Source organism: Triticum urartu, chromosome 3A (genome assembly GCF_056163025.1).
Source record: "Triticum urartu cultivar PI428250 chromosome 3A, HENAU_Tu73, whole genome shotgun sequence".
NCBI classification, from domain to species: domain Eukaryota; kingdom Viridiplantae; phylum Streptophyta; class Magnoliopsida; order Poales; family Poaceae; genus Triticum; species Triticum urartu.
Window position 1 is genome coordinate 63,586,498 of NC_141875.1, and position 71,567 is coordinate 63,658,064.

Consider the following 71,567-nt stretch of genomic DNA (forward strand, 5'->3'; position numbering starts at 1 on the left):
TTTCTTCCTGCAACCAGCGGACCCATGCAAATCGTAGTCAACGTCGTAAATAGATCCGGTCCATTTTTATTTTTCAATAAGAATGTCCAACCCAGCCCAGCACATTGGCGACAACACTTTATCCTCCGCCTTGGTGCGGTCGCCGCGACGCCGCCGTCCGGCCCTGTCAACATAGTTTTTTTTTGAAACGGTCCCTGTCAACAAAGTGAATCAGGAGAGGACTATAGTTGTGAGTATGACAGTATGGACTCACCAGGTCCACTCCCAAACACAAGCAAGCGCCTCTTTTACTACTCAGATGAACCCCTCGTTTTTTTACTCTAATCCACCCTGCTGATATCTGGGACCCACATCATTTTCAACGTATAGTCAATTAACGACAGAATTGCACAACTTTTTTTAGTAGTAATTCGGAGGAGCAGGCTAAATTCTGGGTTGTGCGGTCTTTGTGGCCCGTCTAACAACATGACCAGCCCAGTAGTTTTTTCTTTGGGAAAATATGTAGCCCAGTATTTCTTTTTGAAGAATACCCAAGCTAGGCCTATTTGTTTTCTTTGTCTTACTGGGCTGCAAATCTTTCAAGACGAGGAGGGATGCATTTCGGCTGGCCAAAGAGTATGGTCAGTGTCTGTTAAAAGTAATATCAAAAGGGTTGAAAATTCCAAAAAAATAGCAAATGGTATATTAGCTTCTTTTTTTGTTTTTGTTCTTCACTGATATCTTATACTCCCTCCGTCCCGAAATTCTTGTCCTAGATTAGTCTAGATACGGATGTATCTAATACCAAAACGTGACTTGATACATCCGTATTTAGACAAATCTAAGACAAGAATTTTGGGACGGAGGGAGTATTTCATTGGATTTAACATGACATAGTACTAATTTATTTTTATTTTTTTTAGTATGGCTACTAATTTTTGGATTAAGAATATTTTTTCCCGCAGCAAAAATTTGCGAATTTTCAAAATTTCCCACATATTTAGTTAATTTTTTTAACCCTTGTACTGACCAGAAAATGGGAAGCAATTCTAAAAATGGAAAACAGGTTGCAATAAATTCCATATGAATTAGAAAATGAGTAAAAAATTATAAAAATAATAGCAAATGGGTTGTACACGTCACAGATTTCGAGGCTGACTTGTTTACGCAAGGCTTTGTCAGTCAACACACGATTCTAGCAGCAGTGACTTTTGGATGTCCATCCAACAGCCGACGTGCTTCTTCAATCTCTGATCTTCCTGCTCCAGCCGCCTAAACTAGCGCCGGCGGGACTGCCTGCTCCCTCCTCTTATGGCCCGCTGTGATGCCGCGCAGGCTTCCCCGACCCACCCTACTCCCTCCGCTGGGTTGGCCGCACGCAATCAACTGCCTCCTTATTACGCGAAAAAATGATTCCTCCCACTGACATCTGGGGCGCACCGGTTGGGAGGCTGACCTGTGGGCCTACTAAGTTGACGCGTACGCAGGGCTTGTCCACTTAGTCAACAAACAATTCTAGCAGCAGTAACCGTTGGATTTGAATCGAACGGTCCTGCTGCTTCTTCAATCGCTGCTCTTCTTGCACCAGACGCCCAAACCAGCGTCGGCGAGACCACCTGCTCCTGCCTCCCGTGGTTGGTTGTGCTGCCGTTGAGACCTCACCGCCCCCTACTACTCCCACCGGTAGCCAGGCCCTGCGGGGACTGCAGCCTCACACCGCAGCCAAACCAGTGAACCCTCGTACTCCTCTCCGCATGGGCATTCACTGTCGCGTCTTCTCCGGCTCCGCGTTGTCCCCTTCCTAGGCCTCGCCGTCGTCCACCGCCTTGGTGCTCTCGGCGCGGCGTGGTCAATGTGGTCAACGACTGACTTCCATCGGAAGAGTACTATATGTGGAGAGGCTGACAGCTAGGTCCACGGCCGTAGCTGGGTCCACGGCCACAGCCCAGTTTTTTTGTGATTTGCCAAGTAAGTCGCTTTGTCAAGCCTGTTGGGCTGCAAATCTTTCAAGATAAGGAGAGCTTCATTCGGCTGGCCGAGAAAATGGCCTATCAGTAATGAGAAATGGGTTGTACATTTTTAAAACACATCAAACCGGCAATTAGTTTCAAATTTATTTATTTTTCATTTCGAGATTTTAAATTGCATTGATTTTTATGCGTGGACAATTTGTTGGATTTTATATTGATATATATTTATTTTTAAAATCAGTTTGAACGTGACTCGAAATTGCGGGATTAAAAATAGTTCGGACCGCACCGAAATATGCAAAATTTCATATAATTTTTTAACCGTGGCCACAATATGGGCTGTAATGCTAACAAAAAGAATATGGGCTCCAAAAAACCTTAAGAATTAGCAAATGGGTTATAAATTATTAGAAATAATGGCAGATGGGCTATATGTTGTTTTCCACATATTTGAGCTTTCCTAAAAAAAGGTTGACGTACAAGCAGTGACTGTTGGATGTCCATCCAACGGCCGTCGTGCTTCTTCTATCTCTGCTCTTCCTGCTCCAGCCGCTCAAACCAGCGCCGGTGGGACTGCCTGCTCCCTCGTCCCAGCGGCCGGTTGTGCTGCCGCGCAGGCCTCACTGCCCCACCTTACTCCCATCGCTAGCCTAGCCATCCCTCTACTCACCCACACCCGCTGTTATTCTCCGGCGACGGCAGACGTACCAGTAAACCCTCGTACAGTCGTACTCCCCTCCGCATGGGAAACAACTACCGAGTCTTCCCTAGCTCCGTGTCGTTCCCTTCCTAGGCCTCGCCGTCGTCCACCGCCCTGGTGCTCTCGGCGCGGCGTAGTCAACGTGGTCAAGGAACAACTTCCATCGGACGTGGACTGTACGTGGAGAGGCTGACAGCTGGGTCCACGGCCGCAGCAAGGAAGTGCCTCCTTATTACGCGCAAAATAAATATTCCTCCACCTGACAGCGGGGACCCACCGGATGAGCCACCGTATTTCACAAAAAAACGTTTCCCCCTGACTGCTGGGACCCACCAGCTACATCTTCGCATGAAAGGAAGTGCGTCCGGAAAAAAACGATTCACCCCCTGACTGCTGGGACCCAACAGCTACATCTTCGTACGCAAGGAAATGCCTGACAGTCGGGACCCATCTGGTCGAAGCATACGTAGTGTTGTCATTCTGGTCGCGAACGTGTACGTACATACTGGTCGATGTAGAGGCGCGCATGTAGCATGTACACGTACGTACAGCGGCCAGTGTGCAAGAAAGAAAATACGGCCACGTACGTACATACGGGCAGGGTCTCGAACGCCTACTCGCGCATACGTACGGCCAGGGCTCGTGTACATGGCTGGGTCAGAACGGAGAAACTGCGTCGTCGTCGTGTTCATGGGGAGCCAACCGGCTGGGTCGGAACGGAATGCGTCGTCGTTCTCATCGGGAGGGCTTAGACGGAACAGCCGATGGAAACGAGGCTTGGCGTACCGCAGAACAAAGGAAACGGCCTTGTGTTCGACCAGCCACGGTTGAAACGGGATCCTGTTCATCGGGAGGGGTCTGACGTACCGCAAAACGGAGGAAATGGACCTCCTACGGTCGAAACGGGTGTCCTGTTGATCGGGAGGGGTGTGGCGTACCGCAAAACGGATGAAACGGACTTGTGTTGAAGCGCTACGGTCGAAATGGGGGTCCTGTTCATCGGGAGGGGTGTGGGGTACCGCAAAATGGGACTCCACGGGATACTGTTCATCTCCACCGTCGACCCCCTCCAGCCTCCACGGGCTACTGTTCATCCACCGTCGACCTCCTCCAGCCTCCACCTGCGACTATTTATCCATGGGCTCCTATTCATCCAGCCTCCACAGCACGCTACTCCACTGGCTACTGTTCAACCAGCCCTCTCCACGGGCTCCTGTTCAACCACCCCTCCACGGGCTACTGTTCATCCAGCCCTCCACCATCTACGGTTCATCCTGCCCTCCACGGGGTGGTCCTGTTCATCCAGCCCTCCACGGGGTCCTGTTCATCCAGCCCCAACCGGCTCGATCAATCGGGGTCCCGTTCATCCAGAGGCAACACCACGGGGTCCTATTCATCCACCCCCACCGGGAACTATTCATCCAAACCCCCCAGCAACGCTCACTGTTCATCCAGAGGCAGTATCGATCGGCTTCAGTTAGCAGCAGTAGCGAAGGAAGCGCTCGATCGGGTTCAGTTAACAGTCATCGATCGATCGCTCGGGTTTAGTAATGTGTAGCCTGCAGTGCAATCGCTCGGGTTCAGTTAGAGCCCAACGCCTCACTCGGGTTCTGTTAGAGCCCAACGCCTTGCACCCACGCGCGTGCATGTATGAGAGAAACGTGCATCGCTCAGCCCCGACCACCCACCGTAACCGAGAACACCCCGATATTTTCCTCGCCCTCGCTTCTACCATGGTTTTTTCCGTCATGGACGGCCCAAAGAATGTCATGCATGCAGCTGCGTCTCCAGCCCGCCCAGGACAAAAAGCCCATTTTCTGTCATGATTTTTTGTCATAGAAGTAGGACCCCACCACATCTATGATGACACCGGGTTTTGTCACAATTATCGTCCTAGAAGTGTCATAAGTATGACAGAAAAAATTCATGCAGCCGAAAATGTCACGGATGTGTCTTTTTTTGTAGTGTCAGCTCTGTCCCTCGCAGGTGGGACCAAGGCTATGCCGATGGCTAGGCCGTCGGCATAGGTCCAACCTTATCCACTCGCTGCACGCCCTTGTCTCCTCCACTCGCTGCATGCCCTTGTCTCCTCCACTCATTTCTCTCCCCCAACCGCCACCACCACCCTCTCAATGCCTTCGTCCCCGCCCCGTGTCGCGCTGCCGTCTTCCCCGCCCCGACCCGCGTCGCGCCGCCATCCTCCCCGACCCGCGCTGCCCCGCCGTCCTCCCCGCCCCACGCCGCCCCGACGCCCGCCCCGCACCGCCCCGTCCGCGCCCGCCCCCGTCTCTACCCACCCACCCACGTCGTGCCGCCGTCGTCCCCACCCCGCGCCGCCGTCGTCCATGCCCGCCCTGTGTCGTCGCCATCCACGCCCGCATCGGCCCATCCCGTGTTGTCCCGCAAGGGCTCGACGCCGGCCATGGGTCTGGCGCCCCCTTCCCGTCCGGTTGGAGCAATCGGCCCTCCCTGTGCTGCTGCTCATCACCGCCCCCAACCGTCAACGCCCCTCTCGTCCGACCCGACCAGCCGACCCTCTATGTGAGTTTTTTCTTTCTTTTTTGTTGTTTTGCTAATGTTTTTAGGTGGATGAATGCATAGATGATGGAATGTATGTCATATTTGTTAGATGTACTTAGTTTGCAAAATATTGATCGATGGATGTTATTAACAATATCAGTTTTTTTCAAGTTTGAAGTGTCAATGTTGTTATGTGATGTATGATTATATACTTTTTGCACGGTGGTATTTTGATCATGATGGTGTTGCTATAAAACAATGATGAAATATTTTTTGACACTTAATGGTCTTGCTAAAAAATACTTATTTGAGAAAAATGGTGATGTTCATAACTTGTTCTTATGGATTTTTGTAGATGATGATGATTGTTAGATGAGGAGAGATAATGATGATTTTTTATGCTTCTATGATTTTGAGATGATGATGATGATCGATGATTGTTATATGATGATGTGGATGATAGATGATGATATTCTTTTATGCTTCGATGATTTTTGAGATGATGATTGTGATGTTCTATGAGTTGTGATGTTCTAAATTTTTGTCGTGATGGATTTTCCAGGCTTTGTGGGGTCGCATTTCATCGTAGTGACTGTCGTCCGACGGGTTGGTCCCTGAGCATCCCTCTGCTGTTCGACTACTTCCCCTACAGCCGAGGGTGAGCTACAAATCCATCTCCTCCTCCATATTTTTCATGTCACTAAATTTTCTTTGCTTGTCAAGTCGCGTAACCTAGGCGTCTCCCGTCTGAAAGGGTTGCATCAATAAATATGCATTCAATTGCATATTTATCACCGCGGCTCTTTCGGATTGTCCAGCGTTCTCTACGGACAGCCCGGGGATGTGTAGATTGGGTATGTTCTCCATGTTCTACCTTGTTCCGAGATAGGATTTCGGTGGTGCCTCCCCATTGTTCGCTGGAGATTCTCTTGGCTATTTGCCCAGACGTGTATCTGGAGAACAGCGGGGAGGTGCTGCCGAAATTTTGTCTCGGAATGGGGTAGAATGGAGAACGTACTCAATCTACACATCCTCGGGTGGGATTAGGACCCATCTTTACCTATTAGAGATGTAGGTGGATTCAACGCGGTAGAAAATGAAAATTTGATGTGATTAATTTAAGTGACTCCTTAATTATGTTGTGTGGCTTACAAAAAAGCAGAGGATGGCAGATAACCAGTGGATGAACAGTGGTTTTATCGATCGGAATCGAGTAACATCAGAGTGGATCGCGAAAACCGATGTGTATTTGAAGGAGATATTCCATCGTCCAATGAGAATTATCCCACCATGCCCCTGTGCGAGATGTGCCAGACGGCACCATAGAAATCAAAAGGACATGACTGAGCACCTTCGCACGCACGGATATATGCCAAACTTTGACATGCCGCCGATAAACATAGCCGATCAGGACCGTGGTAGAGAGGAGGTGATGCGACAACGCATCGATGGATATGAGGACGACAGGGTCAGGGACATGCTAGATGATGTCATTGTTGCAGAAACGACAAATGATACACCTTCAAAGAATGAACCGGAGGAGCCGGAGGCAACCGCAAAGGCCTTCTTGGAGGTCTTGGCCTCGTCGAAGAAACCTCTTTATGCGGGTGTGAAAATATCTCAGCTAGATGCCATCTCGTAACTGATTGCAGTCAAGGCTGAGTACGGCTGTAGCTAGAAATACTTTGAAGCATTCCTGGGAATATGGGCTAACAGCCTCCCTGAGGGTCATGAACTGCCGGAAAGCATGTACGATACAAACAAAATCATGAAGGCACTCTCTATGGATTATGAGAAAATAGATGTTTGCCCGAAGAATTGCCTTTTATTTAGGCACGAGTATGCAGATGACAAGTACTGTGGGGAGTGTGGTTCGTCTCGGTACATTGAGGTTGTCGGTGAGGATGGTGAGAAAAAGCAGCTAGCCATCCCCGTTAAGGTGCTTCGGTATCTTGATTTTATAAAAAGATTGCAGCGCCTTTTCATCACAGCGGAGTCTGCCAAAATGATAAAGTGGCACAAGGAAGGTATAAGGTACAATCCAAAAAAATGTACATCCATCAGAAGGTGAAGCATGGAAGTCGTTCGATGAAGAATACCCCGAGGAAGCAGTCGAGGTTGGGAATGTCAGAATAGCCATATCAGGTGATGGGTTCAATCCATATGGTATGTCTTCCAACCCTCTATTGAGGTACCCTCTGACGAGGAGGACGAGGAGGAGGTGGAGGAGGAGGTTGGGGAAGGGGACGAGGAGGAGGAGGAGGCAGGCGTGGAGGAGGAGGCAGGCGAGGAGGAGGGTGGTGGCGGGGATGATGGTGGTGGCGGGGAGGGGGTTGACAAGAAGGGGTGGCTGCGTGGTAACGCAAAGCTACCAAAGCAGATTCCTGCTACTGAGGAGCAGAAGTGGCTCATTGAGCCCACGGGGAAAGAGTAAGTGCCACTTCATAATAATTTCATTATTTTGCTTGTCACGTGTTCATTCCGGTAGTTATTTATTTTTCTTGTCACATGCTAATATTTCATTCTTTTGCAGCAACTGGATATATTCTAAAGGGGTTCGTATTCCCAACGGCCTCATCACCGTCTTGCTGAAGTTACACTGGCCGGGGCTGTACTGTCCGGATCTAGTTAGGCACCTAGATCGTCGAGTTTAGGCCATGAGCTGGGACCACTGGGAAGCGGCCCTCCACGCGGACCATGAGACCCATGCCAAGGTCGTGATCACTACTTTTTGGGTGAGTTCTCTTCAGAAGCACAAGTCCATTCTAGTTTCATGAATGATTTAACTCATGGCTTCTCCCATTCTTGTTTCGTGCATGATTGTAGAAATTCTATCGAGTTCTTCCGGAGCACAAGGCCACAGACGACCAGATCGTGCTGCGCCAATGCAAAAAGAAGGCCCGCCAGATGCAGTACAAGGTGCGCTATGTGGCCATCTTGACATACTATCACGATGCTTTTGGTGTGAAGATGACCAAGGAAGAAGCGCAGAGGATGGGCATTACCTTGGAGAGGCACGAGTACTTGGCGGTAAGTATAAAAGATTTTTCATTCCGATATTTGGGGTACATTTCACCGTTTCATGTTGACATGCCATTATGCTTTCATTATGTAGGTGTGTCCACATTGGTGTTATGGAAAAGATGAGTCCTGGGCGGCATTGGTGGATCTTTGGTGTGATACGGATGGAGCCTGGGCGGCTACGAGCATAAAAAACAAGGCAAACTGAGGGAAGGAGGGAGTACATGCTTAGGGGAACCGAAACCACTTTCTCCACAAGACACTTAATGTATGACTAACCCCATTAAACATTCTGCTTCTTCTATTTACCGTCACTTTCTTATGTATGACTAACCTTTGTTTGGTGGTGCAGGAGGAGAAACTGAAGCGGCCGCTCTCACACATGCAGGCGTGGGAGATCGCCCATACGCGGAAGGACCCCAAGCCTGGCGAGCCCAAGTACTACGACAAGAAGACCGCGCAAAGGAAGAAGGCCTACTCCGATGGGTATCTGAGGTTACATCCTGACACACCTGACACCATTGCGACGGATCTGGATGAGAGGGTGGTGGTATTCATGTGGCCCAAGGAGCACGGTCGGGAGGAGGTTCTCGATGTTGTGATCACTCCTACTATCTCCTACACATAGCTCCATTGGATCGACCCGAGCCTGAACCAGCGCACGAGCACACCCATGACCAGTGCACAGTCACAGTCCCTCTTTCAAGAGCGGCAATCTGTAAGTATTTTCCCTCTTATCTTCATTGCTCACTTTATTTCCCGCATTTAGTAGTTTTATGACTTCCATCATGTCATACTGTAGGCCTACATGGAGTACACACGCCATGAGACCATGGCGTGGCACGAGAGCCTTTATGCATAGCATGAGCAGAACAATCGCTAGATGCAGTATGCTCTTCAGGAAATGGCGGCCGGTAGGGTTCCTCAATTGCAACCAGCACCATCTCCTCCACCACAACCAAGGCTGCTTACCTTTGAGGAGTTTGTGGCGCAGAACGCTGGCCCCTCGCCGGTTAGTTCATCCCCAATCTATTCACCCAAAGCATATCATGCCTTTCAACAAAGTCATATATCCCGTTAATATGTCTTTTCAACATCCAGGTAACCGGTGGATCAACCGTTGGTGGTGGTCTTCGCAGCACTCTCGAGTCATGGAGCCCGACCACTCCGATCCACGGAGGTGGAGGTGGAGGCGGTCTTGGTGGTAGCGCTGCCGCTAGCACTGATGACCTGGGCTTCAACGGTCTTGGCGGTGACGACCTCCGCGGTGCTCGACGTCCTGGCGCTTAAGCCTTTGGATTACTTGGGTGTGGTGATGATGATAAACTTGTGGTCTTTGATGGTCCTTTAGATGACTTGTGTGCTTCTTTATATGCTTATGCTTTGTGATGATGCTTATGCTTATGTTTATGTTGATTATGATGATGCTTATCCATATATTGTTGTGACGGTGCCAGATGATACTTAGATGTGTTCTATATGTCTATTTCCATCATATATATCTGCTGAATATTTGAATTGAATTGATGTGAAAACAAACAGAAAAAAGAAAAAATCAGATAAAAACTATGCCGACAGCTAAGCCGTCGGCATAGTGCTGGCGTGAGCACCCAGTTGCTGACACGTGGCAGCTATGCCGACGGCCTAGCCATCGGCATAGGTTTGAACTAAGCCGATAGCTAAGCCGTCGGCATAGCTATCACGTGTCAGCAACTAGGCACTCCTGTTGCAGGTCTAAGCCGACGGCTAAGCCATCGGCTCCAGGATTGACAGCTGCACGCCACGTGGCACATCTATGCCGACGGTCTAGCCATCGACGTAGTTTTAAACTATGCCGACGGCCAGACTGTCGGCATAGATGTGCCACGTGGCGCGCAGCCTTTGGTTAGCACTTTACGGCGGCCGCCGTTAGGCGGGGACGTTGCCAACGGCCGAGGCCGTCGGCATAGATGTACGGACACCGTCGGGATAGGATCTATGCTGACGGCCTTTCTATGCCGACGGCCTTCGGGGCTACGCCCATGGATATGTTGCCGACGGCCCTATGCCGATGGGGGCCGTCGGCATAGGCCTATCCTGACGGGAATCAGGGCTATGCCGACGGCTTGGGCATAGGGGTCGATTTCGGTAGTGCTGGTTGCATAGTTTATCCTTGGCCACTTCTCAAAATATATAGGTATTTGAATTTTCATGCAATACTTTGATTGCAATGATTTTTTTTGTTTATGGTTCAGAATAGCTTGCAGATTACCATCTCACTTTGTATTTGGGTTTGATAGTGCAATTTAGTTACTATCATTTCACGTCCTTCTCAAAACAAAACAAAAAAACTGTGTGTCCTTCTCAAAAAGAAATTATCATTTGACATATCTACCTTATTTTTAGCCTAATTTCACATCTCTACTGGTATGCACCTTCAAAAAGAAAAAAACCTCACGGATAGAAAAAGAAGCGAGTGGAACATGAAAAAAAAAAGTCATGCACCTGACGTATAGGTGCTCCCGAAGTTTACAGCCCAGAAACAACGATCCAAGCACCTATTCGGATGCCTACCTAACTTTATTTTTACCGGGCTTTGGGCATTATGCTTGGAAACGACAATGCAATCAGGCCCTAATCACTGCCTCTTTACATAAGCAAGATAAGACCTGAACTTCATTTTGTTGCACTAGTATACTACTTTCTCCGATTCTAAATATTTGTCTTTCTAGACATTTCAAATGACTACTACATACAGATGTATGTAGACATATTTTAGAGTGTAGATTCACTCATTTTGCTTCGTATGTAGTCATTTATTGAAATACCTAGAAAGACAAGTATTTAAGAACGGAGGGAGTATACTATAGTACGTTTGGGGTGCTGCATGCACCTGCAATGCAAACAAGTTTTGCCATCTGTAGTTAAGAATCCACCATGTAGGTAACAGAAGCTAATGGGTTTAAGATTGTAGAAACAAGTTGCTGCAGCTACAAACTGTATATAACTGATCTAGATTCAAGAGATTGAGTACTTGCACTAATCAAGCAAAGAGATGTTCCCAGCTGTATCTAACTGATCAAGATTCAAGAGATTGAGTACTAAGTACTAATCAAGCAAACAGATGTTCTCATGTTGTATCTAATTAACTGAGCAAGATTCAAGAGAAGCTCGAGTCGATCGACTTGATCCACCGAGCAGTTTTGGATCAAATCTTTGAGCACAAACTGAAACTAATAGTAGCGCTAGTGCATCGTAATCACAGTTAGCAGATCGACATAGCACATGAACCTTGATCGACGGAAACCCGAGACGGGCCGGGAAGAACAAAGCAGAAGAGAGATCGGTGATCGCCGCCGCGCGCGCTATCAGCCGTGCAGAAGCACCCAGGCGTGGATGTACTGGGCGACGATGGCCGGGCGCATCTGCCCCAGCGCGGCCTCCGCCGCGGCCAGATCGTCGATCGCGCGGAGCAGGAGCTGCTCGGCCGCGGGCGCCCAGGCGTGGGCGACTGCTGGCGGCGACGGCGGCCTGAGCATGACCTGGAAGACGCTGAAGGCCGCATGGCCGTGCGACCTCGCGGAGAGCAGGCGCCGCAGCGCCGTCTCCGCGCGGCGGGCGGCGTCGGCGTGTTGGAGTTGCCAGCTGTTCCACCGCCCCAGCGCGTTGCCCTGGAGCCCGATGCGCGCGACGCAGAGGGAGAAGACGTTGCCCAGGACGGCGTGGAGCCTGCGGACGCGCTTGACCCGGGCGATGGCGAGGTCGATGATGGGGCCGCCTGCTGAAGCGCCCTGGCCGGCGTTGGGCGGCGGGTGCACGCCCGGGCCGAATCCGCGGCAGTCCTCGGCGGCCAGGCCGTACTGCAGGCGGGCGACAATGATGGACCCCGCAATCGCGGTCGTCTCGTTGATGTAGGTGAAGCTGCCACCCGCCGCCCCCGCCGCCATGTTCCTCCACTCCGCCATTGCCGGCGTCTTTCTCTCTCTCTCTCTCTCTCTCCGGCGTGAGGAGACGTGATGCTATTTGCTGCCTCGGGGTGGGGTCGGTTGGGGCTATTTCTACCGCGCGCCGGCGAGGTAGTTTCTGGAGTCGGTGGGGTAAATGAGCCGTTACGGTGTGGGGCCCGCTTGTTGTCACGCAGAATCGTCTCGCTGCCACGTCAGAATCCATCGCGGGGGCACGAGCAGCGAGCTAACGTAGCTCCTGACCCACTGGATCGCTGGTCCCACGTACATGGGCCCATCCGTCAGTGAAGTTGTTATGTCATGGCACTGGTATGTTGACTAAGCTGGGACCTGTGAGCCCATGCCAGGCTGGCTATTTCAGCGACGACGGAGAGGGGAGGGGAGAAAGAACCCAAGAAAGAAGAGAAGAGAGAGAGAGAGAGAGAGAGAGAAATGGCGCAGCCGCCGCCATGGAAGGCGATGTACCTGTCTGTGACGAGCGACGCGATCCGATCCGCCGCCGCCGTCAAGCGAAGCGTCGCCGCCGCGCGTCGCGATCTGGCGTCCCCGCTGGTGCTGGACACCCGCGACGCCGAGGGGCGGTACACCTTGCTGGAGTCCGCGCTGACCCACATCGACCACGCATCCGGCTCCCTCTCCGCTTTCATCATCAACATGGTGGTGGCCGAGCGCCTGACGCTCCACGGCTGCGGCGCCGTCCCGTCGGAGCCGGTGGCCCGCGTCGGCGACCTCCGCGATGGCCACGGGCGCCACGACGAGTGGCTTGCTCTGATCAGGCTCCAGGCCGCCAGGGAGCACGCCCAGGACGCGCTCCGCCGAGTGGAGGGGGCCTACACTCTCCTGGCCACCGTCGGGTTCATGCTTCACAGCCAGAACCCCGACGCTCCAGGGCGCCGGCAAGCCATGGAAGGGCAGCTCCACGCCCTCGATCTCCAGCCCGTGGTGGTCGGCGTGGCGAGCATGTCCGCGCTGGCCTCCTTGGCCACCGAGCCCCCCATCCGCTACCGCATCCAGTGAGAGGTCGATCTCTTGCCTTGATCAGCTCCGCACGACTCCGCTTGCTTGCTTGACATGGATGATCGTTCGCGTTGGCTAGGGCCTAGGGCTACTTTGTCTCCTTGATATCTTGTGATTGTGAAACCATGGATGATCTATCCGTCCGTCGGATTCGAACTACTTTTCTCGATGCTGTTGTTAGCACTTTGCAAGGATCAACCGGGGAATTAATTAGATGACTGATGATGCCGTAGCGATTCCAACTGCTTTGCTGTTTGTCGATCTGAAATCCCAGAGTTACTTGTTGGTGATTTGGTTTGGTTAATCACTTAATTGCTACCATGATGTATGATGATGCGCAGCGTCGGTCGATCATGCCTGCGTAGATACGTGCGTAATACAGTACGTTTGTTGCAACTTGCAACAGACATTAGCAGTGCTTTTCTTTTGCTTTTCTGTGCCATTGCACTTTGCACTTCTTTGAACTACCACCGGCGACCACAGTCGCCTGCTTTTTACCGTGCAGTCAATTTCTCTTTTCAGCGTGCTGGTAAAGAGTCAAGACTTTGTTCTGTCTCCACAGGAGAACTCCAATACTTAAAGAAAACATATACAGTACCACAAAAGTAAAAACATATACTTTTTCATGGGGTAATGTTGCTCTTCAGAATGTACGGTTACCTAGATGTCATGTTCCTAATCGCAAAATGATGCAAAAGAATGTGAGCAGTTTTAGGCTTCATTTCTAATACCAAAACTGTAGCAACCAATCATGTGCAATTTCAGTCTCCAATATGAGCAAACAAACAAAGTGCACATTCTAAACCTGTAGAATTGTATTAATTATCTAAAAATACAAAAAATTAACAATTGTACAACCAAAACAATTTGCCATTTCTTTACCTAAAATTTCACATAATTGTTAGTGTAGGCTTATTTTTAATAAATTGTAATTATAGAACTTTTTTCTAATTAATTTCTCATTTAAATTTGAAAATTCTTTCATTGCAGTGGACAAAAAATCCAAAAGGGTTTCTATTTAATGATGAAACTAAAATGGAATGTGCAACTAGCCCATTGCACGTTTCCAAATCTGAAATTGCACAAATATTATTTGCAATTGTAGGTGCCGCATGGTCCTCGATATAATGTTTTGTATGTTTGAAGTGTTCTATTTTCTATGGACCTTTATAATAGATTCGGATCCATTTAAAAAAACCATGAGAACCATGGTAACACATGTATACAGCTCAACACAACATTAGCGGCATATGGCAAAGTTAAAAAAATGTTGAAGCTATGGCCGTCATTGATCTTACAAACATGGAACATAAATGTCTCACTACTGATTTTTTGTGCCGTCATGTGTCCTCCTAGAGATTGCCTCAATACCAGCTAGACCAACCTGGTTTATGTGCACACCTTTGACGTGCCCACCAAGTCATGACATCACCCTGTCAGAAGCACATCCTCCGGCACAACAATGTCGTGCCATCATCAGCAACTTCCCCTATAGCAATTGCCGGCATGCAGCAGAATCCGGCGAAGAGGGAGTTTCTTCATGTCCACTAAAGGTTTTTGGCCCATCATGAATTGTTTAAGATAAACCGTATAATTCAAAATAGAACCTATGTTTCAAGTCTTCGACTATCACCAAACATGGGCGTGAATTCTTTCAAAACTAAACATGCATAAGGAGAGTGGAGTGAATAGCAAAAAACTACCACATTACGGGCTATCGTTCCGAAAAACTACCGCTTTTTTTAATTTTTCAAAAAACTACCACAAAAGTGGCTGGCTGTTCCAAAAAACCCAAGTGGCCGAACGGTTAAGTCTTAACTGGGGTTATGACATGTGGGGCCCGCCCGTCAGGGTTTTGTCGGCCACAGTGCTCACGGTGCGCGGGTGACGGCCGTTAGGGCACACGGGCCGTCCCGACCAGGTCAAAACGGATCCGGCCCTCACTCTGTCTCCCTCGCGCTCACTCACTCTCACTCTCCCCCCTCACTCTCACTCTCCTCCCTCGCTCTGTTTCCCCTGGCCGAGCTCTCCATCGTCGCCGACCACCTCAGTTCCTCATCGCCGGCCAGGATGCCTTCTTGGAATGATGGGGATGAGAGCTCCGACGACAGCATGGGGGGCAACCTGATGGACATGGAGTACTTTGTAAGCTTCCTCCTCCTCTCTGTCATTATCTAGGGTTAGGGTTAGGGTTGAATCGATTTGGGAATGAGGGTTGAGGAGCTGTATATTTGTATGGATGGATTCGTTTGGTTTGGTTATCTATTAGTTTTGATATAGGGTATGGATGGCACTATGATGTCTGATCTGACCTTGAGCAAGGCAAAGCTTGACTCAAGTTGAACTAGTTGATGCATTGGTTCTGATGTACCTTTTACTGCATGTAGGACACACCTGACACCATCCCTGAGCCACTCTAGGGTGGTGCTCCCATGGAGGAAGTTGCCAAGTGTACTCTGCACGATATGAAGCCTAGGAAGTGTGTTGCTTTTGAAGGTGCTAACACTGGGAGGAGGTTCTATGGATGCCCTGTTCAGGTGAGTAATTGAGTATGCTGGGTGGATTCAGTTAATGTCTAGTGGATTCAGTTATGCCTAGTGGATTGAGTTATGCCTAGTGGATTCAGTTATGCCCAGTGGTTACTGAATTTGTACATTAACTCTGTTTGAACTGAATTTAGTACTGAATTTATGGTTACATGTCCTCCTTGTGTACCAAGCCTCTTTTTGAATTGAAGTTAGAACTGAATTTATGCATTTTCTGAAGTATGTGTTCTCTGATCAAACTACATGGAGGTGTGAATTGTGGTGTAGTTCAGTGGGTTGATCCTGCCTGGCCTGATGTACTTAAGAACTGCCTCATCAAGTTGTGGGAAATGTTCCATGAGCAAAACCTTGGAAGGATTCAAGACAAGCACGCATATGAGGATGAGGTTGTCAAGTTGAAGAAGGACTATGATCATCTCTGCACTGAGTATCATAAAATGGTTGATGATGTTAGCAAGATGTTTGACTGGCAGGATGGTGTTGGCAAGATTGACTACCAAAAAGCAATGGATGCTGAGAAATTTGAGAAGCAGAAGGAAGAGCTAGAGCTGGAGATGAAGATGGAGAAGCTAAGGCTAGCAAAAGAACAGAGGTGTATCCTTCAGGCCCAAGCAGACATAATTCACAACACCAGGAAGTCAATGAAAGAGATAAAGGTGGACAGGGATCTTCTTGCACAAGAGAAGACAGAGCTTGAGAAAGTAGTTGCTAATCTGCTGAATGCTGGCCATGGGAGCAAGGAAAAGCTTGAGAAAATCAAGGCCATACTGGAGGCTTGAAGATTTGGACAATGGTGGTTAAGTAAGTAAGGTGGCCTACACATATAACAGGCCTTGCAAGATGATGGTAGGAGTATATTTTGTGCAGTCCTATATGAACTATTTAAGTTATGGTAACTAGAGTGGTGGAGAACCTTTGCTAAGTCTGGCTTATGTTATTGTACTGTTAAGAACCTATCTATCTTAAGTAATGCAGTGAAGAACTGTTTTATTTCTTTAGGTTGTTTTCCTGAAAGTAGCAATGCTGAACTAGTATATTTTTGGGCTAAAACCATTATGTACACATTGTGGGCCTAGACTGGGCTGTTTTATTACTCCACCTACCTACCACCAACCATTAGTAGTCTATAAAGCCTACCCCTTGAGTGAAACCACAATCAATCCCCCCATCCCCACCCTTCTCAACCCCCCAGCCGCCAAAGAAACCCTAGAATCCAAGGGAGAGATGGATCCTGGAGAGGTCATAGATGGAGAAGAAGAGGTGCCCAGGCAAGCCAGACGCAAAGATGCAAGGAGGAGGGCGAGAAGGCAACTTGCTGAGATGATCCTTGCAGCACGCAACCGCAAGGACATAGAGCAGTTCTTGGAGGCATTCCCCCCTGGTTCCAACCCTAGTGAGGATGATATCATCTAGTGGGCAAGGAGGAGGGCAAATTTCCATCCCTTTCAGGTCACTAGGTAGAGGTGGACTAGGATTCTGTACCCATGATGCTGCTGTTATGTTTCCGTGTTCCTAGATCTGTCTTTCTATCTATGTGATGTTTGAAGTTGGTGTAAGAACAATGTTGAATGAGCTATGTATGTGATGAATCAAGTTGTCTATGATGCAATGCAATGTATGAAGCTGGTGAAAGAAAAATGTTGAATGATCTATCTATGTGATGAATCAATCTGTCTATGATGCAATTTATGAGTGAATCTTTTATCTATATTTGTATGTATGAATGAATTGATCTGGTGATCTTGATGTTTTAAGTTAGATATGTTATGGTTTGGTCAGATGGCCATATCTTGTTGTTTTAGGTTTGATCTCTTAGGGTTTGGTGCCTAGATGGGCAAATCTTGATGTTTTAGCTTTGATATGTTAGGTTTTGGTCCTAGATAGCCACTTTGGGGTTGGTCGACAAGTAGCCACCCAAAGTGGCCAAATTTGGGTGGCTTTAGGGTTGGTCGACAAGTTCCACCCCAAAGTGGCCAAATGTGGCCACTTTGGGGTTGGTCGACAAGTAGCCACCCAAAGTGGCTAAATGTGGGTGGCTTTAGTGATGGTCGACAAGTAGCCACTTTTGGGGTTGGTCGACAAGTAGCCACCCAAAGTGGCCAAATGTGGGTGGCTTTAGGGATGGTCGACAAGTAGCCACTTTTGGGGTTGGTCGACAAGTAGCCACCCAAAGTGGTCAAATGTGGGTGGCTTTAGGGTTGGTCGACAACTAGCCACTGTTGGGGTTGGTCGACAAGTTGCCCCCCAAAGTGACCAAATTGACCTAATCATATCAATCAATTATCAACAAAATAAATCACTTGATCTACATAACAATGCTCAGCATAAGAAATAATTTCATATGAAACAATTCATAACCTAGGACATATCAAATCAAAATAGAGCTTGACAGCAGATAACTTAATTGTTCCAAGCTGTTCAAACACAGACCATATAACTTAATTGTTCCAAGCAGTTCATACATAGACCACATAACTTAATTGTTCAAATGAAAACAGAGTTCACTGCAAATAACACAGATAGCAAGCATGCCTAACAAGCAGAGTTCAAGGCATAAAGCATAGTTGAGTGCAACACATTCAATGGTTGCCACTGGCTGTGAAATACAAAGCAAGTTTGCTTGGGGCCTTCCTCTTCCTCTTAGAACCAACATCAGCTTGACCTGATGTTGATGCTGCCCTTGGAGCATTGAAACCTCTTACACTTGACCTGGTGTTCTTTGCTGGAGATGATGCACTTGACCTGGTGTTGTTGGCTGGTGCTGAAGCAGGTGGTGGGTTCTTTCTCTTTCTTGATCCACCCGTTGAAACTGCAGTAGATGTGGTTGCCCTTGTTGTAGCAGATGTGGTTGACCTTGTTGAAGCTGTTGCTGGTTTCCTGCCCCTAAGTGGTCCTAAAGCTGGAGCAGGACCTGAAGCTGGAGCTGGACCTGAAGCTGGAGCTGGACCTGATGATGTGGCCCTAGCTGGAGGTGGCCTGGTTGGTGCTGAAGTTGCTGGGTAGGATGCCCTGTTTTCCTACAATTAAAAACAAGTTGTAGCTCACAAGATGTATGCATTAAAAACAAGTAGCAAATTTTCCTTGTTGAACTGGCTTAGTTACCTGGTGGTTGTTTTTCCTTGTCATAAACTTGGCCTTAAGTCTGTCTCCACACATTGTCCACCTGTGGCCTTGCAGACCACAGTTACTACATGTTATTGTGCCCATCCTTGATGTATCCTTTGGAGCTGGCACCTCAAATTCATCCTTTCTCCTAGCTGTCTGCTTCTTGCCTTTCTTCTCCCTGAAAACTGGTGGTTCTATGTCTGGTGTGTTGGTGTTGGGCCAGAATTCAGGGCCAGGGACAGGGTAGATGATGTGCTGGTATGCAGCCTTATACATTGGCTTCTTAAAGAATGGATGCACATAATCTTCTGGGTGAACTTTTATCTTCTGCATTGCAGATATTGCATGGTGGCAAGGTGATCCAGTCACGTCCCACCTCCTGCAAGAGCAGCTCCCTACATCAAGCTTCACACAATATGTGTTCTCTCCACTAGTTACTTGCCAGATGTTGGGACCAGCCATATTTGCTTCACAGTATTTAGCCCACTTCTTGATCTCCTCAAGCTTCTCCATGTAATGTGGGGTTATTTCCCACCTACAGCTCTCTATTTTCTCTCTAATGCCCTGGTACTTAACCATTAGTTTGGTCCTCAACCCTTCAAACATGGTCTTAATTGGTTTTGACCTAACATCTAGAATCATTTTGTTGAAAACCTCACTAAGGTTGTTCACTACCAAGTCAGTCTTGCACACATGATCCATTGAATATCTAGCCCAACACTCCTTAGGGATGCCATTCAACCACATGTAGGTTGGTTCACATGCTGCTTTCAAACCTGCCATTCCTTCTTTGTGACCATGTTCAGTGAAGGAATAGCTAGCTTTGTCAACCCATTTCTTAAGTTCTTCTACTCTAAAGCCAGCTGACTGGAAGTTGGCACATATGTGTCTTAGGCAATATCTTTGTGGGGATTGAGGAAATACTTCATTAATTGCTTTAAGAAGGCCCTGTTGTTTGATTACATAAGGTAGTAATGAGATAACTATAGCAGCATTGCTATGTGCATAAGAATAATACAGAGTCAGAGAAAATACCTTCTGCCTGTCAGACATGATGGTGTAGTTCCCAAACTGGTTGCTGGTGTCAATGCAGACTCTAAGTTGGTTTAAAAACCAGGTCCAGCTAGGCCCATCCTCTTTGTCAACCACCCCAAAAGAAATTGGGAACACATTGTTGTTCCCATCTCTCCCAATTGCTGCCAATATCTGCTAGCCTGTGGATAACTTGATGAAGCAACCATCAAGTTCTGCATAAACAGAGATAGTTAGGGCAAAATTGAATAACTTGATTACATTTCTAACATGATTAAATCACTGATTTGTACCTATGAAAGGCCTACAACCAGCAAGAAATCCATCTTTTGATGCCTGGAGGCAATAGAACATGTACTTGAACCTTGGTGTGGGGGCTGGGTTCAAAGGATCCTCAAAAGTTGTCACTATGCACCTGCTTCCAGGGTTTGTGTCAAGCACACATTGTAGGTAGTCCCTCAACCTCAGATACTGCTTTCTATGATCACCTTGCACAACATCAACAACCATCAGTCTTGCCCTATATGCCAAACTCCTAGGTACATGCACCCCAAACTTCTTCTTAGTATGTTTGAGAACTGTCTCTACATCAGCCTTTACATTTGATCTAACTGTGTCCTCCACAGCTTCTGCAACCCATTCAGCAGTAACCTTTGTACTCTCTCCACAAGCTCCACAACTATGATCCATGTGGCACTTCTTAATTGTGAATGTATCTTCATGGGCTACTTTGGATGCAGTCATGAAAAATTCACATCCATTCTTCCTCTCTAGGCACCAAACAATAACCCTTGATGGTTCATTCCTATGGTACTGAAAGTTTCTCAAAGTCGTAACATGAAAATTTCTCAATGCCTTTCTAAACTCATACACATTGGTGAAGCAAAGGTCCTTGCACAGCTGCTCATGTGCATCAGGTACCTTTGGGTCATACCATTTCCTCTCTTTCTTCTTCTTCTTCAATCTTCTCTTCCTTCCAGAAGGTAGTCTTGGAGTCTCCCCATCTGAGTGAGAAATGCCCACATCACCAGGGAAGCAATACTCATCAGCTTCAGGTACAAAATCTTGAAACTTTGGGATCTCTGGCTGACTGTGAGCTCTGGAAGTTGGACCTGGATTTGCTGCTGCTCTTCTCACAGGCTTGAGTTTCTCAGGCCTGCATTTTTCCACAACTATTTCCTCTCCACTGTTAGCCTCTTTCTCCTCCTGCCAAAACTCTGAAACATCATTGTCACCTTCAAACTGTGGTCTGTCTTCTACAACATCTCTTTCTTCTTCATTTCCAATATTTTCTTCACCTCTCTTCCAAGCCTTGTAAGACATCTTTATCCCTCTATAGTCACCCCTATCAATCTCAAAGTCTGAGGATGATTTGTCAATATCATCATCCTCTTGACCAGCAGCCTGTCCATCATCATCTCCACCATTAGCTTCTGAAATGTTGAAGTTACAGCTTTGCTCTGTGTTCAAATTAACTTCAAGAGGGTGGACCACTCCATCTTGTGACAGACTTAACACAAAATCAGGACCCCCCACTGGACTGCCTATTGGAATTTGTTCTTCACAAACATTGTGAGCCCTGTTACAATCAACATCTCTATATTAATTTGCCTTGGAAACAATGATATTGAGCACTGTGAAATCTAAGTGGTCTATCATTTCTTCAACTGCATCTTGACTATCCAGAAGAAATAAACCTTCCTGTCCAATCCCTTGTTCTTTTACCCAGTACATGTAGTCATCTGACCCATAGCCTTCAGTCTCAGTAAGTGCTATCAAGTTCAGAAATGTGATGTCCGAAACAGAAAACCTCCTTTCCATATTATCTCTGCCCTGGAAATGCAGCCTAACCTCCCAAATTTCATCATCCAGTCTGCATTACATAATATGTTATTTGAAAAGCCCAACTAACTAAGTGTTTTTTGCTACAAAAATTCAGTGCACACTAACTATAAAGTACAGTAAGGAATCTGAATCCAACAAATGCTTCTCTGAATCCACCATGCATTTCTACTAAATCTAACTAATCCTTCAGTGCTAGGTGATACTGTTGCATCCAAAACATGCCACAGAGTGTTTGCTCAACTATTATTCAGTGCATGTTCATGTTCTAAGATGAATCTCAGCAGCATCAACCTAGGGTTTGGTCAAAAAAACTAACTAAATTATGCTATGTTGTTTGAAATGAACAAGCAGAAATGCAGAAACTGTTGAAGGAGCTCATAAGAGGAAAAAAAAACTTACTCCACCCCTCCAAATGCAGAGGCCCAGTGCTGGGAGTTGGCCGGATCTGCCTGCACAGCGCTAGCAAGAGACCTCAGTGCTCTGTACTCAAGCGAGAACTGGCAATCATCAGGCGACGGCGGTGTAGCCTGTGGCGTAGGAGCCTGCATCAGAGCTGCAGCCTGTGGTGTCCGCTGCGGGGCGGCGGCGCCGCCGGCTGGGTTGCAAAGCTACCACTCCCCAGCCAGTTATCAACCTCTGAGAACTCGCCGCCTCCATCCCCCCTTCCACCTCCACCCATTGAATGGCCGCCATCGCCTAGTTTCGCCGCCGCCGCCATCGAAGAGGGAGGCGCGCACAAGAGAGAGGGAGACAGAGAGGGGGAAGACAGAGTGAGGGCGGGCCGGATCCGTTTGACCTGGTCGGAACGGCCCGTGCGCCCTAACGGCCGTCACCCGCGCGCCGTGAGCACTGTGGCCGACAAAACCCTGACGAGCGGGCCCCACATGTCATAACCCCAGTTAAAACTTAACCGTTCGGCCACTTGGGTTTTTTGGAACAGCCAGCCACTTTTGTGGTAGTTTTTTGAAAAATTAAAAAAGCGGTAGTTTTTCGGAACGATGGCCCGTAATGTGGTAGTTTTTTGCTATTCACTCTAAGGAGTGATATACATGGATTGGCCGGCCCTAGACGTCCTTGGAGCATGCTGATGGCCATGCGTGCTCTTTTTTAATTAGCCCGTGAACATGTATGATACGCGTGTTGATGAAACGATGTGCCTCTTAAACAGGATGACCCACGGCGGCATGGGTGAGGCGGCCAACGCCATCTTGGCTAGGCTAGGCTAGCTCAGTGCGGCGGCGGTGATCGTGCGCAACGTATGTTGGTGGTGGGGTGTTTTTTCTTCTCTTGCGCAGCTGCCTTGGTCGAGGCGATCCCCATTTTCATGGCTGCCCAATGCACCGAATGATGACTCTGAAGGTCATTAACCCTTTTTTCTTTTTTGTGGGTGAAGGTCATTAAAACTTGTGCACGGGGCAAACCTAGCGCGTGATCCTACAACAACTAGCTATCTATGCGGAGTGTGTTGATGTGGCTACGACAATTGGGAAGGCCCACTCTTTGCATTGTCGAACCTAAGCTTGGTTCGGCCAAATTGTCAATTTGTATCACCTTGCAAAAAAAGAAGTCAATTTGTATCTCAACCATCGAATAAAAAACAAGGGTTCTCAAACAAGTGATTTTTATTTTTGCATGAGCTTCTCACGTGTCCAAACATCACAAAAATAATTGCACGCACATGAGCAACTTGGATGCCTATTTTTTAATATTATTTTTTGAATTTACCACGAGCAGGTATAGCTGAGCCTGGAGTAAAATCGTTGCTTTCCTCCTATGTTGATAATTCAAAAAAAATGTCACATCAGATGGTCAGCTACTCGCTCATGTAGTAGGGGTGATTTAGGACGTGGGCTTGGAGGAACCCGGGCTTAGCTCATTGCTTGAGCTTACAGCTTCCGGTCGTAAATCCAAGTCGGACCGTTCGAAAAAATGTCGTAAATCCTCTAGGAGGGCGAAATTTTCTAAATCTTCTATTGTTTCCTCATGAATGGCATGTTCTTTAATACCAGAGGTCTTGGTGACTTGGCTAAACATCTATTCATTGCGGAATGTAATAGGGAACATAATTTAGCTTTTTGGCTTTATCTGAAACGGGGAGACGTGATTTCTCAGTAAGTCTTCTTAACCGTCTTTCTGGCGGGATAGACTATACTTGGATTTCTCGGCCACCTCGAGGTCGTTCTGGGGGCATTTTACTTGGCGTAAACACGGGGACTATGGATGTGTTGGCTAGTTCGGATGGTGAGTTCCACATTAAACTCCATATCCGGAACAAAGCTGACAACTTCACATGGACCCTCGTCGCTGTGTATGGAGCAGCCCAGGATGAGTTCAAGGCTGATTTTCTCCGTGAATTGGTTAATCTGGCGAAGGAGAATCCCTACCCCATTCTTATCGGTGGGGATTTTAATTTGCTACGATTTCCAAATGAGAAAAGCTGAGGTAGGTTTGATAATCATTGGCCTTTCCTCTTCAATGCTGTCATAGACAGTCTAGATTTGCGAGAGGTTTCCATGATTGGAAGACAGTTCACTTGGGCGAACAGTCTTCCAGAACCAACATATGAGAAACTAGATCGCATATTAATGGATACCGACTGGGAATCCAGATTCCCTATGGTTTCTGTACGCGCTCTACCTCGCATAGAGGCTATCTCAGACCACGCACCCATCCTTTTAACTACTGGATTGCCACGACCGCAGCACAGACGCAAGTTCAAGTTTGAACTGGGTTGGTTGCATCGGGATGGATTCCATGACATGGTCAAGAAGGTGTGGGATAAACCGGTTGCCGGGCTTACCCCAATACACAAATGGAACAACAAAATTCGTGCATTACGTAAGTTCCTTAGTGGTTGGGCTAGGCACACTTCGGGTATCCTCAAAAAGGAGAAGCTTCGTCTTTGGTCTATCATTGATGAATTAGAAGCCTTGGCAGAGGTTAGACCTCTATCTGAGCATGACATCGAGATCAAGAGTCATTCAAATGCACAGATAGCTAGCATGCTGCGTGAGGAGGAACTCAAATGGTACCAACATAGTAACTCTCAATTTATCCTGAAAGGTGATTCGAATACTAGATTTTTCCATGGAGTTGCCAATGGCAGACACCGGAAGAAAATTATTCATTCCCTACAACAGGATGAGGGCATGATTGAGGGACATGAGCAACTTAAATCTTATATCACTAATTATTATAAAAATTTGTTCGGAGCCCAAGAGGAAGGTAACTTCTCAATGGATGAGTCCCGAACGAATGACATCCCCAGGTCTCTGATGAGGAAAACGACCTTCTAATAGCCCCATACTCCGAGGAGGAAGTTAGAAAGGCAGTTTTCCTAATGGAGCACAACAAAGCCCCGGGTCCAGATGGTTTTCCAGCTGAGTTCTACCAGAACTTCTGGGAAGTCATCAAGTCAGATCTCCTACTTTTTTTTAGCGACCTACATGCTGGCCATCTGGAATTGTTTCGCTTAAACTTCAGTGAGATTATTTTATTACCTAAGGTTAATGAGGCTGAAAGGATACAACAATATAGACCTATTTGCCTCCTTAATGTTAGTTTTAAAATATTCACGAAGGTTGCGACTATTAGGCTAAATTCGGTTGCTGAACATGTGATTCGTCCTTCATAGATTGCTTTTAAGCAAGGAAGAAACATCCTAGATGGAGTTGTTATCCTTCATGAAACAGTCCATGAATTACATCAAAAAAAGTTGAATGGGGTGGTACTCAAAATAGACTTTGAAAAAGCGTATGACAAAGTCAAATGGCCATTTCTTCAACAGACTCTCAGAATGAAAGGATTTTATGCAGAGTGGTGCGCTATGGTCCATAGCTTCGTTTCTGGAGGTAGTGTTGCCATTAAGATCAATGATGACGTTGGACACTATTTCCAAACAAAGAAGGGATTGCGACAAGGTGACTCGGTATCGCCCATGCTATTCAATATAGTGGCGGATATGCTAGCGGTCATGATTGAGCGTGCCAAGGTTGATGGCCAAATTGATGGAGTAGTAAGTCATCTAGTTCATGGTGGTCTCTCTATACTTCAATATGCCGACGATACGATTCTCTTCATGGATCATGACCTCGAGAAAGCGAGAAATCTGAAATTAATTTTATCAGCATTCGAGAAACTCTCAGGTCTGAAGATCAACTTTCATAAAAGTGAATTATTTTGTTTTGGCGAGGCTCAAGACGAGGCCCACCTGTACGCTGAACTGTTCGGATGTGGGTTGGGCCAGTTTTCGATCACATATTTGGGGATACCGATACATTATCGGAGACTCACAAATGATGAATGGAAACATGTCGAGGAGAGGCTGCAAAAAAGACTTAGCAGTTGGAAAGGTAAATTGTTGTCTCTAGGTGGAAGATTGGTCCTCATAAACTCAGTACTAAGTAATATGGTACTATATATGATTTCCTTCTTCCAGTTGCCAAAAGGAGTTTTACATAGATTGGATTATTTCCGATCAAGATTCTTTTGGCAAGGAGATAGCGAGCGAAAAAAATATCGACTGGCTAAATGGAGTGTGGTTTGTCGTCCCAAAGATCAAGGCGGGTTGGCCATTCATGACCTTGAGGTTAAGAATAGGGCCCTCCTTGGCAAATGGTTGTTTAAATTACTGACCGAAAATGGTGTATGGCAAACCCTCCTGAGGAGGAAATATGTGGGCTTCAAGGCGGTATCCCAAGTATACTGGAAGCCTGGGGATTCTCACTTTTGGGGGTTCTAATGGCTACGAAGAAATATTTCTTCTCCTATGGATCCTTCTCGATTAAGGACGGCTCGGAAATTAGATTCTGGGAGGACAAGTGGCTAGGAAATGCCACACTCCGGGAACAATATCCGGCTCTATACAACATTGTGCGTCACAAGGGTGATACTATTGCCACTGTAATGGAATCATTTATGCCAAATGTGACGTTCAGAAGAGATTTAATTGGACCTAGACTCCAATCGTGGTACATCCTGCTTCAACGGTTGTCCACGGTGCAATTGTCACATGGGTCTGATGTATTTCGATGGAACCTACATGAGAATGGAAAATTCTCAGTGGAGTCTATGTATAGAGCGTTAATCCAGTCTGATGTGCCAGTAGATAATAATAAGAAGATCTGAAAGATGAAGATACCTCTTAAAAATAAAATATTTGCATGGTATCTTCGTCGCGGAGTCATTCTTACTAAAGATAACCTTATCAAGAGGAATTGGTATGAAAGTCCACGATGTGTTTTTTGTCATCATGTTGAGACAATAAAACATTTATTCTTCCAATGCAAATTGGCTCGGTCTATATGGTCAGTCATCCAGATAGCTTCTGGCTTGTATCCTCCTTGTAGTGTTGCCAATGTATTTGGTAACTGGTTACATGGGATTGATCACAGGTTTAGAACTCTTCTTAGGGTGGGAGCGCTAGCCGTTATTTGGTCGCTTTGGCTATGTAGAAATGATAAGGTTTTTAACGATAAAAGTACTTCTCTAATGCAGGTTATCTACAGATGTACCGGGACTCTTCGTTTATGGTCCTTTCTACAACGCGTGGAGAATCGAGACCTATTTACGGAGGTGTGTACACGATTGGAGGATACGGCGAGGGATACTTTTATCCAACATGGGTGCAACATGATCATAGGATTGGCCCACCTCCGCTTTAGGCGTTATACAGACTCTATCTTTGTATTCCGCCTATCTATTTTTCGTTCTTGCAGAGGACTTTGTGTGGCTGTGTGCATCTTAGTTATGCAGAGGCTGGGTGTAATGCTTAAACCTTTTAAGTAATAAAGCGTCCCTTTTCGAAAAATGTTGATAATTCAAAATGGGTCCCATGCTCATCATCACTCGGTGAATAGTAATTAAAAAATACAAAAAATCTGAAATTCTTAGGAATCCAAGCTGCTCATGTTCTATCGAAATAGGCTTTCGCCGCGCTTTATAAATAAAGCAACGGTCCATACAATCCAAGTTCAACCGCACTGAGCATACAACGGTTGGGGCCACAGCACAATCAAGCCCAAGAAAGCATAAAAGAAATAGAAAGAAAAGGCCACCTAGTGGCGTCCGCATAACGGCACTACGAGAAAGATAGTCGACGCGCCGAAGCCAGGAGCGCATCCATCATCAATCCAAGTAAGGAATTTGAAGAGGGAGTCAGACGCCTTCCTCGGGAAAACCTTCTCTATCACCATCTTATTTCTAGTCGTCCAAAGAGTCTACGTCATCGCTGCAAAAATAAGCTAAAATAGGCGGCGATGACGTGACGGCTGATTGCGAAGAGCTGCTCATGTTCGCGCTCGTGATACGTAAATCTAGTTGAGACCTGCTGCCAGTTGCATCGAGCCCCTTTTGCGCGAGACATGATGAGTTGACCGAGCCAGTTGGTTAGCTGTGGATAAAAAGCCCCCCTTGATGTTGCGTGTGTGTATGCCGTGGTGGGGGTCGAATGATCAGGACCCCATGATAGCTTGGCGCTGGATGAACATGACCCCGATCGATTGAGGAGGACGCGCCGTGATACGCCACACCCCAGTCGGTTGAGGGTTGATAAACAGGACCCTGTGGAAGCCGTAGGCAGTTGAGGGTGGATGAATAATAGAGGACCCCGTTTCGACCGTAGTCGGTTGCCGCTAGATGAACGCATCCCTGTTTCGGCCGTTTTACGGTACGCCACAATCCAGCCAATGATGGAGTGGGTCAATGAACATGACCCCGTATCGGCCGTTCCGACCCAACGGGTTGGCTCCCGGTCAACATGATGCCGTTTTGGCCGTTTCAATCTAGCCGGTTGGCTCCCGATGAACAGTTGTTGCTGTTTCGTTCGTTTCGACCCAGCCAGTTGACTTCCGATAAACAGGACACGTAGCACTAGGGAGCAGCGAATTACCCAAAGGTGGAAATCGTAACAGACTGGGTTGCTACGATAATGTCATGGAATGATCTACGACTTGCAGCATGAACTTGCATCTAGCCAGAAGGAACTTATGAATTAATTAGAGTGTAGAGATATTTTGTTTGGAATTATGTCTCTCTCTATATCCGTGCCGGTCACATACATGTTCCGTTACCGTGGCATACTCAGTTCCGTAGCGGCCGAGTTTCCGTTTCCTCCGATCGATCGCTATATAGGAGTATTTCGTAGCGGCCGCCGTCTCCGGAGCAGCGCTACGCACATCACACCTCCGCCACCTTGACGGCCCACGACGATGCAGATCTTCGTGAAGACGGTCACCGGGGAGACTCTCACGCTTGAGGTCGAGAGCAGCGACACGGTGGACAGCGTCAAGGCCCAGATCCAGCGGAAGGCAGGAATCGACGGCGATCAGCCACCGTCTGTCCTCTTCGCCGGGAAGCAGCTAGAGGAGGAGGAGGATGGCCGACGAACCCTGGCCGACTACGGCATCGGCAAGGGGTCGACCCTGCACCTCGCACTCGGGCTCCGCGGCGGCTACCAGCGGACCGGCTACGCATGCGTCGATCCCGGCCTCCGAACGCTTGCGCTCAGCTACAATGAAAACAAGATGATCTGCTGCAAGTACGTGCCTATAGCCCTATATATATATATATATATATATGTATATATATATATATATATATATATATACTTATATATATATATATATACTTGATTTTGTTTTCCAATCTCGATCGGTTCAGTGCCATATTGCTCCGCCATTGATTCGTTCGTTCTCGATGAAATTAGGTGCTATGCACGCCTCTCGCCGAGGTCTACCAACTGCCGCAAGAAGAAGTGTGGCCGCAGCAGCGACGTAATTTCTCTCTTCAAATTAGTTTCTCATTGGCAGTAATTTACATGTTCATTCTGTGATGTTATGCGTTTTCTTTTTCTTCAGCTGAGGCAGAAGAAACCGCTTGGACGGCATTATTGGTGAAGCAACTTTACCGGGGCAGCAGTGACATGCGTACTAGTAACTGCGGAATCCACCATCTTCCCATAAGGACTTGCGGATATATAGATACTATGATCATTCATAGACTTGCTCTCCACCAATGATCTGAGTTTCTTGTTTGGCATGGCTGTGACACCGAATTGATGTTTGAATGTATGTCTAGTTCCATCGTTAAGTGACGTTGGCAATTTCTGTTTAGACTCGATTGCACAGTTCGTAGGATTATCTTACATGAACAGTACATGGTATAGATTGTAGATTCTAGTCCATAGGAGGACATATTTCCCATGACCAAAAATTAATAGAGGCGGTGAAGTGGCATAGTGGGACGGGTCACGGGTGGTCTCCTTGTTGCCTTGTCTCGGGGCTGTCAGTGATGAGCGTTGTCTTCGTCAGACGAGGAGAGAATCATGAACTCTTTGGTTGGCGCCGAGAAGGCCCCATCATTCAGTGGAGCCGTCCGTTGCCTCCCCATGTACATGAGTTTTGGACGTATGCACGGCTATATGTTCGAGATCTGGTCGTATGTATGTTACAATTTAAACGGGACAAAATCATGCAGCTTGGTTGTATGCACGAGTATAAATGGTTACAAAATCAGTGTTTCTCAGTATCCACGAGCGAATGGATCGGTCAAATCCAAAAAATCATGCTAGTTTATAAAAATTACTTTTATATGGCTACAACCTCTTGTACTCGGCCGCTTGGCATGGACCCCCCCCCCCCCCCACCCCGACATGCGCAAAAGCCAAGCGGAAGGCGCAGAACTGAGGCAGCAACCTTTGGAAAGACAGACACACGACAGTTGGTCGAGGTCGGGCGACCTCACAAGAAAAGGCTTTCCTCCTCCTTCCATCGGTGCCCTCATCGGTCCGCCTCATCTCCGATGGCCTTTGGGACATGGAGATGCAAAGTATACGGCAGGTATCTTACCCTAAGTCGGTTCGTTCGTGTGCCCCTCGTTGCTTCCCCCATAGAAGACAGAACATGGTTTCGAGATAAGAGAAAGATTAGTTCTAACATTGTATAGATTGATTGATGGTTGGCACTGGCGTTGCATTCAAAATAGTTAACGGCTGAGCTCGACGGTGACACGGATCGCTGTGCGTATATCGCGCCCCGCCGTTGGCCGGCCACGCCTTGCCGCTTCTCACGGCCGTGCTGCCTCACGCAGCACCACAGCGTCACGCCTACACACCGCATCACACGATTGCCGGGCATCTCACTTCCTTCCGTGCTTCATCTGAAACTTCACCGAAGGACAACTCGCTAAGCTAAGCTACATGCAGACTCAAACTTAACATGCTAATACAAATATCAAGATTAGTTCTAACATTATATAGATTGATTGATGGTTGGCACTGGCGTTGCATTCAAAATAGTTAACGGCTGAGCTCGACAGTGACACGGATCGCTGTGCGTATATCGCGCCCCGCCGTTGGCCGGGGTGTTTCTATGACACGGATTGTGGTGAATCCTGCCCCCTTTTTTTGCCTTTGAGATTTGTGATGGGTGAACTTGTGGAATTTTCACGACACGAGACTGCATGCATGCAGAGGTTGCCCCACCTCTTCTCTTTTCCAAACTTTCAATCTACTCTCATAGCAGTACAAAGAACACAAGAGATGATAAAAATTACAACCAGACCAATGGACCATCTAGTGACGATTATAAGCACTACAGCGAGCCGAAGGCGCGCCGGTAATAGACAGTCGGGAAGTCGTCGTGCTACAGACTCTAATTCTTGTGGTTGTACTTTACCGTTATTTACTTCTTCCATATAATCACTCGTTTCAGCATGCATGCATAGTTTAGCCCATGCACCACCTCTGCTTTTTTTCTAGCTAACAATCACTGATATAAATAATCTGACCCATCTCCATTAATAAGACAGTAGCATATGAAGTAGCTGGCTTAGACCGTGATCCTTTTACTGTGTTATTTGTGATATTTTCTACAAATGTTTTGCCGTGTTATTCTGATCCTTTTGCTGTGTTGTTTTTCTACACCACAGGTTAAAATATCCAATCCAAGGTGGAGTATATTTCTAGTTGAAGTCTAAATATTTTGGCTTCTGCACACGTCCTAGAAACAACAAATTTTAGGGGAGTGGGCGGTTACATTTGTTTCAGATGTCCTACAAAGGATGTGTTGCTATGCCATAATGTTATTGTCATTTTTTAAACTTTTATGCATGACTCACTATTTTGTTTGCAGGATGTCTCGAACCAAGTGTGCAGCTCGAAAGTCCACCAAAGGAAAGGCTCCCACGAAGCACCTTAGGGCTTTCTATGTAATATTTCGTAGTGTTTGTCTTTACTATCTGCATTACTAAATAATAATACTGCAAAAAATACGATAGTTGTTAGTCTATATGTTATAGTTGTTAATTTGTTTGACAATAACTTTATTATTGGTTTTGCGATGATAAGCAGCAGCTTGTAAAACCGCTCCAGCAACTGGAGGAGTGAAGAAGCCCCGCAGATACCGTCTTTGAACTGTTGCTATTTGGTATGTGCAACATATACATTTTAGGACATGTAGTATTATGATAACACCTTGTGAGGTTCTTATCATTCATACATGTGCTTTTGTAGTGAAATTCGCAAGTATCAGAAGGGTAGCGAGCTGCTCATAAGGAAACTACCTTTTCAAAGGCTCGTGAGGGAGATTGTTCAAGTTTTCAAGGTACTTTTGCAGGGCTTGCTTGACATACACTCGAATCTGGCGCGATCCCTTTAGAAAATATCCATGTATATAAGTCACTTAGGTGTTTCAGAAAAAAAATCTCTAATGCAGTTTAATTAAATAATAAAAATTTCTCCTTATGATGCTTTTCTTTGGTCTTTTGTGCTACATCTACAGATTGATCTATGCTTCCAGAGCCATGCAATGCTTGCTTTACAGGAGGCGGCCGAAGCATACCTCTTGGGACTGTTTGAGGACACCAATCTTTGTGCCGTCCATGCGAAGCGTGTGACCATAATATCCAAAGATGTTCATCTGGCTAGAAGGATCCGTGGCGAGAGGCTGTAATTCTCCTAAGCAGATGGATCAACCCCAACTTGCAACTTGCATGTTGCTTCCTATATGATTTTCGGGTTTATCAAGAACAACAGACAACATCTTTGATTTGTTGTGGATGTTAAACTATTATTATTGGGGATCGTAGTAGAAATTTAAAATTTTCTACACATCACCAAGATCAATCTATGGAGTAATCTAGCAACGAGGGAAAGGGGAGTGCATCTACATACCCTTGTAGATCGCTAAGCGGAAGCGTTACTAGAACGCGGATGAGGTAGTCGTACTCGTAGCGATTCAGATCGCGGTCGATTCCGATCTAAGCGCCGAACAACGGCGCCTCCACGTTCAACACACGTGCAGCCCGGTGACGTCTCCCATGTCTTGATCCAGCAAGGAGAGAGGGAGAGGTTGGGGAAGACTCCATCCAGCAGCAGCACGACGGCGTGGTGGTGGTGGAGGAGCGCGGTACTCCAGCAGGGCTTCGCCAAGCACTACGAGAGACAAGGAGGGAGAGAGGTAGGGCTGCGCCTTGGGAGAGAGAGACTCATGTGTTGTGCAGCCCCAAAACCTGCACTATATATAGGGGCAAGGGCAAGGGAGGCGCCCTAGGGTTTCCCCTAGAGGGGCGGTGGCCAGGGCAGATGGGATCTCCCCCTTGGGTGACTTGGCCCCCAAGCCAGGAGGTGGGAACCCTAGATGAGGCGCCCCAAACCCCCTGGTCACGTGGGAATAGGTGAGGGGGGCGCACAGCCCCTTAGTGGGCTGGTTTGCCCCCTTCCCTTGGCCCATGAAGCCCCCCAACACTTGCCGGGGCTCTCGAAACACCTTTCGGTCATGCTGGTCATCACCCGGTACCTCCGGAACACTTCCGAACTCCAAAACCCTTCGTCCAATATATCAATCTTCACCTCCGGACCATTCTGGAACTACTCGTGACGTCCGGGATCTCATCCAGGACTCCGAACAACATTCGATAACCGCGTACGTACTTTTCCTATAACCCTAGCGTCATCGAACCTTAAGTGTGTAGACCCTATGGGCTCGGGAATAATGCAGACATGACCGAGACATCTCTCTGGTCAATAACCAACAGCGGGATCTAGATACCCATGTTGGCTCCCACATGTTCCACGATGATCTCATCGGATGAACCACGATGTCAAGGATTCAGTCAATCCCGTATACAATTCCCTTTGTCTACCGGTATAGTACTTGCCCGAGATTCGATCGTCGGTATCCCGATACCTTGTTCAATCTCGTTACCGGCAAGTCTCTTTACTCATTCCGTAATACATCATCCCGTGATCAACTCCTTGGTCACATTGTGCACATTATGATGATGTCCTACTGAGTGGGTCCAGAGATACCTCTCCGTTTACATGGAGTGACAAATCCCAGTCTCGATTCGTGCCAACCCAACCCAACAGTCTATAAAGGTCACAAACGTCTCCGAAAGTGTCAGTTGGGTTGGCACGAATCGAGGCTGGGATTTGTCACTCCGTGTAAACGGAGAGGTATCTCTGGGCCCACTCGGTAGGACATCATCATAATGTGCACAATGTGACCAAGGAGTTGATCACGGGATGATGTGTTACGGAACGAGTAAAGAGACTTGCCGGTAACGAGATTGAACAAGGTATCGGGATACCGACGATCGAATCTCGGGCAAGTATCGTACCACTAGACAAAGGGAATTGTATACGGGATTGATCGAATCCTCGACATCGTGGTTCATCCGATGAGATCATCGTGGAACATGTGGGAACCAACATGGGTATCCAGATCCCGCTGTTGGTTATTAACCGGAGAACGTCTCGGTCATGTCTGCATGGTTCCCGAACCCGTAGGGTCTACACACTTAAGGTTCGATGACACTAGGGTTATAAGGAATAGATATACGTGGTTACCGAATGTTGTTCGGAGTCCCGGATGATATCCCAGACGTCACGAGGAGTTCCGGAATGGTCCGGAGGTAAAGATTTATATATGGGAAGTCCTGTTTTGGTCACCGGAAAGGTTTCGGGTTTTATCGGTAACGTACCGGGACCACCGGGAGGGTCCCGGGGGTCCACCAAGTGGGGCCACAAGCCCCGGAGGGCTGCATGGGCCAAGTGTGGGAGGGGACTAGCCCCAGGTGGGCTGGTGCGCCCCCCCCCCCCACAAGGGCCCAAGGCGCCTAAGGGGAGGAGGGGGGCAAACCCTAAGGGCAGATGGGCCTTAGGGCCCATGCCTGGTGCGCCTCCCTCTCCCCCTCCCCTGGCCGCCCCACCAGATGGGATCTGGGCTGGCCGCCGCCCCTAGGGTGGAACCCTAGGTGGGGGCGCAGCCCCCTCCCTCTCCCCTATATATAGTTGAGGTCTTTGGGGCTACCAACACATGAGTTTCTGACCTCTCCCTGGCGCAGCCCTACCTCTCTTTCTCCTCATATCTCGCGGTGCTTGGCGAAGCCCTGCTGGATCACCATGCTCCTCCACCACCACCATGCCGTTGTGCTGCTGCTGGATGGAGTCTTCCTCAATCTCTCCCTCTCTCCTTGCTGGATCAAGGCATGGGAGACGTCACCGGGCTACACGTGTGTTGAACGCGGAGGTGCCGTCCGTTCGGCACTAGGATCTCCGGTGATTTGGATCACGACGAGTACGACTCCTTCAACCCCGTTCTCTTGAACGCTTCCACTTAGCGATCTACAAGGGTATGTAGATGCACTCTCCTTCCCCTCGTTGCTGATTTCTCCATAGATAGATCTTGATGACACGTAAGAAAATTTTGAATTTCTGCTACGTTACCCAACAGTGGCATCATGAGCTAGGTCTATTGCGTAGATTCTATGCACGAGTAGAACACAAAGTAGTTGTGGGCGTTGATCTTGTTCAATATGCTTACCGTTACTAGTCCAATCTTGTTTCGACGGTATTGTGGGATGAAGTGGCCCGGACCGACCTTACACGTACTCTTATGTGAGACAGGTTCCACCGACTGACATGCACTAGTTGCATAAGGTGGCTAGCGGGTGCCAGTCTCTCCCACTTTAGTCGGAACGGATTCGATGAAAAGGGTCCTTATGAAGGGTAAAAAGCAATTGGCATATCACGTTGTGGTTTTGCGTAGGTAAGAAACGTTCTTGCTAGAAACCCATAGCAGCCACGTAAAACATGCAAACAATAATTAGAGGACGTCTAACTTGTTTTTGCAGGGTATGTTATGTGATGTGATATGGTCAAGAAGAATGTGATGAATGATATGTGATGTATGAGATTGATCATGTTCTTGTAATAGGAATCACGACTTGCATGTCGATGAGTATGACAACCGGCAGGAGCCATAGGAGTTGTCTTTATTTATTGTATGACCTGCGTGTCATTGAACAACACCATGTAATTACTTTACTTTATTGAACATAGTTTTTCTTTTACAATATTTTTTTACTTTCGAGGTACTCCCTCTGGTCCTTTTTAGTTCGCATATAAGATTTGACTGAAGTCAAGCCTCGTAAAGTTTGACCAACTTTATAGAAAAAAGTACCAACATTCACAATCTGAAATCAATATCAATAGATGTGTTATGACTTAAAGTTTCATATTGTATAAATTTAGCATGACAGATGTTGATATTTTTTTATATAAATACGGTCAAACTTTGTGAAGTTTGACTTCAGAGAATTCTAATATGCAGAGTAAAAAGGACCGGAGGGAGTATATTTTTCGTTCAAGATTAGATAAGTATTGGAGACAGAACAAGGCTTAAGTCTTTACCGGTACGTCGAAAAAAGAAATTGACTGCACGGTGAAAAGCAGGCGAATGGGGTCGCCGGTGGTTGTTCAAAGAACTGCAAAGTGCAATGCCCCAGAAAAGCAAAACAGCACTGCCAATTTACGTTGCAACCTGCAAGTTGCAACAAACACACGCAGGCATGATCACGCGCCATACGTCATGGCAGTAATAAAGTGATTAACCAAACCAAATCACCAACAAATAATCCTGGGATTCCAGATCGACAAACTGCAAAGTAGTTCGAATTCCCTGATCGATCGAAACGATCCTTGCAAGTAACAACAGAACCGCAAAACGTAGGAGTAGTTCGAATCCGACGGACGGATAGATCATCCATGGTTTCACAATCACAAGATATCAAGGAGACAAAGTAGCCCTAGGCCCTAGCCAACGCGAACGATCATCCATGTCAAGCAAGCAAGCGGAGTCGTGCGGAGCTGATCAAGGCAAGAGATCGACCTCTCACTGGATGCGGTAGCGGATGGGGGGCTCGGTGGCCAAGGAGGCCAGCGCGGACATGCTCGCCACGCCGACCACCACGGGCTGGAGATCGAGGGCGTGGAGCTGCCCTTCCATGGCTTGCCGGCGCCCTGGAGCGTCGGGGTTCTGGCTGTGAAGCATGAACCCGACGGTGGCCAGGAGAGTGTAGGCCCCCTCCACTCGGCGGAGCGCGTCCTGGGCGTGCTCCCTGGCGGCCTGGAGCCTGATCAGAGCAAGCCACTCGTCGTGGCGCCCGTGGCCATCGCGGAGGTCGCCGACGCGGGCCACCGGCTCCGACGGGACGGCGCCGCAGCCGTGGAGCGTCAGGCGCTCGGCCACCACCATGTTGATGATGAAAGCGGAGAGGGAGCCGGATGCGTGGTCGATGTGGGTCAGCGCGGACTCCAGCAAGGTGTACCGCCCCTCGGCGTCGCGGGTGTCCAGCACCAGCGGGGACGCCAGATCGCGACGCGCGGCGGCGACGCTTCGCTTGACGGCGGCGGCGGATCGGATCGCGTCGCTCGTCACAGACAGGTACATCGCCTTCCATGGCGGCGGCTGCGCCATTTCTCTCTCTCTCTCTCTCTCTCTTCTCTTCTTTCTTGGGTTCTTTCTCCCCTCCCCTCTCCGTCGTCGCTGAAATAGCCAGCCTGGCATGGGCTCACAGGTCCCAGCTTAGTCAACATACCAGTGCCATGACATAACAACTTCACTGACGGATGGGCCCATGTACGTGGGACCAGCGATCCAGTGGGTCAGGAGCTACGTTAGCTCGCTGCTCGTGCCCCCGCGATGGATTCTGACGTGGCAGCGAGACGATTCTGCGTGACAACAAGCGGGCCCCACACCGTAACGGCTCATTTACCCCACCGACTCCAGAAACTACCTCGCCGGCGCGCGGTAGAAATAGCCCCAACCGACCCCACCCCGAGGCAGCAAATAGCATCACGTCTCCTCACGCCGGAGAGAGAGAGAGAGAGAGAGAAAGACGCCGGCAATGGCGGAGTGGAGGAACATGGCGGCGGGGGCGGCGGGTGGCAGCTTCACCTACATCAACGAGACGACCGCGATTGCGGGGTCCATCATTGTCGCCCGCCTGCAGTACGGCCTGGCCGCCGAGGACTGCCGCGGATTCGGCCCGGGCGTGCACCCGCCGCCCAACGCCGGCCAGGGCGCTTCAGCAGGCGGCCCCATCATCGACCTCGCCATCGCCCGGGTCAAGCGCGTCCGCAGGCTCCACGCCGTCCTGGGCAACGTCTTCTCCCTCTGCGTCGCGCGCATCGGGCTCCAGGGCAACGCGCTGGGGCGGTGGAACAGCTGGCAACTCCAACACGCCGACGCCGCCCGCCGCGCGGAGACGGCGCTGCGGCGCCTGCTCTCCGCGAGGTCGCACGGCCATGCGGCCTTCAGCGTCTTCCAGGTCATGCTCAGGCCGCCGTCGCCGCCAGCAGTCGCCCACGCCTGGGCGCCCGCGGCCGAGCAGCTCCTGCTCCGCGCGATCGACGATCTGGCCGCGGCGGAGGCCGCGCTGGGGCAGATGCGCCCGGCCATCGTCGCCCAGTACATCCACGCCTGGGTGCTTCTGCACGGCTGATAGCGCGCGCGGCGGCGATCACCGATCTCTCTTCTGCTTTGTTCTTCCCGGCCCGTCTCGGGTTTCCGTCGATCAAGGTTCATGTGCTATGTCGATCTGCTAACTGTGATTACGATGCACTAGCGCTACTATTAGTTTCAGTTTGTGCTCAAAGATTTGATCCAAAACTGCTCGGTGGATCAAGTCGATCGACTCGAGCTTCTCTTGAATCTTGCTCAGTTAATTAGATACAACATGAGAACATCTGTTTGCTTGATTAGTACTTAGTACTCAATCTCTTGAATCTTGATCAGTTAGATACAGTTTGTAGCTGCTGCAACTTGTTTCTACAATCAGCTTAAACCCAATAGATTCTGTTAGCTACATGGTGGATGCATCATCTTTGAAGTTGAAGGTTCAGGTGCTATGTGGATCTGTGATTACGGTGTACTGCCATATATAGTTCCATTTCTTGCTCAAAGATTCGATGCAAAACTGCACATACGTGCATCCACGATCTGTAATGCTCGATCGGTGGATCAAGTCGATCTACTCAAGCTTCTCTTGAATCTTAATCAATTAGATACTGCTGAGAACATCTCTTTCCTTGATTAGTACGTAGTACTCAATCTCTTGAATCTTGATCAGTTATATACAGTTTTTTGCTTGATTAGTAGTACTCAATATCTCTTGAATCTGATACAGCTTGTAGCTGCAGCAACTTGTTTCTAATCTTAAACCCAATAGCTTCTGTTAGCTACATGATGGATTCATCATCGTTAAAGTTGATCCATCACAGATTCTTAACTACAGATGGCAAAACAATTTTTTTTTTGCGGGTCAGATGGCAAAACTTGTTTGCGTTGCAGGTGCATCTATTTTGGAACGAATGGAGTATATGAAAATCCCCCCACTAGTCTCATCAATTTGTATCGATATCGGCCCAATTATCAAACACAGTGCACATGTATTATTTTTGTAAACTTAAGCTCAGGAAGAGACGGTTGCAAAGGCTAAGGATTTTCCTATTTGACGCATCTATCTACTACCCCTATAAAAGCACGAGAGGGTGGAGAATCAAATCATCTACACCGTTCAATAAAAGTAATCCAACGATCCATAGCCCTTCCATGTTTAACACCAACCATGTTTTACTGTCAACCGAACTCCTCTGCCCATGGGAAAAATTGTGCCCACTTTTCCTGCCCGCTCCATGCCCACGATCGCTCCATGATCTTTAACCGGAACTCACACACGCACGTATTCCGTCCACCTCCTTCCCAACCTCTGCAGCGGCGGGCTTCTTCTTCCCTCTTGCTGCGCGGCGGTGATGCGGTCGAACTCGTCGGAGAGCTTCCTGACGCGCTTCCACCGCCGCTCCATGGCCTCCGCCCTGATGCATCCTCCGCGCCCGGCCGCCGCCTCGGATTCCTTCATGCCCGGCCGTCGCTGACGAGGCGGAGGAGCCAGGCGAAGGGGAAGTCCCTCCAGGGTCGGCGCAGTAGGCGAGCGCCGCGTAGGCGTCGGTGGCACTGATGAGGACATGGACGAGGGAGGTGGAGAGGACGACCCCCGGCCGTACCCATGCCGCCCGCGGAAGGCCTTGGTGAGCGCGACGGGGAGGAAGACACAGACGGCACTGTCGAGGAGGATTGGGAGCGGGGAGCCCGTCTTCAGCCGCATCGCCGCAGCCATGTCATGGCAGGTGCCTCCCTACCCGGGCGCTCTCCCCCGCTCCGGCGCCGCAATCAAGCCCGAATCAACACCTTCCTTCGTCGTCGATCTGCGGCCCCTTCACAGTTCACACGCGTGGTGCGCCCGACGCGCCGCCTCCACACGCTGCACTGGTATGTGTCCGACAGGCCCATACGAATTTCTGAATTTATCTGTGTGATTGGTTCATAGTAATATTCTGCTTCGTCCATGTTGGAATGACAGTTTATTGTATAGTTCTTCCCATGTTCAATACCGATGACCGCTACTATCTCTTTTTTGTTTTGCGAAAGGACCTCAGCAATTGAACGTACACCCACAGATATAAGGCACCCCACACAGTGTGAATGATTGCTAAAGTTAAGATATCCAAGGCGTTGGATTTTTTCTGTACATGGTTCAAAACAAAGAATGTACTAACATATAATTGCAAAACTTACATCACTGAATGATATAAAAAACAGATATGCAATGCATAGGAACACTGAATGTGGGTTTTAGATATGGAGTAAGCAGATCCCCTGAAAGAATCACTTTTCTGGACAATGCAATTTTCTCACATTATACCAATAGAAGGAAGAGAGTTAAACACATCAACACATATCTTTTGGGAATATCGTTATGCTATGTCCAGTGATATACCATGTATACATATATAAAAGGTTAAAAGTGAAAAATATCTAGCAAAAGAAACCATGCCCAGGGGCTACATAGATTTTGGCCAAATATATTTTGAAGAACTGAGTTGGAATACTAGGGAGAGCAGGCCCGGGACATTGTTCTTTACAGTTGATTTTCTTCATCAAATTTGGTAGCCCCAAGACGCACGAGGAGTAGGCACAAGGAGGCGGACAGGGGCAGTTCATTTACTATGTGTTAGTTGTTAAATATATGTCCAAATGTTGATACTCCTACTTACACGCCGTATGATTTTTTTTAAATGCTTTATATGTTAAATGAACCGTGGCGATGTTTTTGTTTAGTTGCCTCTGATGTACATGCTTTTATTTTCTCTTTTTCTCATAATCCCTAGATTTAGGACAAGATATGGGTGAATGATCTATAGGATTTAATAGCCCGTGCTCCGTTGGATCTGAGATTAAGAGGGATTGAAGGGAGAAAAGGGCGGTTTGATATGCCTTTTTCGAAGCCGATGCTGGATATACCTTTACAGCGGATGAAGATGATCCCGCTGGGTCATGTAAATTTTTGATACATCTGCTTCATATGTGAATTTCTTATTAATTTTTGCATGGGTTTGTTTGCTGCAAAAGGTTGTATTTTGATTTGAACTATGAATTTTGTTTTTGGTTCATGTTGTGGGCACGGCGATGGATGGATGTAAATCCTTTGGAAAACCAGACAACAGAGAGATATGAAGCATATCCATCTTATTACTACTTGACATGTAAAACTTGTGTACAAGAAAAATCTGTGGAAACTCAGGCGACAGTTAGCTATGAAGCATATCCATCTTAGTACAACATGCTTACGGTGTACTCCTACTGTACTTGTCTAACACAAGCACAAGCTCAAACTCACAACACAAGAACCTAAATCAAACACTTGTAAATCAACATCAGAAAAGAAAAAATAATAGCTGGTTCGAGACACTTGTAGGTATTTCCCTGGGTACGGTTTCGATGCTTCATCAGGATACAAAGACGCATCAGCATGCACTAGATATGTCATCTTTGCCATGCCAGGCACGCATATGCACGTGAATTTCACGTGCATACTTACTAGTTCTGTATCAAATTGTCAGGAACTGCACATGCCTCGACCGAGACGGGCCGGCCCAAAAGCGAGGCGTGCGCTACATCAACGAGATGACCGCGATAGCGAGATGTCAGGAACCCCGGTTTTGGGAACGTTCTGGAAGGTCCCAGCCAGTTTTCTCCAGTTTTGGGAACCTATTTTTAATTTTTTAATTTTCTGTTTCTTTTTGTTTTTTGTTTTTTATTTTTCCTGTTTCTTTTTTCTTTACCCTCCTTTTTTATTCTTAATTTTTATTCTCCTTTTCATTCTTCATTCTTCTTTTTATTTTATTTCCTTTATTATTTTATTTCCTTTTTTCAACAAATATTTCGAATTTTTTTTAAAAAATTCCTTTTTATTTTTTTCCATATTTTAATAAAAAAATGTTTCTATCTTGAAATATTCACAAATTCCAAAGAAGTTTAGATTTTCAAATAGTTGTTTGATTCTTATAAAAAAATCCAAAATATAGAATTTCAAATTTTAAAATGTTCGCATCTTTACAAAATAAGACAATGTTCCCACTTTAAATGTTTTTCATAAATTGTGAAAATGTTCATGTTTTGAAATTTTGTTCTAAATTCAAAAAAATTCCCACTTTCTACTTTTGTTCACAAATTAAAAAAAATCATGTTGCGGAACAATTTTTAAAAAGGTTCCCATTTTCAAATTTTGTTCACAAAGAAACATGAATATATTTCGCAAATTTTAAATAATGTCTGGAAAATACAAAAATGTTCAGGGTTTCCAAATTTGTTCACAAATTCAAAAATTGTTTGTGCTTTGAAAAAAAATCAAAATTTCGAAAATGTTCTTGTTTTCTATTTTTGTTCCTGTTTTTCAGAAAATGTTTGCGTCTTTCTAAAAGTTCTTCATAATTTAAAAAAATGTTCTCATTTTTAATTTTGTTCCTTTTTTCACTAGAAAATTGAGAATCCCAAGAATGTTCGCATTTTCACAAAATGTTCGAGGTTTTAAGTTTCTGTTCACAATTTTGACAATGCTTGCGCTGCAAAAATATCTACCTTTTTCAAAAAGAAAATCACGTTCAAAATTTCAAAAAAAGTTTACATCTGTTGCCGCTTATAGTTCATATAGAACAGGTTCCCTATTCAGATGTACGCACGAAGGAGTCACAGTGGCTAGCAACCTTGTTCACTTGTAGGAGGTACTTGGTTCGATTACTCACCTATAGTTTATTTTTTCGAATGGTCAAGTTTTTGCCGCTGTTGTTGGTTTCTTTAAGAGACGCAGTCTTTTTATGGAAATTATTTGTCTCTCTCATCTAATTAGGAAAGACTTTTATGGTTTCAATTGGCTAAACGGAAACAATCCATCAACCGTGCATTAAATGATCCACATGCATTCGGTTGTGGCTTTTTTCATGCATGGCGTGGATGACTTCCTACCATTTAATTCATGATTTATGAATTTTAAAAAGCCATAAATTTTAAACTATGGATCCGAATTAAGATCCGTTTTCATCGTTGGAATCCTTATGACGTGCTCTTCGAAACTAGAATCCGCATGGGTATGTTTCGATAAAATATTTTTTGTGTAATTTTAGTCTCTGTTTTGTGCAACTATCTAGCAACGGTGTGCAACTAACTGCAGTGGATGTGCAACTTCGCACCTATCCTGTGGACGTGCAGTTTTTACTGATGGCACCTCCACCCCTAAAACTACCCCCTTTCAGTGAGACGTGTAACTTCGTCTCTTCCCCTGGCCAACTGTATAGTAGTTGACGTGCAACTTTCCCCCTACCCGTGGATGTGCTTTCATTATTTACTACATCGGCCAACTGCCTAGCAATAGATGTGCAACTTCATATGTTCCCATGGCCAACTGTCAAACAGTGATGTGCAACTTCTCTTATATCCTTTGTGGATGTGTAGTTTCTCTCCTAGCACCCGGTCCACACCACCCCTACTAGTGAGATGTGCAACTTTAGCACCCTATCTATATGCAACTTTTCACTACCCTCATGAATGTGGAGTTTCACCATCCAACTATCCTAGGATGTGCAACTTTGTATGTTGCCCCGGCCAACTGCCTAACAGACTACGTGCAACTCTGTCTATTGAACCCGCCAACTAAAACTACGTATCAACAACTAGGGAAAGAAAGGACTTGCACATCGAGTAATAGGCAGTTGGCGTGACCAAAAGACTAAGTAGCACAAACCAATGATAGGGGATGGGGCAGGGTGTGCCAAGAGTGAAAAACTACACATCCACTTGTCGGGAGGACGGTTGCACATGGACTACTATGTAGTTGGACCGCGCAGTAGACTAGTTGCATAGGTTGTCATGATTGTTAGGTTGTAACCTCATAGAAAATTGGATCATGCAGCTCTAAAAATTAGTTTTGAAAAAAGTTGCATCATTCAGTATTAAAGTTGCACAATGTAGTATGAAAGTTGCATCATATAGCACAAAAGTTGGCATCGGATTTTTTTGCCGAAACATACTCATGTGAAATATAGTTTCAAAGATCTCGTCGCGAAGAATCCAACAGTGAAGATGGATCTGAATTTCGATGCGTGGTTTGAAAGATATGACTTTTTAAAAATTTGACAACCTAAAATAAATGAAGACGGATATGTGTTTCCTTACTATATGACTAGTCTGATTCACATTTAATACAGACAACCACATGCACTAGCAGACAAGAAAAAAGCACGCATGCATGTGTGGCAAGCGGCTGCTGGTTCTCTCCATCTAGCACGCGCGCTTTTAAGATTTCAGATTTTTTAAGTGTTGCGATGGACAACTAGCCTGGCGAGCGGCTAGCACTGTGAGAGCGTCACATAGGAACTCTCTGCCCATATATGTGCTCATGTCTCAAAATAAAAACATGCATGCTCATACATGAGCATGGTGCATACCAGTAGAGATGTGAAATTACACTAAAAATAAGGTAGAGATGTCAAACGATAATTTATTTTTGAGGACACACATTTTTTTTTTGAGAAGGACGTGAAATGATAACTAAATTGATCTATCAAACACAAATAAAAAGTGAGATGGTAATTTGTAAGTGGCTCTGAACCATAAACAAAAAAATAATTGCAATCAAAGTATTGCATGAAAATTCAAATACATATATATTTTGAGAATTAAAAAATATATATGTTCAAATTATGGAAGTAACCGTGGATAAACTGTGCAACCAACAGGAAGAGTTAAACACTAGTGAAGAAAACGAAATAAAAACAAACACATTTCACGTCTAAAGGGAAGCAAACTAATATCAAGGGAAAAATGAAGTAATATGAAAAAATAATGCAGCCTTTAAAATCCACTATAGCAAAGCTGTACCATACTTTAAACTACTAAATTAGTAATACATTTGTAATTTGAGGTAACCAATCGTACTATAAACTACTAAGTAGCAATATGTTTGTACAATTAGCACTTGGTTTATAATACCAATTTCAATTATGCCGAGATTATTTATAGCTAATTTTTGGTAGTAAGTGTGAGATGGTCAACTATCTAAGGGCTTCTGGCCAATAAAAAATCATTACAAATCTAAATAAAGCATGGAAAATAAAATGCTAAAAAAGAATCCATCAGATTATTGAATAGTCTAAGGGTAAATTGTGTACCCTACAAGAGGAACCAAACAAAGACAAAATATGGAGAAACTATAATGTAGATTAGAAATGAACACAAATAAAAAGAATACATAATTTTTAACACAACAAAGGAATAATTCGAAGAGTGTTGTTACCTACAAAACAAATGAAAAAAGTCGGAAACATAGAAGATCAAGTTCCTTCAAATGAAAAATAAATCATCAGAGTGGTGTTGCCTAAAAGAAGAAATGCACAAAAAAATTAAATGGTAATGAAATTGAATGCATGGAAGGAAAAAAAAATCTAAGAGTAGGATAACCATAAGAAGAAATAAAAAACAGAAAAAGGATGGAAAAAATCCTTCTAAGAAAGAAATATTTCTAATACTGGTGTTACATGATAGAATAAATGCAAAAGGAGCATAGAAGGACACCATTCGTTCTTCGTTCTATGAAAAAAAAAGTTAAGGGAGTAGATTGGCCTAGAAGAAAGAACAAGAACATTAGAAATGGAAACTAATATTATACAACTATGCCTCACTTGAAAGTCTTGTAAATACTTATTTTTGACTCTTTTAGTATATGTGGGAATTATTAAATAATGATATCTTGCCACAAATTACACAAAACTTGTACTCATTCCAATCGTGCAGGAACAAGTGTAAACTAGTGCAACTTTAATAATAATATTTATGATTTGAGAAGATTAATTGAAAAAGAATTCCATGTTAAGTTCAAAACAAAATTTAAGTAGTGGCACACAATTGTCACAACAAACCACTGTCATATGCATAATTATATGAGAAATACAATGGCCTGAAAGTCGACTAACAAAAAAACAAGAGGAACTACCAACACGAGCGAGAAAATTAAAATATTTTTTCATTCTACTCACTTTTTCTTATTGGTAAACAAAGACATATATAAACATAAAAGAACTAACAATCAACCTAAGAGGAAAGAATCATGGAAATGGTGTTACCTGAAACAAAAACAAAAACATAAATAGAAAAAGTAAAAAATCCAAGAATAAATGAATTAAGGGCATTGATATAACGTGAAATAAGAACAAATAAAACTGATACACTTCCGAACCATGGACAAAACTTGTACTCTTCCATAGTGTGCAAGAACAAGTGTAAACTAGTGCAACTTTAATAATTACTATGATTTATTATATTAACTGAAAATGAATTTCATTTTAAGTGAATAAAAAAACTAATTAGTGTCAAATGATTGCAGTATCAAACCGCTGCCGCATGCGCAACCGCCAAAAGGTCGACTAAGCAACTAAAAAACAAGAGGAACTATCAGCATGGGCGAGGAAATTAAACAAAAGATCATACTCGCTTTTTTATTTTCAACAAACAAAGACATGCATATAGAAACATAAAAAGATTAAAAATAAATAAAACTAATGTCATTAAAAAAATCAACTAAAGAAAAAGAATTGTATAAATGATGTTACCTGAAACAAACCATAAACAAAAATAAATATATTAAAAAATTATTCTAAGGATGAATGAATAAAGGGCATTGGTATAACCTAAAAGAAGAAATAAACTTAAAACAAATAAAAGAACTTGTACTCTTCCATATCATGAACAAAACTTGTACTCTTCCATAGTGTGCAAGAACAAGTGTAAACTAGTGCAACATTAATAATTAGTATGATTTAGTTATATTAACTAAAATGAATTGCAACATTAATAATTGTGATGTAGTATGATAGGGATGGTATTCTTCTGTGAACAATTCAAGTGGTTTGACTTGGCACATATTCACACATTTAGTTGATTCAAAACCAATGCCGCATTTATGATATTTATATTCAGAGAATCTATATTCTACCCATGCTCACATTCAATGTTAGATATTCGCAATGCATAATTATGACCATTGTCGCTATCTAGTTGGTCGCTTCTCAATCTTTTTGCTAGCATACGCCTGTATTAAGCGGGCATACTGCTTGTGCTTGCAAAATCCTGAAACCGAAAGTTATGCCAAAGAGTCCACCATACCTACCTATACACTGCATTACTCTGTCCTTTCAAGTAAGTTAGCATGTGTCATCTCTAATCATTCAAATAAGCATATGTTTTGTGTGCCCGTACCACTCATAAAGTGACGGGGCGGTCAACATCTTCCATGCTAAACAGGTTATTCTCACGATGAGAGTGTATTCACTTGTCTCACGAGAGAGGCTGGTAATTGAGATGCCCAGTCCTGATAGGGCCCAAAACATATGTGAAATCTAGGCACCCCCGGGGCATATATAAGCCGAGTGATTTAGTCTTTACGGGAGGAAGGACAAGCCTTAGGGTTTAGAACACAATCATCTGATCTCAAGGTAGATCATCTTGTACTCTATACTCCATCACATCAATACAATCAAAGTAAGACGTAGAATTTTACCTCTTCGATAGGGCCCAAAACCTGGGTAAACATCGTCTTCCCTATCTCCTGTTACCCAAGATCCGCCGGTGTTAGTACCGACACCACCAACAACTACTAGGCATTCCTGCAGTAGTGTGTGCTCAGCCATGTCGTCCCACCGTGACGAATCCTAACCTGGTGGGCTTCACATGCTTCAAAGGCAGTGTCATGCCACAGGGCCCTTCCGTCCCATGACCAGACACATGCACAACAGATTGTTGGTGATCCGTTTCATTTTGGTCGCCCTGCAAGTCACTCATTTACATTTACTCTCCACCTTAAACTCTAAATACCATCATCCAATAGGGAGTGCCACCACTATTCCCGAGTTCACTGCCACCACCACGCAAACACACACAAAAGCACACACTGAGAAAACCAGCCAAAACCGAGATGGTGTCTGCAGCGTCGCCGTCGTGGGTCATCTTGGGAAACATTTCATGGACACTGTTGACAACCTTTGATATCGCCCTACCTTCGGGTATGACCGACTTCTCCCTCGCATCGCCAATGTCTTCGTGCATCTCGCTCCGCACCAGTCCGTGCATATCTTGCCTCGTCATACCATCTTCAACAACTTCTCTTCCGCCCTCGCTGTTGAAGCCATGAGCCAGCCTCCTCCGCGATGACTAGGTCGTGCTATGGACCCCTACTGTCATCGATACCCCTGACCAGTAGGAGTTATACATCTGTTCATCATGCCTACTTCAAAATTTATATTTTTATGTAAATTGTAAACGTGTTTTTAGTGTAGGAACTCGTGAATTGTCATATGTGATGTGAACATCGACATCCTTTTTCAAAGAAAAGCATACGTGTTCATCACGACACTTTTTTGTGTCTGGAATATGTGACCCCGCATTCTACCCTTGAATTACATACGAGCCTTCATTCGCTAAAGAAAAACACACGAGTGCTCATTCATTTTTCATGGAGAATTTAGTTTTTGAACCGCGCATAGGACCCTGTTCTTCATGCGATGGTTGAGATACCAACTGGCAACTTGCCCGCACAAGCTGAAATTCGGCAAATACAAAGTCGACCTTCCCAATTGTCGTAGCTAGCCGCATCAACATACGGAGAGCATCTATAGCTAGGCGTCTCAAACTCTTCTCAAACATTCAGGTGACCGCTCGGTCACTAATCAGTCATGATTTTTCGATCTAGATGGACGTCTCAAACGGGCCTCAAGCGTTCGGGCTGACCGACACCCTTTATATCCAGACCAAATATGTGGCGGATATGGGGACGCTCGGACGCGCCTGGGCATGCCACATCGGACCCGGCCCATGCTGGCCCATCTGACCTCACATATATTTGTCCACATCCGCTCGTTGGAGCAAACCCTAACCATTTCACTTCACTCCCCTTCACTCCCCGCCGCCACCGAGCTCACCTCCGGCGGTTTCTGGCCTTCTCCGACATGGCAGACAGCGGATCAGACTCCTACCACTCTGGATTCGTCGACTGGGGTGTCATCCCGTGCAGGTTGGAGGAGGCAATGACAGTCCGCATTGCACTCCGCCGCTCCCAGAAGGACAGCACCCGGCCGACGGACGGATCCTTCAGCCGTGAAGGGCAGGGGTAGCCGTGGATGAACTCCACCATAGCCAAACATGCCAAATTTGGTTGTCTAATGCCATGTTTAGTTAGTAGTAATAGAGTAGCCAGACGATATGTGTGCATTGACATAGTTGCATGAGTTTGCATGAATTTGAGATATAATAATTGAGATGTCCGAATATGGATTATAATATTTAAGGATGCCCAATCAATGTCCACAGACGCGTTCGGATGTGTCCGCGGGCGTTGAGGGGCCAGATTTGCTAAGTCCGGCTGTATATCGATGCTCTTGCACACTCTGTATAGATAGTTAGCTGTTGTAGTATGGCGCACTAGGTTTGGCCCGTGCACAAGTCAATGACCTTCACCCTAAAAAAAGAACACACAGAGTGAATGACCTCCAGTCATTCGGTGCACTGGGCAGCCGTGTAAATGTGGATCGCCTCGACGAAGGCAGCTGCGCACGTAGCGACGTTACAGGCCACACGCTTGCCTTACCGTGCGCTCTACGTGTACCGGTCCATTCAGGTATGGCTGGCAAAGCCACAAAATAGTGCGTGTCCATGACAGTACGGCACCGGAAGGAACTTTGACCGAAAAGAGCTGGCGATCGGATCAAACAGCGTCTGGTCTCTGAAGTCAACAACTGCTTTCTTTGCTGCAGCCGCGCGCTAGCCGACGAACCGAAAACCCTCGCTGGTTTTGACGCGGTTTGAATGCAGTCCAAGGCTGCCTCCCACCCTTGGATATGCCCGCGTGCCGTGCCAGGTGCACTACTGCACGTTCCGACGGCGACGCGTGCCGTTTGGCCATCTCACCAGTCGAGCTCCAGCCCATCCTCGGCGGCGACATGGCCGTCCTCCTGCGCTTCTCGTCGCTGGACGGGGAGTGGGTCAGCAAGAGCGTTGGCTACCCGCTTCCGGCCGGCCTGCACAGCCCCAACGGCGTCATCTCCTGCTCCAGGAGGCTCCCGAACGGCAAGGCGCTCAAGTGCAGGAAAGCCTCGGGGTCGGGGATGCTCGGCAAGTACCTCTACGTGGGCGTCAGCGCCGGGCAAGCGGCAAGCTGCGGTACCGGAACCGAAACAGCCGCAACGGGGCCGCACCGTTGAGCGTCTGGACGCCCGCCGACTATCCAGACTCCACCGAGTGGACGCTGGAGTACGGTACGAGGCCAGCTACAAGGCCACTGGTCTGCCAAGGAAGATCCCCGTGCTTGGGCTCATCCATGTGCTCGGCGTCGACGTGCGTGCTCGCAAGGTCGTGGGCTGCGAGATCTACCAGCTCGTTCAGAACGAAGACGTCGCTACTAGCTACCCGCTTTGTTCATGCTTGGCAGCTGCCACGGGCTCTCCGCTCAGGTTCGTAATTGTACTAGTCCTTCTTCGCATGTGATTCTTGCTCGCAAAGTCGTGGGGTGTTAGTTGTGGCAGAGAGCATGGAAAATACACTTTGGTTTCTTTTTTTTCGCGAATACGCAAAATTTGCGTATCATTTCATTGATAGAAAGAGAAGAACGAGTACATGGTTACAACACATGACACGAACGCAGACGCGCGTGAACATGATGCCTGCAGCAGAGAGACAAGGAATGCTCGGCCCAAACAGAGGGGACATCACAGCTAAACCTACCAAACCCGAGCCAAGAACGACGATGCCAAACCAACAAGAACTCCAACACCGTGCGAGCCAAAAATCAAGGACACCACGAGCGAGCAAGATAGTGCCTTCAAGAAGGAAGACGACGCCGAGACTCCGTCACTATCCGGTCCGGGTGACCCGGACCTAGGGTTTCCCCTGAGCTCGAAGAGGGGCGCGGCTAAAGGCCTTGGCAGCGCCTCCAAGAAGGAAAACGACACCCGCGGGCGCCGTCGTTGCCAGCACCGGTGAACCGAGCGGGGATCTCTCCCTGGCCTGAAGCTGAGCAATCCCATAGCCGCCGAATCAGGGATCACAGATGGGGACGGGGGGAGCTGGTCGAAACCGCCAAGTCAGGGGGTTGGCGGGGCTGCACCCGCCGCCGAAGGTGGCACCGCCTCCGAACCATGGGCTTGGATCTGGCAAAAGAGGGGGTTTTGAGGCATACATGGTAGGATGGGCGACGAGGCGAACCACATGGGGGTCTTGGCGCAACGGCGTCCAGCAACGCCGGCAAGCAAGGACTGGAGAGATACAGATCCGAGTTGCCGTGGCCGTAACCGTCGGGACGTCAGTGAGCCAGGGAAGCCGGAAGGGGCGCGGCTACCTGGTCGTCGGGGCCGGAGCTGCCCGGCGGAAGATGCTGGCAGCGAAGGACACCGGGGAGACGCGGGCCTGCAGCCGCCGGGGCCGGAGCAGCGCCAGCAAGGACCCGCCGCGAGGGGCCCCGAGCCAGCCACAACAACGGACGCATCGCTGCCTCCGCAGGAGCCGTCACCGAGCACAGGTGGAGGGAGGGCCGCCGGAAACGAGGGGGCCGCCTGCACGGGAGGCAGGCCGCGAGCACCCCGTGACCGGGCGCGCCGCCGGCAGGCAGGGTCGAGCAGCAGCTGGTGGGGGGAGGGGCCCGAGATTCGCCGGGAGGAACGTTGGGTCACGGGCGGAGGGGATGGAGGCGCGTGGGGAGGAGTCCGCGGCGGCTGATGAAGACAGTGGGAGGGAGTCCGACGCTGGCCAGAGACACGCGGGACGAGGCCGTCGCCGCCGAAGCAGCAAGGGACGGGCGCCGCCGCCGCGAGATCGGGGCGCGGGGTGGGGGCGTTGGAGCCGAGCGAGATCGAGATCCACCCCGCCGCCGCCTTCATGGGGTCCGGCGCGGCTTCGCCGGCCGACCCTCCGGCGGCGGCGATGCGGGGGAGACTGACGGCGGGGGCTGTAAACGGCGGCGGCTAGGGTTTCCCCCGTGCCGCCAGAGGAGGGCGGCGCGGGGAGGGGGGCTACAATTTGGTTTCTGGGTGTATATATACACCCTATATTTAAAAAATAGTAACTAAAAAAGAGTCAAAAAAGTGTAGATTTTTTTTGAATAAACTTGACTTTGTTTTGCACCAGCATATAAATTTTTGCGAACAAAAACGCAGCATCGACTTCAGAGCAAAAAAACAAAATTTATTTGCTATTATAGGTCACTATTCACATTATTTGGCCGAAAATTTTGTTTTTTAAAGAAGTCAACGGGTTTTTTCGTGGAATTTTTCTTACGAGTACAATGAAAGGTCAGCTTTATTTCAAAAATATTTTCAGTTTTTTTTACTTTTTGACTAATTACTATTTTTTCATATAGGGTGTATATACATCCATAGGCCAAAAGTTTCCCTCCCAAAGAGCAGATGCAAATGTTAAAAATTTAGATGTCGATTCCGTGCAAGGGGCATAATGAAACAATTTAGCTACATGTAAGTCACCAAATTTAAATTTAGATCAGTCGATTTTGTGTGTCGTTGATATTGCTTTGCGGTGTGTGGTGTGGTGTTATTTCTTTCTTGTTTGTTCTCTGAGATGTATGTGCTGTGTTAAATCGACTGACCACATAGTTGGGCCAGTTGATTGCTTAACATGCCGAAGCCCATTAGTAGGTGCGAACCAGCCTTCTCTTTTTCCCTTTGTTTTTCTATTCTTATTTATTAGTTTTTTATTTTGTGTGTATTTTGTGATGTTGAGTGGGTGCAAATATATGCATACAAATACTATACATTATGTGTCAAAACTGCCCTATCATATGGTTAATCTTTGCATATTAAAGAAGTACAAAGTTGTGTGCAATTTCTTTTATTTTTTCTTCCATCTTAAAGGATAATACCTATGCTACTAACTCAGTCTTCCTTATAATTTTTTAAGTTTTATTTATTTGTATTTCTTCTGTAAGGATAATACAAATTTTGTTAATTCATTTATTTGTGGCATACTTTTTTTGTGAAAATTCCACTATCATATGTTTATTCTTACATGCTTAAAAACTACGCAATTTTTTGGTATATTGTGTGCAAATTTTCTCATTTTTTTGGATATATATATTATTTCATTTTCTTAAAAGGGTAACAGCCATTCCACAAATTCATTCTTTCTTAAAAAAGTTAATTATTTGGAGTTTGTTTTAGATTTTTTTTCATTTTTCTTCATAAAGGTAATACCAATGCCACCAATTTGTTCTTCCTGAGAAAAAAATCATTATTTTAATTTTGTATTAGAGTTTATTTCATTTTCTTTCTTATCAAAGGGTAATACTAAAGCCACTAATTAATTATTTCTTGGAAAACTTCATTACTTTGATTTTGTTTTAGTTATTTTATTTCTTCTTAAAGTGTAGTACCGAAGCTACTAATTCATTATTTCTTAGAAATCTTCATGATTTTGATTGTTTCTGTTCTTTAATTTCATTTCTTCTTTATTGGCAATACAAACGCCAATAACTATGATGGTTTGTAAATACTGCCATGGGCCAAATGAAAATGCCATGATGTAATTTTTTGCTTGAGTTGGTCCACTGTTCAAAAAATCATATAAAAATTGCCATGCTTGTAATACTAAACTAGCAAGATGCCCGTGGATTGCACGGAATATCAAGATGCATTTTTTTTAATAAAACACCTATTGTGGTTGACCCATGCGGGAGTAATCCCATGTGTAAAAATTAATGACATCTCGAGAAAAAGGAGAGATAAGGTGAGTAGGAGTGGGGCGTGGTGGTGATTGGCGGTCGGACTGAGGGGGGGCATGGGGATGGACGACGCCGGCAGCGGCCACCATGCGAGGTTGTTCCAGAGACTTTCTTTTTTAATTGCTCAACAATGAGGTTGTGGGAGATAAGGATGAATGAGGGAATGCCTTATCTACAAATATGGAGAGAGGTGCGGGTATCTTTTTACAAAATTGCCATAGTTTGTTTTCTATCCGTCAGATATAGATCGGACGGTCTATATTGCAAGATGGTAGGCATACCATCATCACCAAATCGGTTTTATATAAGAGATAAATGTAATGTCAATGTAATTTATTTGCCATGCCAATAAGGAGAAAAAATTGCCATCCTACTAATAATAAAAATGCCAAATAATGAAAATGTCATGCTCTATAATAAATTTGTCTTCATGTTAACTAGATCGGGACCGCGCCTTGGCGCAAGGGTGCCGGTCCCAATGTTTTGTTCAAACAGGTAATGCTAAGTTTGTAGTAATCCAGGTTCTGGCGCCATATTCTTATTTTGATGCTGACAGGTGGTGTCTGGCTCGACACATTACCCAGATGTAAACAAAGTACAAATCTTTGCAAGAGTAATCAAACATGAGATCGTCTTTATAGATAATGTAACTGTTGCCAACATATCTTGGCGCATTGTCTGGTCCATCCCATAGGTGCAGCATGCCTAATTCTAAATAATGACATAATGCCAGATCCAAAATAAAAAAGAGCAAAGTAGCTGCCTATGATAGATTGCTATTTGATTGGACAGCATAAAGACCCAAGCAAGGAATAGTAATAGCCCATGTCAATAGGGTCACAACTATACATTCATTACAGAGGATAGAAGGTTCATAAGTATACATTCATTATAGATGATAGATGTTTAATATAACAGAAGCAAGTCAGAATCCAAAATAACAAAGAGCAGAGCAGCCGCCCTTTGATAGATTCTATTTGATCACAAAGGCATAAAGACCCCATTCATAGCATACAAATGGTTGTGCACAACAATAAGTTCACTACAATATACCAAAAGCAAGAGATACGTCATAACAACAGAAGTACATCGAAAGGTGTAGCGGATGCCGATGCGTCTTAAGCTCGTAGCAAGCACGCAACTTCCCATGCAGAGTATATGTCCTGGCAAGAAGAGAAAAGGAGGTGGAGCACCACAATACATAATTTATAAGACTAAATAGGACTACAATATCACAATAATTTGAAGGAGCAATTGTGCCTACTCATGATCTCAACAGATGCGACTTTGGTACATATATTTCTTCCATCATTTTTCATTTGAATAATCACGATCTTAAAATTATGTCGGTGCAGTTTGGTTATAATTAAATCAATCAACCAGCTATGCAAGTATGATAGTTATCAACAAAAAGCTACTAAAACCAAGGTATAGTCAACCTACAGGATAATTAAGGCCCTGGCTTTGATTAATGTAGTAGCCACGACCGACAGCCATGTCAACAACAATTTTCTCCTTGATCTCCTAAAGAGTCCTGGTTCAATGATATAGAAAAGGTTACACATGTGAAAACTAACACCTTTTTAAATTAAAGCATGGGGTGGTCATATTTCACATACTTGTAAATTGCTTTCATATCATCTGGAATCTCTGTGATCTTTTGGACAGAGACAACTTTGTAGATAGTATTATTTTTCAGGACAGCAGACCAAATATAAAGTTCAGTAGTGTGTCCATTTGTTTCAAAGAATGCAAAGAACAAACTGCCGAGTAGGGTGGCTCACCTGCTACTGTAGGCGTTGCTTGGAGGTGCCGGCAAATGGACGGGTTGTATTGGCCACCGGATCCAGCGCACGCGCAAGCTCGACGGGGAGCAGCGGTGCGAGAGCTTCGATGTCGCGGCGGCTCACCTCTTCCCTCGTTGGGATCCTCAGCGCACACCTCGTCTTCTGCCGCCAATAGAGAACTACAGACTATACGTATACAATGTGATTGGCAAGAGCTAATACTAAGTAGGATTAGTTAACTACTTTGATAACCATCACAACTTGCCAACGTTCTTAGACTATCCAGATTTCTGAAAGTAAATACCATGTGTAATTCATATAAATTTGCATCACCCAGAAATCTTTGATGTGTCCTTCAAGAATATTAAAGCGGCTGAACTGGGCAAGAATCTTTCTTCAAGTGCTTCCAGAAGGAAGATTTCAATAGCAATCTTGGAATAGTTCTGATGTGATATATTTGAAACCTTCAAGCACCATTTTTGCTAATATAATTGAAAGCTTACCAAGAAGAAAAATACTAAAATCAACTTAGGTTGCCAGTCAAATGTACAGCCCAACCATGATTATTTTTGTAGCAGCACAAAGAACTAAAAGGTGCCACTTCCATGCAGCCAATAACTTTAAATTAGATGCCCAAAACATATGTGGATTAAACTTCCTTAAAATAATGGTGATGCAAGCCTTCCTAATGCAGTTGCGGCATGGCTTGCTCAAATTCTCGCTTCTGGCTTACCTCCTCCGACCAGTTAGATTTATCATTTTTCTTCATTTATAAATACCCATAGTGACACAACAACATCTCGACTATGCTACAGCTATCACAGTGGTCTACAAATTACATATTCGTATATGTATTTTGTTGTCGCCTCAAGTAGTTTTAGATTAAAATCCTGATCCAGAACTACAGCTAAACTGGAGCGAGCGGCAGATTTCTTAGTCTGGTAATCTAATTTGGTAGTGCTTATACATCAAAAATTTGTTTATCGACAGAAAAACTATGTTATGCATTATTTACAAAAAAATTGTTTTCGTATAGGGTCAGAAATACATTTCAGCATCCAAAGCAATAAGAGAGAAATAATTTCAGTATAATCAGTACAGAGCAACAATATCTGAACTTTTTGTCAGTCAAAAGTAATAATATATGGAGATAATCTATCTTGCATGTGGCGCAACATTAAATTTAGCAGATCTCAAAACCAGACATGAATGTACTGAATATAAAGGACATACCAGAACCATATATGAAGTAGAAAGGAAGACGCTGGAGTGACAAGTGGGTTCGAGATAGGCACATTTCAACTTTCTGTAGTTAAGCTAGAAAAACACCATAGTTGTTCACCATTTATCATCAATGGAAAGCAGCCATATGCAACGCAGGAATCATAATCATATTTGTTCATATCCATAGACAAATACAAAGCAGAAAAATATCAAAGGAAAGCAATCGTATGAAATGCATATCACAAGACACGGGATTTCGGTCAAGTGGCTTTCAAGGGACCTCCATTGTGCAAAATGATAAGGAATTGAGCTTGACATATGAGACAGAGGGAGAAGGAGAAATGGACCTGTAGATCATCAGCAGTACGATGTCCTTAACGGCACCATCTGGTACGTGGTGGTGGCGGCTTGCACTCTTCCTAGCCAGTACCTCACCAGGTAAGGCAAGTCATGACCTTGTCCAGCTCTAGCAGCGACCTGCAAGCTAAGAAAATGGAAAGATCAGTGGTCACACACACAGAGGCTTTGTGATGGTTATTGATTAGAGTCATTTCTAATTAGGTGGCTTCATAATGGTTATTGATTAGAGTTATTTCTAATTAGACAAAACACTGAACCAGTATAGATTTTTTTCAAATATGTACTTTTAAGAGGAAAAGGAAGATCACTCAACATATCATTATATCATAATACATTCTCTCATTGGTGCACAATACTCTTTTAAGACAGAACTCAAAAAGTCAATGGTCACGCAAGATTACCATTTAGAAACCATCGAGAGATTAGCCAAAACTCAATAGTATTTGTTCTGTATAGGCAGCAAATAATAAAAAGAATTCCGCGGTAGTTTTAGTTTTGTTTCCCACAGTTTCTATGCGGGCTGCCAATACAATAGTCAGCGCATGAGTGGCGATCCCGATGGGGCACAAAAGAGCAGACACAGAGAAACAGAGTAACAATTTAAAGCTAGAAAATCCGGTGAGTGACTTTCATAATGCAAAACCGTTGGAACTAAAAACACATGTTATAGTTTGAAGCAAAGAAGCAACATAGGCATCAGAGCCATCATTGTTTTAATTACTAAAGTGGCGTCAAATAAAGAACCTGCAGAAATGGCACACCAACAATTCGTCAAGCGGCTTTGGCTCATCACACTCGGTCGCCAACACGATATAACCCTGAGGTATTATTTTACTTACATTCTTAGTGAACTGATGACAAATCAAAGAGATAAAGTTGTAAACTGCATATAGTTCAAGAAATATGAATTGTACAAAGCAATTCACTAATTTGAGATGTGCTTCGTCCTTTGAAAGTAAAAAAGGAGAAAGTTTTTGAGCTATATTTTGCAGGACAGGCAAAAAGAATTAAATTTGATTCAATTCAAAGTTTTTTATATCAGCATCAAATCGCTGCTCACATTCCTCCCAACGAAGACCAACAATAACACACAAATGTTAAAATAAGTGATTACCATGGCAACAACTGCTAGAGCCCCGATCCTATCCATCCCATTCATTTGGATGTATATACAGGACGTATACGGGCATGCTGTCCACAAAGTGTAAATTATAATATCTACAAACATAATAACAAATTTAAGTAACCAAGAGAATCCGGCAGATTGGAAGCGCTCACGGTAAATAACATTTTTGGTGTCTCAATCGCAAATCTTACTTCAATTTCACTAACTAAATGGCCAACAACAAGTATTTCGCTCATTTATCTATAAGAATATACATAGTTTTCAAGGGTTGTATCCTTACATAATCATTTGTATCTATCTTCTAAACCCCTTAAAAAGAAAGATAGGAAGAATAAGTTTCCAAGAGTACTCCATAAACTCGAGCATGCCAAACTATTTACTCGCCATGGCATTTTCGTCGTTTCACTCGCATGGAGTATAAAAGGCCGGCTCCGCCCGTGGTGAAACCCTAGCCAGCTCCTCTCCCGCTCACTCCGCCTCCTCCTCCCCACCCGCGCCTCCCTCTCCTCCTTCCCCGCTGCCGCCCGGCCTCCTCCCCACCCGCCGCCGCCTGGCCTCCTATCCACCCGCGCCTCCCTCTCCTCCTTCCTCGCCGCCGCCCGGCCTCCTCCCCACCCGCGCCTCCCTCTCCTCCTTCCACCCCCCCGATTTGGCGCCGCCAAACCCTAACGCCCCGCCTCGGCCCCGCCTCCCATGAGAGGGAAGGAGGAATGGCGAGGCGAGGTAAAGGCGGCGGCGTATGGGATGCGGCGCGGGCGGCGTGGCCCAGGGGGTCGGCCTCCTCCTCCCCTACGCCTCTCTCCTCTGCCCCTAGCGGATAGTCGCGCCGCTCCTCTTCCTCTCCCGCGTCCGTCCCGTCGGCGGCGGCGACTTGCAGGCAATAGGCGAGTCCCTGTAGGGGAGAGAGAGAGGATGAGGGCGTCTCGCGCTCGCTTGTGACCCTCAGCCGTGGCTAGGGTTTCGGGTTGGGCATTGCCTTCGTCGTCGGCGCGGCTCTGGTGGACTCCGGCGGCTCCTCTTTGTCTCCTCCCTCGCCCCCACGCGAGGCAAAGAAGAAACGAAGCACCTCACCTGGCTCCTCAGAACTCAGGCACTTTTGTATTTTTAGGACTTGCTCATATATTTATGTCTAGCTAGGTTCCTGCAAATTGGGTTTAAGAGATGTCTAGATCTAGCTAGGCTCCAATAGAGTAGATTTTTTTATGTCCTTTTAGGTTTGTTGGCTACCTTGGCTGTTTTTGCATGGGAAGTTTGTTTGTTCCTATCCAATAGATGCTCATATCTAGCTAGATTCCAAGAATGTTTTGTTGTATTTCGTAAGTTGTTTGGTACCTTCTTTTTTCTTTGGTGTTGATGGGGGCAGATTTATCATATAGTTCTTTTGCTATTTGCAGATAAATCTTTTGTTCTATATAGAAAAACTAAAACTACTCCTTTTAGGCTATCTAAGGGTCTGAAGTGACTAACATTGTAATTAGCGTATGTAAGTATTTATGCTACAATGCTCCCATTTTTTCCAATCATAGCTCTTGCTCCAAAATGCACTTTCAAAGAGGTGGTTGAGGCAGAGGTTGTTCTGCTATGCCCCTGAACGTTGTAGTGTCGGGCTGCATTATTTTCTTGTTTTGTACTCTTACTATTCTGCCTGCCCATTTGAAGCTGCTTGAATCTAGGGTGATTCTTCCTTTTGTTTACATTGTAAGCTCTTTCGCCATAAGTTGACTGCGGTTTTTACCACATCTGCTAGGATGGCTTTATTTTTCTTTTCTGGTGGGGAATGCAAGGATCGGGTTAACTATTTACTTGCAATCAAGGACGCCGTCAACATGTAAGTTCAAAAGAACATATTTTAACATATTCCTGCTATATACATTTTATTTCCTCTCTGCTTCCTTCAAAATCAATGATGGAGACCTTGGCCCTCTCCGATTTTGAAGGAACCAGAGAGGAAATATACAAAGCATATAGCAGCAATAGTTAAAGACGTTCTTTTGAACTTACATGGCTATTTTTTCCGCAAACATGCCAATCTACTTCCATCGTACCGACCTTAATTTGTACCTACTCATAGATGTACATTTGATTTTGAGCAAGTAGGGAGGCACTATACGATAGCATACAACAAGAAATAGTAAAAGATTGTTACCATCCATGGGACTAATAAAAAATAGAAATTAGAATTATCCGATTGTCCTTATCATGCAAGTTGTAGTTGCGAATGGGACTAACAAAAATTAGAAATAGCATGCAGTACGCTAACCAACATCAAATCAAGTAACTATTCAACTAACATAAATGAGAGACAAAGAGAGTATTTTCACCTCGAGATTAGACCATCAGAATATGGTTGTGGTGATGCCGTCCATAGATCCGCCCGCCCGCCCGTCGTCCAGAAGGTAGCAACAAAACAAAATAACCCCAAATGCTTACTTAGCAAGGAAATAAATTACAAAGCCAACAAAACACACATCCTTCAAAATTCACTACATTTAGTCTGGTGTGTGATCCAAAAAATGTAGGGGTGACAGACAGAATTGGGGAAAGCTTCAGCACAAACTAAAGAAAGCAAAATGAAATGGCCGCTCAATGGCTCGGATTAACCCAACAACTTAATCACAACAGTCGAAAAGGTGTCTATGGATGCAGACAACAACATGGGACATGTTACCTCAGACACCCTTTACATGAACAATCCAACATTATCTCCAAATAACACTCAAAAAATCCTGTAGCATTATTATTTGTAGCATGTAAGAAAAAATAGCTGCAACTGGTAACTTGTGGAAAAATAGAAGTAATAGTATCACACCAAATTAAAATAAGCCATTCAACCGTTAACTTGCTGGGAGCGAGTCTTTCTAGTATAACAAAGTGCAACTTACTTAACCAGATTAAATCAAGGACCAACAACAAACAATAAAAGATCAAGAACAACTTAAATGCAATAAAGGTATGAGAGACAAGAAATCTTTGCATAAGACAACTATAAACACTGGAGCATAAATAAGCAACACCTTTAAATACAAATAAAAGGGTTCAAGGTTCATTGCATAGTGGGCTCAGGTTCTCCTTTTCTTGATCATATAACCTACCCCCGTCATCTCTTATCACCAGATCAATCTGTTTACACAGTGGAGCTGCCCTGGTTATCACTCAACAAGAATGACCATCCAAGGACAGGACAACATGTATCACAAGATCAAAAAGGATTCTAGAGACAACAGGGAGGATCCAACTTGATACCCACAAGTGCCTCAATTGCTCAAAGGCACACTTATTTCAGCCATGATTAATCATCATCGCCCTAAAAAGAATGGCTTCCGACCGGCCGGCTACAGTGCCCTCGGCGGGTCACTGGAATTACACGTGGTGGCACGAACGAGAGGTAACTAAATTAAAGTCCAGGGCGCAAGAGGACTCTTCGCCTGCCAAGAAAGCTCAATTAGCATGGACATGCAGTACCAAGAGAAACACATCCTTAATCAGATAGGAGCTTAAGGATATATCAGTACTGGCAAAATAGACACATCCTTAAACAATATGAACCAACAATGCTAAAATAGACCATCTGATGCTGAATGAGCATGTGACGACAAAACAAACTTATCCTCATACAAATACTATGAGCATGTTGCTCCTTCATCCTCAACTAAAAATGAATCAATGCAGATGAACATTTTTTAGCTTAAACGCAGAAGGACATTCAATTACAACACTAAGCTTCCAAGATATTATACACCCTTGATAACTAAAGTTTCATTAGTATAACATGTAAATCAATAGGAACAAAATATCGATGTTGAATCACACGAAGCATCAAGAGTAAGCATTTGAGAAGAACACACACTGCCCAAGCCCAAACTGAACTGCGGGTGTTCATCCAATTATATGGAAACAACTTAGAAGGGAGGACGATTCGCTATACCTGCGTTGTGCAGAAGCGGGCGAGGTTGATGGCATCTATTCCTTCTTCTGGCCAAGCACATCCACCTAAGATGTTAAACAATGTCAGCTTGTGCTACAAATGAACAACAAATAACACAGTGTAAGTACGATGCATGAACCAAACCATCCCTTGACCACACATGCACCCATCGAAGCCATTCATTTTCCAGGGCTAATAAGCAGGTACTCGTACAGTTCAAAGCAGAGAATCAAACATGTATAATCCAATCTAATAAGCAGTAAGTCATACATTTCAAAGCACATTATCAAACACACATAAACAAATCATCCATTTCGAAGAAAATAACATATCAAGACTCCTAAAAAGATAGAAAGATTGCTAACTGCAGGGCATGTGGTACATCGAATTCAAGTGGACGGCGAAGAAGAGCACCTGAGATGGATACCCACAAGGTAGGCCAGCCAATTCCGAAGAAAGCAATGTGGGAGAGAGACAATGACCTAACCAGCTTCCATGCAAGGTAAAGGCAGTGCTTCTCAAAGTTGTAGTTTCTCTTGGCGGAAACTTCATAGTACTACGGGTTCTTCTTCATGTGGAATATGACCACTTTGTTAAAGAACTATCATAACAGAGGCGGTTAACGACATGGATAAATAACTCTGGAGGGGCACGACAACATTCAAGCAAAATATATGAACCCCAAGCACAGTGCAAGCAACACAATCACTGCCATCCAATGGGCAACATTGCAAATAGAAATAACATACATAAGTATGCCACCATAATGCTAATAGCTAGATCAAAGACATATATGTGTGGAACTGGCATTAACAACAAATAGAACAGTCGATTATTAAGTCTACATCATTCTTCCGGCCAATTCCAATCTGGATAACAAAAGGAAACTGTGGTTAACATCACCCACACACACTCTCTCTCCCTCTCTCTCTCCCTCTCTCTCTCAGTGCAACTAAATATGGCACTTCAGATTCTGACATCACCAAGGTCATCCAAAAGATTCATTGCTTATAACAGTACACAATAACAAAGAAATTTGCAATTGGGACAGAGCTGACCTACTGCTACTACTCCCTGCTGCCATAGTGGCATTCATTGATGTTCAATGCAAGTAGCAAGCAATCAAGCACAACAGAGTAAGCACAAAGTAAAATAGAGATAAGAGAAAGAAAGAAGAGGCTACTAGTGTGCAGTGGAAGCTGGAGTATGGAGAGGATGAGATCTTTGCCACCCCTCACCATGTGTAGCCTCCCCTTCACCCAACCCCGTCCCAGTCCACACCTCCTCCCTTCACCGCCACCACCAATCCATGCTGGAAGCCTAGGGTTTGCACAAGGAAGGTCAGGGGTGCTAAGATCAGCACGCCGACACCGACCCTGAGCCCCAAGCAACAACAACAGCTGGAGCAACCACCCCATGCCATCGTCGATCCTCTCTACAGGGTGATGTTCATGATCGCCACATCCACCGCCACCGCCACCGGCCATGTTACCTGGGCCAAGAGGAGGGAGCCGAAGAAGCCGTCGATGAGAAGAGGGAGCACGAGAGGAGCACTAGGGGAGCCGCAGCCGCATCCACATCAACCCGCCGCTGCTGCTCTTGGCTCCGCCGCCCTTCATCACTGAGAGCGGCTAGCACAAGGGAGGGCCGCCTGCGATTCCATCGGGAGGAGGAGGGAGGCGCGACGGGGATGAGAAGCGGGAGGAGGAGGACGAGCGGCGAGAGGGGAGGAGCCAGAGGTGGCGGCCGGAGGGGGGAGGAGGCAGAGATGGCGGCGCGGGGGCGAGAGGAAGATGGTGGGGAGCCGCGGCTGGGAAGAGGGGAGGGGGCGCGAGTGCGGGAGGAGGCGGCGGCTAGGTCATCTCCAGAGGAGCCAATGTGATTTATACCCCTTGCGAGTGAAATGACGAAAATGCCCTCGGGGGCCACCCAATTTTATAGGCGGTGGCACGAAACGGGGTAACTATTCATTTTAGCAGTAACTTTTCTTTGATCCGACGGACGAGGTCATCCAGCGGCTCGATCCGACGGCCTGAATTCCATCAAGCGAACCGATCCAACGGCCGGGAGTGCCTGAGCTCTGAGAGAGCTCGGTGGAACATCCTTCTCTTATCTCTTAATAATTAAAATGCCATTCTTCTAATCATAAAAATGCCATGTCAACAATCATAAAAATGCTCTATATAGAAAAACGGCATCCTTTTAATAATTAAACTGCCAACCTCCTAATAAAAATGCCATATTAACAAATAATGAAAATGGCATGCTCAAACATCCATTTTGCATCATGCTTTTATATCGATATTTATTGCATTATGGGCTGTTATTACACATTATGTCACAATACTTATGTCTATTCTCTCTTATTTTACAAGGCTTACATGAAGTGGGAGAATGCCGGCAGCCGGGATTCTGGGCAGGAAAAGGAGCAAATATTAGAGACCTATTCTGCACAGCTTCAAATGTCCTGAAACTTCACGGAAGTTATTTATAGAATATATAAAAAATACTGAGTGAAGAAAGTTCCAGAGGGAGGCCACACCCTGGCCACGAGGGTGGGGGCGCGCCCCCTGCCTCGTGGGCCCCCTGGCGGCCCTCCGATGCCCATCTTCGGCTATATGGAGTCTTCCATCCGAGAAAAAAAATCATAAGCAAGCTTACGGGACGAAACTCCACCGCCACGAGCCGGAACCAATTTAGGGCTCCGGCGGAGCTGTTCTGCCAGGGAAACTTCCCTCCGAGAGGGGGAAATCATCACCATCGTCATCACCAACGATCCTCTCATCAGGAGGGGGTCAATCTCCATCAACATCTTCACCATCACCATCTCATCTCAAACCCTAGTTCATCTCTTGTATCCAATCTTTGTATCCAAACCTCATACTGGTACCTATGGGTTGCTAGTAGTGTTGATTACTCCTTGTAGTTGATGCTAGTTGGTTTACTTGGTGGAAGATCATATGTTCTGATCCAATATGCATATTAATACCCCTCTGATTATGAACATAAAATATGTTTTGTGAGTAGTTACGTTTGTTCCTGAGGACATGGGAGAAGTCTTGCTATTAGTAGTCATGTGAATTTGGCATTCGTTCGATATTTTGATGAGATGTATGTTGTCATCCCTCTAGTGGTGTCATGTGAACGTCGACTACATGAAACTTCACCATTGTTTGGGCCTAGAGGGAGGCATTGGGAAGTAATAAGTAGATGATGGGTTGCTAGAGTGACAGAAGCTTAAACCCTAGTTTATGCGTTGCTTCGTAAGGGGCTGATTTGGATCCATATGTTTCATGCTATGGTTAGGTTTACCTTAATACTTCTGTTGTAGTTGCGGATGCTTGCAATAGGGGTTAACCATAAGTGGGATGCTTGTCCAAGTAAGGACAGTACCCAAGCACCGGTCCACCCACATATAAAATTATCAAAGTACTGAACGCGAATCATATGATCGTGATGAGAACTAGCTTGACGGTAATTCCCATGTGTCCTCGGGAGCGCTTTCCTTCATATAAGAGTTTCTCCAGGCTTGTCCTTTGCTACAAAGAGGATTGGGCCATCTTGCTGCACCTTATTTACTTTTATTACTTGCTACTCGTTACCAATTACCTTATCACAAAACTATCTGTTACCGATAATTTCCGTGCTTGCAGAGAATACCTTGCTGAAAACCGCTTATCATTTCCTTCTGCTCCTCGTTGGGTTCGACACTCTTACTTATCGAAATGACTACCATAGATCCCCTATACCTGTGGGTCATCACTCCCAATAATAAAACAACCGATCCAATTAATGATTAATCTGCCATATTTCTAATGAGAAAAATTGCATGGTCTAATAATAGCTTGTCATCCTCTTAATGAAAAAAGTGCCATGTTATAACTTATTAAAGTGTTAGTATCCTAATAATATAAAATACATGTGACATATAATAAAAGTGCCATGGTACCTACAACAACAACAACAACAACAATAACAACAATACTAATAATAATAATAATAATAAAATTATATTCTACCTATAGATAAAAAATGGACATGGCAAGTTAGAAAAAAAAACTCTAAAAAATAGGTGTTTTGTTATTTCAAAAATGTAAATTCAGGTTTTTCAAAAAAATGAAAAATGGAACTTAGATCAAATTTAGCTTTAAAAAGATAAATCTGTTTTGGTCCGAAGTGTTCACCCCCCTCCCACTCAATTGAGTGGTAAGCCCCCTGCCCCCTATGCAGGAGGTGGCGGGTTCGACCCAGCGCACAACCTTGGCCGTGTAGTTTTTGGAAGAAGAAAAGCAGAGAGCGTTCGACAGGAATCACATGATAGCGAACGACTTCAGCAATCCTACGTGGCTAGGGACATGCACCAAGATCCGTAAAATGGTGGAGAGGGCATTCGCCAGGATTGGCGTCCCGGCGAATGTTTGCGACATAGCTTTTCTGTTTTTTCCTTTCTAGAGCAAACCACGCGGGGCTTTTTATCTTGAGAACAGATCAACGCGGGTCTTGATCGATAGATCAGTAGGTTGTGTCGATTGGGAGTCAGGAAATCCTCGTTTGGGGGAGATTGAGGAGCAAGACCAAATTGGGAGATTTAGATACTAGCCGAGCAAACCTAATAACTTGCTAGCTGTGAACAAAGGACCCAAAGAAAATACTAATACATTGACACTTAATCTATGTGGATGAAGTTTGTGGATTCTTTAAGCTTGCAGGTATGCCCTATGATGTTATCAAGAAGAAGGTCTTCCCTTTATGTTTGAAGGGAGATGCATTGACATGGTATAGGCTATGTGATGATATGGGATCATGGGACTATAAGCGATTGAAATTGGAATTTCACCAGAAGTTTTATCCTATGCATCTTGTTCATCGTGATCGTAATTATATATATAATTTTTGGCCTCGCGAAGGAGAAAGCATCGCTCAAGCTTGGAGGAGGCTTAAGTCAATGTTATATTCATGCCCCAATCATGAGCTCTCAAGAGAAATGATTATTCAAAAAATTTATGCTCGTCTTTCTGACAACAATCGCTCCATGCTTGATACTTCTTGTACTGGTTCTTTTATGATGAAGACTATTGAATTCAGATGGAATTTATTGGAGAGGATTAAACGCAACTCTGAAGATTGGGATCTCGATGAAGGTAAGGAGTTAGGTATGACACCCAAGTTTGATTGTGTTAAATCTTTTATGGATACTGATGTTTTCCGTAAGTTTAGCACTAAATATGGACTTGACTCTGAGATAGTAGCTTTGAATCTTTTGCTACTCATGTTGATCTCCCTAAGGAGAAGTGGTTTAAATATAATCCTCCCATTGAAACAAAAAGTATTTGCACCTATTAAAGTTGAAGAAAAAACTATCACTTATGATGATCCTGTTGTTCCCACTGCTTATGTTGAGAAACCACATTTCCCTGTTAGAATTAAGGATCATGCTAAAGCTTCAACTGTAGTCAAAAAGAGTAATATTAGGACACACAAACCCCCTAAGCAAATTAAAGTTGAACCTAATATTGCTATGGTTAAAGATCTCTTGGTCGATAATATTGATGGGCATGTTATTTATTTCTGTGAAGAAACTGCTAGAATTGCTAAGCCTGGTGCTAAGGATAAACTTAGACCTGTTATAGGCATGCCTGTTATTTCTGTTAAAATAGGAGATCATTGTTATCATGGCTTATGTGATATGGGTGCTAGTGCTAGTGCAATACCTCATACCTTATACAAAGAAATTATGCATGATATTGCACCTGCTGAGATACTATTTCACCAATTGGGATTGTTAGAGATGTTGAAGTCTTGTGTGGGAAGGTTAAATATCCTGCTGATTTTCTTGTTCTTGGTTCCCCACAAGATAGCTTTTGTCCCATTATATTTGGTAGACCCTTCTTAAATACTGTTAATGCTAGGATAGACTACGAAAAGGATGGTGTTACTATTGGTTTGGGTGATATGTCTCATGAGTTTAACTTCTCTAAATTTCGTAGATAACCCAGTGATGAGGAATTGCCTAGTAAAGATGAAATTATTGGTCTTGCTTCTATTGCCGTGCCTCCTACTGATCCTTTAGAACAATATTTACTAGACCATGAAAATGATATGTTCATGAATGAAAGAAGGGAAATAGATGAAGTATTCTTTAAACAGGGACCTATTCTGAAACACAACTTGCCTGTTGAAATCCTAGGGGATCCTCCTCCACCCAAGGGTGATCCCGTATTTGAGATTAAATCATTACCTGATACTCTTAAATATGCTTATCTTGATGAAAATAAGATATATCCTATTATTATTAGTGTTAACCTTTCAGAGCCACTACAACATGACCCCCCTATAGCAACACAATTTTCCGTATCTAAAAGTCTATATATGCGTTGCTAGTGCCTTTACCAACGGATTGGGATGCGTAGCCTTATCCAGTGTTGCTAGCGTGTAATGCAACACTTATATTTTCGTTGGTAAAAGGGACTGTTGCAAGACTACAACACATAAAACAGACTTCTACAACACTTTTATACGTTGGTGCTTAATGTACACGAACCAAAATCTTCATTGCTTGGCAATGAAGAATTTCCAACGCTTCAAGAGTTAATAATTATATTGCTAAAAATTAATTTAATGCTCCATGCAATGGTGATAATTATTTATTTCAAGTGAACAAAAAATAACAGAATATACTCATGGGAGGAACAAACCATATATTAGATAAAAATGTTGGATTACAATAATGGATACTACAGGAGGAACAACATCCAAATGTGATGCATAATCCAATTATTTTTTGGTGCCAACAAAAGTTAAACTGAAAGCATCCATCAACATCCGTACAACTTGACTAAAACATAACCGAAGAACATCATCCCTACAACTTAACTAAACCTATAAGCAGCCATCTTCATCATCATGATCAGGAACATCATCATAATAATTGTAGTATACTTGCCATGCACCCATATAATCATCCATTTAACTTTTGAATCTACAAACACAAAAACAAAATGAATTGTTAACACACAATGCATTGACATGATGCAAGTAGTGAGGCAGGATATTAGTCACGTACAAAGGTTGAAGGCCATGCAATCTTTGTTTTGTCTGCATTACCGAGAGTATTGCAGTTTGCGACTCCATACCAAGTATCAAGTATTCACAAGTTCCATATCGACATGCACTTCCCATAATTCATTTGTAAGTTCAACACCATCAAGTTTAAATTTAAGAACACAACTTACAACCATAGCAAGAGATATGTCTCCGTTATGATTTTCCAGGCTCTTCAAGAATACTTCAGTTCATGCATGTTAGAGAGAAATCAAAGTTATCAATGGATCGAAAGGAAAGAACTCGTAAAGGAATTACAAAAGCTTCATAAATGCTATTGTAGTCCCTCCATATGGAAGATGAAACGAGAATAGTCGTAAGTAAGGCTGCTGAAACTACACAATCAAAATTATGTTTGTACCTCGATCAAACACTAAAATATTGGAAACGCCAGATTGTTGAGGTCGATCACCAATGAACAATTATGTAGCTCCATCTTTAAAAAAGAATATCAACATAAATCTGACAAGCAGATTAAATTCAGTTAAATTTCCTTATAATATCGCAACATCAGTGAAATGTTAACAGTTGCATAATTGCATGAAGAAAGCAATTGGTGTAAATGATGTATATGCATGTACATGGTCGTACCTTGGATTGGCTATTGTCGCAGGGGAGGGGTCACGAGGGGTGGCGCGCTGGGATGCAGGGTCATAGGGGAGCGGTGACGACAGGCAGCGCACCAGGATGCAGGGTCACATGGAGCGGTGACGAAGGACGGCACGTCCCACCTTAGATTCGCCATTGGTCACAGGGGAGCGGTGACGAGGTATGGCGCGCCGGGATGCAGGGTCGCCAGGGAGTGGAGATGAGGGACGACGCGCCAAGATGGAGGTTCGTAGGGGAGTTTTGAGGGGCGCCGCGCCGGGACAGAGGGCCGCAGTGGAGTGGTGAGAGGCGGCACGCCGAGAGAGAGGATCGCAGGGCGGCAGGGGAGTGGCGATGTGCGGTAACTGATGAGGGGCGGCGGCCGGCGTGGGAGGTCACGAGAAGAACAGGGGAGGCTGGGACTGGGAAAGAGACCTAAGATTATCCTGAAGGCCAACTTGGGCTGGGCTAGACAACAGGATGCATTGGGCTTTACTTATAGTTGTGGACGGTTCCAGCTGCAAGTCTACAATGCATATGCTACAATGTTTATATGCGTATCTCTTGTGAATTTTGCAACAAATAGTTAAAATGTTGTAGAATATTGTTTGCTTTATAGGGTGTATCCTTGTAGTGAGCATGAAGAAAAGAAAATATTGAAAACTCTGAAGAAGGATTGTGCTGCTATTGGATATACTCTTGATGATCTTAAGGGCATTAGTCCCACTCTATGTCAGCACAAAATAAATTTGGAAAAAGATGCCAAACCATTTATTGATCACCAACGATGGCTAAATCCGAAGATGAAAGAAGTGGTAAGAAAGGAAATATTAAAACTCCTTGAGGATGGTATACTTTATCCTGTTGCTGATAGTCAGTGGGTAAGTCCTGTCCATTGTGTCCCTAAGAAGGGAGGTATTACCGTTGTTCCTAATGATAGAGATGAATTGATCCCACAAAGAATTATTACAGGTTATAGGATGGTAATTGATTTCCACAAATTAAATAAAGCTACTAAAAAAAGACCATTGCCCTTTGCCTTTTATTGATCAAATGCTAGAAAGATTATCCAAACATACACATTTTTTCTTTCTAGATGGTTACTCTAGTTTATCTCAAATACCTGTGTCAGCTGATGATCAAGCTAAGACCACTTGTACTTGCCCTTTCGGTACCTTTGCTTATAGACGTATGCCTTTTGGTTTATGTAATGCACCTGCTACCTTTCAAAGATGCATGATGGCTATATTCTCTGACTTTTGTGAAAAGATTTGTGAGGTTTTCATGGACGATTTCTCCATTTATGGATCCTCTTTTGATGATTGCTTC

The 71,567-nt window shown here is 45.3% G+C and overlaps 6 protein-coding genes and 1 pseudogene across 7 annotated transcripts; 5 read left to right on the top strand and 2 right to left on the bottom strand.

The window, feature by feature from the left end:
* Window positions 1–11,329: 11,329 nt before the first annotated feature.
* On the bottom strand, window positions 11,330–12,162 carry LOC125547964 (uncharacterized). Its single transcript, XM_048711686.2, has one exon. It carries the CDS (start codon window positions 12,132–12,134, stop codon window positions 11,538–11,540), a length of 597 nt encoding a protein of 198 aa, XP_048567643.2. The 5' UTR covers window positions 12,135–12,162; the 3' UTR covers window positions 11,330–11,537.
* Window positions 12,163–12,528: 366 nt separating this feature from the next.
* LOC147978571 (uncharacterized) lies at window positions 12,529–13,265 on the top strand. Its single transcript, XM_087516632.1, has one exon. It carries the CDS (start codon window positions 12,567–12,569, stop codon window positions 13,149–13,151), a length of 585 nt encoding a protein of 194 aa, XP_087372758.1. The 5' UTR covers window positions 12,529–12,566; the 3' UTR covers window positions 13,152–13,265.
* Window positions 13,266–15,583: 2,318 nt separating this feature from the next.
* LOC147978572 (uncharacterized) lies at window positions 15,584–16,476 on the top strand. Its single transcript, XM_087514803.1, has 2 exons — window positions 15,584–15,683; window positions 15,938–16,476. Exons 1-2 carry the CDS (start codon window positions 15,584–15,586, stop codon window positions 16,474–16,476), a joined length of 639 nt encoding a protein of 212 aa, XP_087370929.1.
* A 7,160-nt stretch (window positions 16,477–23,636) lies between these two features.
* LOC147978573 (ubiquitin-ribosomal protein eL40z fusion protein-like) lies at window positions 23,637–29,574 on the top strand. 2 transcript variants are annotated; one of them, XM_087516634.1, is made up of 4 exons: window positions 23,637–23,644; window positions 28,887–29,216; window positions 29,385–29,451; window positions 29,536–29,574. In XM_087516634.1, exons 2-4 carry the CDS (start codon window positions 28,888–28,890, stop codon window positions 29,572–29,574), a joined length of 435 nt encoding a protein of 144 aa, XP_087372760.1. In that variant the 5' UTR covers window positions 23,637–23,644; window position 28,887. The 2 variants fall into 2 exon arrangements, with proteins under 2 accessions (XP_087372760.1, XP_087372759.1); XM_087516633.1 differs by lacking the exon at window positions 23,637–23,644 and having other exon boundaries at window positions 28,870–29,216.
* A 7,110-nt stretch (window positions 29,575–36,684) lies between these two features.
* On the bottom strand, window positions 36,685–37,486 carry LOC125547963 (uncharacterized). The gene has a single exon (XM_048711685.2). The coding sequence runs from the start codon at window positions 37,435–37,437 to the stop codon at window positions 36,853–36,855; it is 585 nt and encodes a 194-aa protein (XP_048567642.1). The 5' UTR covers window positions 37,438–37,486; the 3' UTR covers window positions 36,685–36,852.
* Window positions 37,487–37,839: 353 nt separating this feature from the next.
* On the top strand, window positions 37,840–38,672 carry LOC147978574 (uncharacterized). Its single transcript, XM_087516635.1, has one exon. The coding sequence runs from the start codon at window positions 37,868–37,870 to the stop codon at window positions 38,462–38,464; it is 597 nt and encodes a 198-aa protein (XP_087372761.1). The 5' UTR covers window positions 37,840–37,867; the 3' UTR covers window positions 38,465–38,672.
* A 1,101-nt stretch (window positions 38,673–39,773) lies between these two features.
* LOC147978575 (uncharacterized) lies at window positions 39,774–40,393 on the top strand (annotated as a pseudogene).
* Window positions 40,394–71,567: the final 31,174 nt, after the last annotated feature.

Bases quoted from the DNA above. Each gene is read 5' to 3' on its own strand.
- LOC125547964 (XM_048711686.2), bottom strand. From the start codon at position 12,134: ATGGCGGAGTGGAGGAACATGGCGGCGGGGGCGGCGGGTGGCAGCTTC.
- LOC147978571 (XM_087516632.1), top strand. From the start codon at position 12,567: ATGGCGCAGCCGCCGCCATGGAAGGCGATGTACCTGTCTGTGACGAGC.
- LOC147978572 (XM_087514803.1), top strand. From the start codon at position 15,584: ATGGAGGAAGTTGCCAAGTGTACTCTGCACGATATGAAGCCTAGGAAG. The intron at 15,684-15,937 runs TTCAGGTGAGTA...CTCTGATCAAAC, and splicing joins GAGGTTCTATGGATGCCCTG to TACATGGAGGTGTGAATTGT.
- LOC147978573 (XM_087516634.1), top strand. From the start codon at position 28,888: ATGCAGATCTTCGTGAAGACGGTCACCGGGGAGACTCTCACGCTTGAG. The intron at 29,217-29,384 runs GTACGTGCCTAT...CGATGAAATTAG, and splicing joins AACAAGATGATCTGCTGCAA to GTGCTATGCACGCCTCTCGC. The intron at 29,452-29,535 runs GTAATTTCTCTC...CTTTTTCTTCAG, and splicing joins AGTGTGGCCGCAGCAGCGAC to CTGAGGCAGAAGAAACCGCT.
- LOC125547963 (XM_048711685.2), bottom strand. From the start codon at position 37,437: ATGGCGCAGCCGCCGCCATGGAAGGCGATGTACCTGTCTGTGACGAGC.
- LOC147978574 (XM_087516635.1), top strand. From the start codon at position 37,868: ATGGCGGAGTGGAGGAACATGGCGGCGGGGGCGGCGGGTGGCAGCTTC.